Source organism: Paralichthys olivaceus, chromosome 4 (assembly GCF_024713975.1).
Source record: "Paralichthys olivaceus isolate ysfri-2021 chromosome 4, ASM2471397v2, whole genome shotgun sequence".
NCBI lineage: Eukaryota > Metazoa > Chordata > Actinopteri > Pleuronectiformes > Paralichthyidae > Paralichthys > Paralichthys olivaceus.
The window spans coordinates 18881019-18938065 of NC_091096.1; the positions used below are offsets into that span (position 1 = coordinate 18881019).

The window sequence follows — 57047 nt, forward strand, 5'->3', positions numbered from 1 at the left end:
AAGCCAGATTTTCTACAAGATCAACGAGTTTTAAAAAGGATTCCTGTGTGGTTTGTTCAACACAAACCGTTTGAGGGAAGTGAAAGCGAACGCTGGGATGTGGTGCCTGTTCGGCAGGTCAGCTCAGTTTAACCTCAGCCTAACTCAAAACACAGACTCCTGCTTCACGCATTCAATAGAAAAGGGAAGTAGACTCCTACTTAAAGGTCTTGAATATGGAAATCTAGATGGCTGTAGTGTCTGAATTATATAATATCTAAATTGTTGCATGATGTAAAACAACTAGACAGTTCATGTTTAGAAAAACTGGTTTGACCGTGCCGCTGCTAGCAACAACCTGTTGTGTTTTTTATGTAACAGCTACAAACAGGGTGTGTGCTGCTTTACATTTTGTTTTGCCTTTATCTGAACACATATTTGAGTAAAAAGTTAGATTCACGCGCCCTTTTAAAAGGCAATGAGCTCAACTTATCTCATTACTTGGAAGTTTTATCCCTGTTTATTTAGTCAAGTCCTCAAACATGATATTATCATAACTGAAGCATAACAACCTGAGCCACATAAAACTGATGAGTGTTCAGAGTTGTGTAAACAAAACCATTTCCATATCCAAGTCCCTTCAGTCCTACCCTCTGAGTCACTCACATTACATTTTTATGACCTGGGATTACTGGCACACTGCTTTATAACAGATGACTCGCTATGTGAATGACTTGACTGAGGTGGAACTGTTCCATTGTTCCAGTTCTGACCCACCATACCTTGAGGCAGTTAGGGTGGACGATCTCGTTGCAGATAGAGCACTCCATCAACATAAAGTTGAACTTGTCCTCCTCTTCCTCCAGTGTGTCCTCCTTCCCTGCCTCTTTACACACCACACACACCGCTGTGTGAGGCAGGACAGGCTGCATGAATTAGGAACAGACAAAAACAGTAGAAATAAATACATTTAACATCAAGGAACCATGTTATAATGCCTTTATTTCCTTTTTCAGAAGAGATGCAATGACAGCCAACACATGTTGGTAATTCCTGAAACTGTACTCAGAGTTATTTATTGAAAAATTAGGTGAATACTGACACACTATAAATATCTCTATTAATATCTAGAATTCTCCTACTACTGACTTACCGCAATGCATTGTCTCATAATGCAGGACTGCTTCATGCGCCCCGGCCCTCCGAACTTCTTCATGTCTTTGCAGAAGTGACACTCTCCACACTCTGTCCGCAGACATGCTTCGCACTTTCGGCAGCGCGTCCTCCTGCGTCTGGCGCCGGATGAGCTGCGGTTGGACGGCAGCTTAACAGCTGATGTCGTCCCCATCTTGGGCTTTGGCCGGTTGGCTGCCCGCTGCTGGAAGACAGATGGAGAGACTCAGTGGAGGGACACACATTTGTGGTCTTATCCATTGCGACTTGGACATTTAAGCAAGATAATGCAACATGCTGACTAATATGTAATGAGCTACTGATATTGGCTGATAATGTTGCGTCAACGTGATAATGATTTTCTTTTGGTCATATAGTCCAACAGAGATTTAGGTGGAAATATCTGTCAGGCTCCAACAATCATTTTGATTATTAATTAATCATATTACATTGTCAATTAACACATTAATTGTTTGGACTGATAGCCAGTCACAATTTCCAGGAGCTAAAAGAGATAAATTCTCAATTTAGAAAAATATAAATCAGCAAATAACAGCAGATTTTTACATTTAAGAAGCTAAAACAAACAAGTTTTAATTAATCATCAAAATGAAATAAATACAATCATCAAATCATTCCTTATTGATCACGTAATCAATCAAGTCATTATTTTATCTGTAAAAATTAGCATCTAAAACAGCAAAGAATGAAATTATGGAGTTTAACACACACACACACACACACACACACACACACACACACACACACACACACACACACACACACACACACACACACACACACACACACACACACACACACACACACACACACACACACACACACACACAGCTTTTTGAATCGATGACCCCAAATTCCTGATTTTCTCACATTTATTTTTAGTCTCTTTCCTGTTGCCATGGTAGGATTGTACAGCACATTGAAAATAAGACAAATCATAGACCATTACAGGGGTTCTTGATCTAGCAGGAGAGGTTACCTTGGCAACACATTTGCCTTGCTGGTTGCAACTGTTTGACTACATGAGTGTAGTATCGACACACGGCCCACACACTACTCATTGAGTAGCTGTATGAGCAATTATAACGTTTCACATTTATGATCCATGAGTATTAAAAATAGTTTTCAAGAGCATGTTGATTTCATTTGTGCATAACAATGGTAGAGCGTTACGGACAGGTTGAACAGGTATAACAATATGAAGTGAGAACAAGACATTCCATCAAGCCTAATGATGATATTACCTGCAAAGAGATGAGAACATGCTCTTAAATGTTATGTGGAAAAAAACAGCCTTCTCAGTAGGTCATTAATGTTTTCCTGATTTAGTCAGAACATGTTCCTTCATGTTTACAACACAAACTGTTCTTCTTCTCACCTCATGAGGATTTTGGAAAGAGAGGTTTTAGGAAATCTTTCATTTTAGATTCTGGAGTTTCTTTAAAATATAATTTTTTTCTCAAAACAATATGCTGGTCCTCGCCTGCTGATTTAGCATTTAATCAAATCTGACTAAGATGGAAATATGGAGGGGACAAGGGAGACATCACAGAAAGGACTGCTGCTGCTGCTGAGACTGTCAACATCAGAAAGTATTTTTTTAAGTTCAGCTTCCTCATTATTTTTCTGTTCCTGTCTGACAACTGTTTTCCTGAGAGAGCCTCTGAACACAGTGTCTGATGAAATAAGTGCATGTTCCTTCCACTCCCTGAACAATCTCTGGACCCTACCTGGCTACTTTGCAAGTAGCTGATAGTAAGTAAGTCTACAAACAAATGGAACCAGCCCAGCCCACTGTGCAGAGCATGATCCCCAAAGCAACTATCACCTGACCCGTCTTTACTGTAACTCTCTGCTGTACTATGTCAGGAATTTGGGATTGGTTTCTGAGGCCTGAGAACAAAAACATGGCCTATATTCTGAGGAACAGTCTTCTGACTCAGGCTTCAGCGTGGATTTCAGTGGGGGGGGAGTCACAAGGCTCACATCATCTGCTGCTCATGTACAGTGGGGTACTTGACACAAAGTTAAAAAAAAAAGTGTCTCTCCAACAATGTGTCACAACAGAGGTCAAAACAACTCTCTCTGTGATGAGGAACCGTTAATGGGTGGTGTGGGTATAAACATTGTGTAAGAATTAGGAGCTGGCTCTCATGTCAACACTTCTCATGTTTCTCCTGAACAGTACAGGCCAAGTGACTAATGGAGGCTTTTGCAATATCCCATAAAAGGCTGTTTGGAAACTACTCATGCTGTGGACCCAGATACAGATGAATCTAATATTATGTAAGTTAGTCCTGCAGGACTGTGACCTCTGGACAGAATCAACAGCAGCATGTGGACACAAAACTTGGAAAACATGTGGATAAGAAACAATCATGATTTTTTTGCCGGGGTCACTGGGACCCAATTTGGGAACCCAACAAAAAGTAGAGCCACTTCATTGTTCCAGCTCCCCATCCCCCTCCTCGGCCCCTGCTCCCACAACATTTCGCCTAAAGCCTTCTTAAAGACACAGAGTGGAGGGGCAACTTTAACAAGTGTGAGGACATGCATCGCAACAAACGCGTTTCCCAGGAGGAGATGTGGAAGGAGCAAATCACAGCTTTAGCTAACATGGGGTGTGTTAGCCGTGCAGCTAGCAGGAGGTCAGTGAGGCTCTGGGCACAGACAGGAGTCAGTAAAGTTCAGTGTAAGGAGGTGCTCGGTGTGTTCAGAGGTGGTCACAACAAAAATGGGTCAGTTGCGGTGAAACATGACAGATGGTGTCCGGGGAGGAGGAGAGGACGCGGCGTGTTCGAGCTGCGATGACCAGCTCCATTTAACCCCGTGTTATTTAAGTCAAATGTCCGGTTAGCGGCTCCTCTCTGGGACCTGGCTAACGATTAAACACCAGCCTTCTCCTCCTTCCCTTCACCCGACCACAACACAGGAGGAGAGGAGCGGGTGAAACCCGCACGATAACCTGAAGCGAGTGAAGGAGAAAAAACGCCATTCAGCTCCCACACGGAGCTTCAGTCACACAGCACACCATGAAAATACCAACAGGACGGGCAGCGCGGCGAGGAGGCGATATGAAATGTGGGAGCTCTGACCTGCTCGGACTCTGAATCATATTCCTCATCGTCTCCGCTCAATGACAAGGCCATGGCTCCTCTGTCTCATCGTTTGTGGACGGCACAGAAAACTAACATGGCTGAACGAGGCTCCTGCAGCTCCGCCCTCCCTGCTCCTCACAGGCAGCTGCTAGCTCATGGTGCTAGCTGTGTGCACCGCGCTGCGTTCACTGACGGCGGGAAACACTAGCCTCACGCTCGCCTTATCCACTCCCATCATCCACGCTACCTTTCGTTCTTGGACACAAAAAACAACAGTTACGCACACTTTCTGTATTTTAAAGCGTACTTGAAACAATAACGTAAAATAAAAGGTTGATGCAGATGCAATTGTGGCGCATCACAGCGTTGTAACACACTAAAATACGTATTTACGTGCGTTATAAATGCAGCATGGATGCAACCGGAAATGAAGATGAGCAGGTAAAACAAGATGATTCACCGTACACACGTGTGTGTTTGCTTCTGCTTGGTGTTGTAAGACCGTACAGGTTCATTCTTCAAAGGTTGATTTGATTTATTCTGCATCTTAATCCCCACATGTTCATGTTAGTCGCCCGCTCATCTGACAAGCCTTTGGATGGGTTTACCTGACATTAAGTGTGGCCTTATTAGCTTTGCAAGGATTATTCGTGGTGTTTACATGTTAGAGCCCATTGGTCAAAACTATTGTGACTGATAAAAGTCAGTCAGATGAAGATGAAGATGGCTGCCGTACATTTAACATCAGTAATTGACAGGTCTTCCGGTGTCACATAAAAGCTTTGCCCCCATTTGTTAAACACGATAACATTGAATACATTTCATTCCTCTGATATTAAAACCCACCCACACTAATGGTGTCATATTGATAAACACCCTCAAGACAAACGTGAGTCAGCTCTTTGTCCATGTCTAGTTTCACATCTTATCAACGTAACAACAGATGTGTCATTGACTTACTCATGAGTGAACTGTGTGACGTCACGTTTGTGATTTCATACTGAATCATGTCGGCCACTCTGTGTGGGGTGAAGATGACGTGATTTGGCGGCATCTGGTGGTCGCTTCAAGAACGTCTCGTGCAGTGAAACAGTTATATGACAACCATGTCGAGGGAAATGTCAGTGTTCCTTCTGCTAACATGAAAAGGGATTTTGTCTCAAGATGAACTGGTTATTTTTTTAGTGATTTTATTTAATACAGGGTCAATCACACCCAACTGTAAAAAAAATTGTTTTCTGATTTTTTTTTTCTTTCTTTTTTTTGTTGCTGTTTTGATGACTGTATTTCTATTTTGGATTTTATTGATTGTGATATATGTTGGGACCCCTTAATAGGTGCATTTGAAATAAATGTTTATATATGTATCCACATTCTCTTATTGCTACACTGTGCTTGTTGCTTTTTTTTTTCTTATACGACCATATTCATTTTATTTTTGAAACATGAGTAAATGTAGGCCCTGACACAGTGGATGCTTTGTCAAGAAGAAGAACTGTATCACAGGATAGGAGGGAGTGGCGATCAATCTGCAAAGATGTGTTTGACAGTGAAATAAGATTTCACTGTGCTCAAAACTAATTCAATGAGAGACATCAGTTATGGTTAATCTGTGCAGTGCAGTTTACTGCGGGTAATGGGAAACACACACATATGCATATATGTTTGCATGTAAAGAAAGGCACACATTACGTTTATATGCTATAATATAATGTATTTTCTAAACATACAAAAATCCATTTCCCATGCATGTCTGATTCTATAGCATATGTTGTGATTGTGAGCCCTCAGGTGGTGAACGACTGCAATGACGTTCCTCGCCATATTGCTCCCTGTTCACTCGCTCCTCAGTGACACATTGAGCTTCTTTCCAGAAAGTGTCCAAAAGAGCTAATAATAGAGAGATGCTTATTGACATTAAAGTGTGCATGTGTCTTAGATAGTTGTTACTTTGCTCTTAGTGTTGCACTGTCTGTCTGTGGGTGTGTATATGCTTGAGATTACTCCAGTTACTGTCAAATTAATCTATGGATGTATTGTGGTGAGGAGACAGTTGATATAAATGAGTTTTCAAGTAATATTCAATTGATGTAACAAACAAAAAGGAAATAATAAATAGCTGATGGTGATACTTATTTAGTTATTCTTTTGGACCACAATGTCACAGTCTCTGATTTGGTCACATAAAAAACACATAGAAGAAAAATGTTGTTTGTCTCAGATGCTAATTAAGGGAGATATGGGCTAATGAAGATTCAAGATGTTTATTATCATGTACACAGCAGATAAACACAGTTTACAGCATTTAATGAAACTCTTACTTTGTTTTCAATCCTCAAGCATACAAATATTATAAAATAAAATAGTATTAAAAGAAATAGAAGAAATATATAGAAATAGAAAATAGTGCAAATGAATGGACAACCTCAACATTCAAACATAGTTTACAGTATTGAATTAACATTTAGCTAAATAAATTATGACTCAAATCATGTATTTATTTGAGCACGCTCTCCAGTGGCATAGGAGCCATCACCAATGTAGTTTATTTTGAATTTGCCTGTTGTTAACAACACAGAGAAACATACACGCCGGAACACGATGAACATTCCCATTAATATCTGTAAGGGTGCAAAACTAAAGTGTGATGATTTGACACAGAATGACACAATGGCAGCTAAGAAAATGTAGAGACTGATTCAAATAAAAGTCACCACCAGACTTCAGGTAGATTTGGTGTGTTTTTGCCCAGTCGCTCTGACTTTTGGTCTAAAATCAACGACACCACATATACAGTATCATTTAAAGAGGAACGACGCCGCTATTCAACCACGTATAATGAAGCGTGTGAGCATCAGTGTTAAGCCACTTCCTGTTGAAATAAAACTAGATTGCACAGTCGGGCTCAATGTTGGGGAAGGGCTGGACAACATGGTCAAAAATGATCAGTCGAAATCGATAATTATCAAGATATCATATCACATTATACTTTATTTTAAAGAGATACTGCACACTGACAAAGTTAATATCACATTTATTACATATTTGATTAAAACAATCTATTTATAGACTGAACAAATCATAAAGACTTCATTGTATGACACAGCTGCAATATACAGTTGTTGTTTTGCTAATGATAAAGATTATACAGCTTTAATATTGACTTTATTTGATCAGCCTGCTCTACGTTGGAGACATATTCTCTAATGAAGATACGTCTCTGGGGCAGGGGGGGGGGGACCTCCGGCTGGGAGGAGGAGCGGTGGATTGTGGGTATGTTGTGTTTCCTGACAGCTGCTGCAGGAAAGTCTCCACATAGTTTGACACTTTGTCCACCTGCTTTTCTCCCACGTTCTCTGAGGGGAAGCTCATTATTATCGGATCCGCGTATCGAGCTTCGGTCGATTTGAGCCAAAAACAAAGCGGCGACTTTCAGAGCAACTCCGTCGGAATGAGTTTGAACGAGCACTCGTTACAGGCTCTGTCCTGGAGGAAACTCTACCTGAGCCGAGCCAAGCTGAAGGCCACCAGCCGGACTTCAGCGCTGCTCTCCGGCTTCGCTATGGTGAGTTCACCGCCTCTTGTTCCCGTGAACACAACAACACAACAGGGAAGTACGACACACAAACACTAACACAAACACAAACACACACACACACACACACACACACACACACACACACACACACACACACAGCAGACATGACGCAGATGATTGGTTTGAACTGCTCAGGCCCAGCCTCTGTGATGCCATGTTATTATTATACACGAACACCTTCATTACGACAGTGAACTGAGTTGGAGAAAAGTTTATACAAGTGTGAAACACACCGCATCGTGTGTTCAGATCGGTGCAAAGCAGCGGAACAATCCGAAGATCTGGGGAAATAAGTTGGTGCAAACTTCAGAGAGTTTGCCAACTCACCCGCAACTATTACAAAAAGTGCTAGCTAAAGAACTAAGTAGCAAATAATGTGCAACAGAGTGTAATAACATATGATAATAATCATGATGCAGTCTGGGTTAATAGTATCTGTGCAGTTGGTTGTTTATATTCAGTCATAAGGCGAAGCAGTCCAGTTTTCACCATTGATGATAATGGCAACAGCCTACATCAATTTATATTCCCAAACTATCTTAAGTTTGAAATGGACTGAATGAAAGTTTGAAAATAACCCCAATAATAATAACTGTATCTAACTGCAGATACCTGATTTCCCTAGAGTTACTATCAGAGCTGATACCATTCCAGTGGAGTTAGATAGTCGTACCACTGCGTTTATTTAGGAAAACCTACTGTTTATAAAATGTTGTAAATGCCTCCCTGTTTGTTTTTTGCCAGGTTGCTATGGTGGAGGTCCAGTTGGAACCAGATCATACGTATCCTCCCGGGCTGCTCATAGCCTTCAGTGCCTGCACCACGGTTCTGGTTGCGGTTCACCTCTTTGCCCTCATGATCAGCACCTGCATCCTCCCTAACCTTGAGGCTGTCAGCAATGTTCACAACCTCAACTCAGTCCATGAGTCTCCCCACGAGCGGATGCACCACCACATTGAACTGGCCTGGGCTTTCTCCACAGTCATCGGTACCCTCCTCTTCCTGACGGAGGTGGTGCTCTTGTGCTGGGTGAAGTTCTTACCCCTCAAAAGCGAAACAGAAAAAAGAAACAACACCATAAGTTCGGGCGAGGCCGCAGCCATCGCCTCCACTTGCATCATGGTGCCGTTTGGAATAGTCTTTATTGTGTTTGCCGTCCACTTTTACCGCACGCTTGTTAGTCACAAGACGGACAGACAGATCCGAGAACTGGAGCAGGTCATTCGGCTCCAGAACCAGCTCGACCACCGGGCTGACAATGAAGACATGAAGGCAGTTGTTAATTTCCCTTGATCACAGCCAGTCAGCATACAGAATTATTCAGCAGTACTTTTTTAATAAATCTCCTCTTATAGCTTTTGATGAATGGTGCTTTTTACTTCTTTGTCAGGCTTGACTTTTTTTTTCAGCGCTCATGTAAATGATCTCCCCTGAAGAGGCTTGACCAGGGTCTTTCTGTGGGGAGTTTGCATGGTCTCCTGTTCCTGCGTGACTTTTCTCTGGGTACTCTGGTTATCTTCCACAGTCCAAAGACATGCTGGTTACATTATTGGGTGAGTCCCAATTGCCAGTAGACGTGAATGTGTGTGTGAATGGTTCTCTTAATGATCTGTGCTGTCCAGGATGTACCCCGCTCTCACCCAGTGATTCTTAAACGATAAGCAGTCTAGCTAATAAAGGGATATTCAGTTAAATTAGAATCACTGTGATTGTATTCATTGAATGGAATGGTTTTTCTAGTCTGTTGAAGATCTGTATACATAGGAAAATTAGGGTTTGAATAAAGACATGGTTTATGTCTTTGACAAAAAAAAGTAATTGTGCAATTTAAGGCAACAGGAACATTGCTTAAAAACAATGCTGGTCAGGGATATTCTTTGCAAGGTGTGTTATTGCAGTGAGCATATTTTTAAAGCAACAGTTAAAGTATGGAATCAGTAAATATTAAAGGCTTTGCTTTTTGCAATTCTATCATGCTCTTATCCAAAAAATAGTTATTGGTATTAAAAAGCTTTTGTTACAAGTGTAAACAAAGAATATGCATGTTGGAAATGTTGGTTACAAATAGGTATGTTTTGTACTTTTCATAGTTTACAGGCTTGAGAATGTTCACACATTGCTAAGGTTATAAGTGTGGAATCTACAGTTTGTTCTTTTTGTCCTGTGGCACATTGTTGAATTGTTTGAAGGCAAATTAAAGAATGTGCACTTTTTTTTGTTATGCTTTTATCCTGTATGTCATTTCCCTAAATATTACCAATTAGTAAAATCTCTCTCTACAACATGAGTTGTAAATACTTAAGAATGGCAAAGAATCTTTATTGTGGCTTTTTTGTCAAGAAACAGCACAATTTTGTAATGTTGGACTCTCAACCAGATTCTGTATTTATACCAAGGCAATGATGTGGTTGTTTTTGCAATATCGGTTTTTCACAGTCATGGTGATGGTAAAGCTGCTGAAAATGAAAGAAGCTCCCAGAATGACAACACAATAGTACTGTGTTTTCATGTAAGGAGTCATAAAGGGGTAGTAACTTACTAGGTAGTTAGTAAAACTAAAGTTTAAAGTATCACACTGTGCCAAATCATTGTTGATGGTGTTTCTTTAAGACTTTTCTTTTGTTACAAAGAATTAAAGAAAGTGCTGCAGTCACTCTGGAGCACTTCTGATAAGAATATTCAACATGTGGCTTCTTTACAAATAGATCAATGCAAACAAAAGCATGTTTCTCTGTTTGTGGCTTATTTATTTAATCCAGTGTTTGTTACTGTATATAAAAAGTTTGATACTTCTCTGAATGCACGGCTTTAAGTGAATTATCTGCATATACTGTATTTTTAAGTTTTAGCAGCTGAAGAAGCTTCAGCGTTTTGACCTGGCTCGATTTTCCATGATTTTTGTTTTCAGTTTGAATAAAACACAAAATTTGAAATGATTTGTGTATGTCATATTTATGTTTAGAAATACCTCGAAAAATAGACAAACCTATTCTCAAACCAAAATATATTTTGAACAATGAAGCAAGAAGGGAAACCACACAGGAAATGTATCCGAAAGGGCCGTTTTGCGGCCTACACTCGTCAGCCAGTCAGAAGCGTGACTGTGCATTACAACAACTCAAGAAAGCTACTGCACCAACACTTTCTCTGACAGCCTTGTGGCCTTAAGTGTTTCCTATGCTGCTTATCTTGCTAAGTTGTCGACAGTTTCCCTTAATTTAGAAGAACACACATGCCTGAATAAACCAAATAGTCATGCTCAAAGGAGATTGTTTGTCTGGATACTGAAACAATTCTGACCCCATGAGAGTTTTTACTCACTGTTTTTCTTTTGGCTGGTTTGTATTAAGCATTGCAGCTCAGGGTACCACAAAAGTATATCTACCATACATATATTGTGGGATTTTTGGGAAGTACTCACTGCAAAATGTTTTTTATGCATAAGTTGAGATGGGATATTACCTCTGTCACATTTAAAAACTTATAATAAAGTAATTGGTGGAAGTGAATTTACAAATCCTCATGTTTTAAATCAGTGCCTCATTATAAATCAAATTGAACAAAAAAAAGTCAGTTAAAATAATCCTATAGAATGTTGCATCCTTCTCTGTGATTTTACATCAAGATCTGATTTGTGTCCTGTTATTTGTAAGTATAAGTATATAGTATAAGTCATGAATGATACCATTCGGTGTATTTTTACTACAGTCTACTCTAAGTAACGATGTGAATATTTTTTCATCTGACTGATTTTCTACTTGATATGTTTCACTTGTATTAGTCAGATTATTATTGTGTAATTATAAACTTGTCACTCTTCAGTGACGCGTCACACCAGCCACCTGTTGACTCACCTGTTGTGCTCCTCCGCCTCGCCCGAGGACCTATATTCGGTCCCTGCCTGCCGGCGGATGGATCTATCCTCCACCCTGGTCGATGACACGGAAAACCTGAGCAGCTGCTCCAACATGTCGCTCCATCACGGGATCAAACTTCGGTACAGGTGAGCGACACAACGCTGACGTGGCACATGTGATGTAGTCACTCTGAACTGCGGATGTGTTTGGTTCCACCGTGTTGTTTGGTCTCAGAGAGGAGAGCAGCTTCTCAGGTGATGCTCTCCATCACCTGTCGGGGCGTGTTCACCTCGCAGCAGTGTCAGCCTCAGCTAGCTAACATGATGGTGTCTTCACCTGCAGGCTGTGACTAATGTAATGGAAAGCGACAGACAGAGAACAGAGAGAGAGACCCCGCCTCAGCCCTGGAGAAGCTACAAGTTGATCATTGACCCCGCTTTGACTAAAGGACTCTACAAAGTCTTCCGTTATGATGGACTGTTCTTCAACATCCCCGTGAGCTGCTCCTCCTCCTCATCACCTGTCTCAGACAATGGCGACTGACTGGTGCCTCCACCATGCGTCGCGTTGTCCGGCAGGATTATTGGTTCTAACCATGCTTCTGTTTTCAACAGGTGGAGGACTTAGGTCTGTTTCCTGTGGAGACGCTCAGAGATCCACGCATCAGCCGCTTGTGGAGCAAATCCAACAAGACCGAGCTGTCAGTGCCTAAGTTTAAGGTCAGTTTATCATCATCATCAATAATGACAAAAACTAATTAGATATAGATAAGATTTAAAAAAATGGGAAATCTGGCTTTAAGATGAGATAGGATCAAACAAAATTGTAAGGACTCAATAATAAATACATGCATGAATACATGAATTGCCTATTTTATCACCAAAATGTGTTTATTTTTTGTTTTTTACTTTAGAAATTATTTTGGAATTTAGTCATTTATTTATATATTGTTCTTCATTTATTTTTTTAGACATGTCAGTTTTAGGCCTCCAAGATAATATACGATTATCAGGGACTCAGTAATATGTAACTGCACAGATAAATAATTAAATAGCCTATTTCATTACCAAACTGTATTTTTGATAATTTCTTGATTGTAATTTAATTAATAGTTCACTTAGATATGGCAGTTTTGGTCCTATATATGAGATGAGCTATCCCTGTGAACTGTTTGTTGCAGCAGTAAAGAGGATATTGAGAATAGAAACATCAGTAAAAGTAATAATAATAACTACATTAACAATATCAACCATTATAATAATACTTCTGGTTGTCGTCTGCTTGTGATGTTTCAGGTTGATGAGTGGTACGTCGGCCCCGTTCCTCCCAAAGAAGTGACATTTTCCAGGTTGAATGACAACGTAAAGGAGGCCTTCCTGACTAACATGTGTGAAAAATTTGGGAGTATTGAAGAAGTGGAAATATTTTACAATCCCAAGAACAAGAAGCATTTAGGGATCGCAAAGGTCATTTTTGACACAGTGCAGGCCGCAAGAGACGCTACTCAGCACCTCCATCAGACGTCAGTGATGGGAAATATCATCCATGTGGAAGTTGATCCTAAAGGTAAAGCTCATTTTAGCAATATTTCACATTCATATAGCGAAAAGTGTCATTGTTCATCTGTTGATTGAATTTAATATGCAAACTTTTCTCAGGGGAAAACCGGACACGATATCTCCAGCTCCTCTTACGTGGCCTTTATAATCCCTGGACGTTGCCAGTGGGCAGCAATGAGCAAGCTCTGCAAAACTTGATTGACAGTTTGCTGGTAAACACAGATAATGATTTGAACATTTAACTAATATTTAAAGTATTTATAAGTCTGCTGTTAAAGAAATGTGTCTTTTATTGATAATATTTCTCAGTTCTTTGGATTTATCTGTATAATGTATGTTTTACAGAGCAGCGCAGCCACACAGCAGCAAGGGAGTGTTTCCAGCCCCACCAGCATTGCTACACCCCTCTCTATGGACACAGCTTACTCAAGTCTTTGGCAGGATACACCTTGCAGCTTTGGCCTCACGCCACGTTCTCAGGGAACCCCCCTCACCCCTTGCCTGTCTGTGACTCCTCTCTCCCAGGACTCTTGCTACTCTAGTCTTCAGGCAACTCCGGTCCTCCAGGGGGAGCCCTCCTCCAGCTATAGTGTTCACAAACCTTTAAGGCGAGAGCTCTGCCGTCTGAAACCTGCGAGGTATCGCCGCAGATACAGCAACGTCTCTGACGTCAACTTCGTTTTGAAGCATTGTCAACCACAGCCACCACACGCCCTTTCTTTTCAAATACAATCAGGAAGCCAGCAGTTTGAACTACGGGGTCACAATGCTCAATCCTCCACCCACATTAATACACAACCTTCATTTGACCTCACCTCCCCCTGTAAAGAGCCCAGAGATGTGATCACGGCTACCTCAAAGACTTTACCCCCGACCTGTCACTCTTTTAGCATCCTGAGCATTAATTTCCCAGCTGATGAACAGACAGCAGCATCCTCCCTACCTGAGGACCATGCATTCATAACAGAATTATCTCCATCTGCTGGAAACTGCTCCTCCAGCAGTCCCCGACCAGAGGTGGAGAGTTTGGACTCCCGCATTGAAAATTTGCTGATCAACCGCCAGAGCACTGACCCCTCACACTTTGACAGACAGACTTTGGTGGCTGAAGAGCACTCTCGGGAAAGCCCCGCCTCGCCTTGCTCCGCTCATAACTCCTCTTTCTCAGATGACTCCAGGGATCGGCTGCATGACAGTCAAGCGTCTCTCAGTGAAAATGAAGACGATGAAACTACTGAAGCTGTATCGTTTCTCACAAGAAACGCCCAGTCCCCCACTGCATCAGATTTCCCAGATTTTGAGAGGAGGGCACACATGAACAATGATAAAGATGCTAAAACTATCCAGTCATTATCACATCCAAAGGTAAGTCTTTAAGATCTCTATATACATCACAATGAAAATAAAAGTAATAGTTGTAAATGTAATGGCTGGTAGTGTTTACCCTGTGAGTCTGTGTGTGTGTGTGTGTGTGTGTGTGTGTGTGTGTGTGTGTATGTGTGTATGTGTGTGTGTTTGTGTGTGTCATCCTCGCAAAACATGGTCCTGTAAGCTCATACCATAGCTGGACCTATTACAGAAGTGGTTTTGAGAACTTTGGCAAGTGCTGCCAAAATATGTCTGTCTGTAGGTGTGTCGTTGAGATTAGAACGAATGCCGAATTTGAACATGCCGCAGGTGGTGTGATCCCATCAGATCATTGTCTGAACTATAATTCATCTTTTTTTCTCCTCATACTCAGGAGCATCATGCAGTGAATGAGGAACACTCAGCCAACAGACCGTCTGGAGCTCTGACACCAACAGAAGACGGCCCCTCACTCCCTCAGCCTCCCACTGCAATAACAGCGGGATGCCCTCATCCACCAGCCACATCTTTCCCTTTCCCTGTTCCTCCCTTTCCCCCACCTCGCCTGCCAGATGGCACCATCCCCATCCCACCTCCAGGCTGGATTCCCCCTCCTGGCCATCATATTGGTATCCCCATCCCTCCTCCTCCTATACCACCTCCTACTTCTATTCCTCCCCTAACCACTTTTTTGGGACCCCCTCCACCTTTAATGGTGCCACCTTCTGTTCCCCCTCCTGTGCAGACATACCATTTATCCATGCAGCCTACAAGCCGTTTGGCTGAGAGGAGTCCTCCGAGGCATGGCTTCCTTCAACCGCCCTGGCCTGCTCCTCGTTTCCCTAGGTTTAACCCATTTGTACCACCACCAGACTACCTGCTGGTGCGGGAAGACCCTCATAAGGTCACAGTAGATAAAGTTTTAGAAGTCCTCATGGATGAACTAAAGTCAATCATTAAGAAGGACATTACACGTAAAATGATTGAAGGGGTTTCTTTCAAGGCATTTGAGGACTGGTGGGACTGTCAAGAGAAGAAATCAAAGGTGAGTTCTTCACAGTGGCCGATGACATCACCAGAATAAAGATGTTAATTTGTTGTTTCATTCATAAGATACAAGTTTCTCCTTTGAAAAATGGACCGGAAAGTGTGGATGAGACAAACAATCAAATAAATCCCCTCAGTCATATGAGTGGCAAGGGCAAAAAACCTCCACTACCGTCCTTCAAGGTAAAATAATCTGCTCACTATACTTTGAACCACTCTAGCATTTATCCTCTGAGTGATATAGAACTCAATTTTATGTAAAATAACATTGTTATGCAGGTTAAAAGGAAAAGAGCAGATGATCTTGCCACACCAAAAGAGACAGACGCTGTGTTGTCCTCTGCGCATGAAATTTCTGGTCAGTGTTTTTAGTTCATCTAATGCTCATTTACCATATGCTAACTTCTTCATCTGTCTATTGTAGACTGTTGCTTCATCAGCTGTGTTGCTCTCTTTCCACTTTAGATCTAAAACAGGTGGATGACACAATGAAACCTGCATCGGAGAGGCCTAAACGCAGACATGCAAGGCCGCACGAGCTAGACAGTGAGGATGATGATGTTGAAGGGAAAGAAACAGAAGAAATGATGCCAGACAAGATGAAGGCTATTGTGCCTGAAGACAGCGCCTCTCAGAACCTGGTAAATAGGCATTTTTCATGAAAAGTAACCAAACCAAAAGGTAGTTCAGCGGCATAAATTATGAAATTCTAAAGGCTCCATAATGTAAATATTGTTGTGTTTAGTGTGACAGAGGAAATGACAATGATGATGAGAGTAATCACACCGAGGAAGAATTCAAAGTGGCACAAAAACCCTTAGAGGATGAATTAGCCGTCACTTCCCACATCAGTGATGGATTACAGTGCTTGGATGGCGGTATGTTACAAGGTCATATAGCCACAACACTGAAAACTTAAGAAGAGTCACAAGCCTATAATTATGTTTTTGTTTCTGTTTTACAGAGATTTTTTCAGACAGCTGCTCCTCAGGGGAAAGTGAGTATGAGTCGTCAGACTTTGACTCCGCTGACTCCTTCTCCTCAGGCAGCTTTGAGGACTCGTCCTCCTCTAACCTCAGTCCTGAAGATGATGAAGCCATGGAGGAGGAGGAAGAGCACAACAGGAGTTATGGGTGTATAGTTATATCGTCAGATGAAGAGTCAATGGAGCTGGAGCCTTCCCTTGACTCAGCGGCCCCGCTAACCCCCGGTGCTCAGCTTGATCTTTGCCTGCAGGACTGGTCAGATCCACTCCACACGGAGGATAGAGAGAACCAGTGCACAGACTGTCAACAAGACTCACAAGACTTTGATGCTCTGATGGAGCTCCAAACCAGTGCACCCCAGGACCTACAGCCCCCATCTCCTCTTGGACTTCCAGGTTATACGTCTGTTTGATGGAGACTGAATCAGTTTACTCAGTGCTGGGTGAAAAGGCCAAAAATGATGTCATAACACATATTTTCTCATCAGTCAATATCAGGAATTATACTGATAAATGTCAAACTTTAATTTATTTTATTTTAAAGACTGATTTTTGCTCCTGAGTGAAGGTTGTGAACTCTTCTTTATGAGCAGAGAATGGCAAACATCTGAGGTAGATCAATTATGTGTTGTATTTGTATATATTAGCAGATATATTGGTATTGATTAAAATGATATTTCTATAAGTATTGATCTAATTTTATCGCCCAGCCCTAAGTAAACGGTTTCATGTCAGTCAAAGATGATCAAATTGATGTTATTGTATTTTTGATTCCCCCAAATTTTCTGGCAACTAATTGAGATAAAAATCTGTCAAACTATTTCCAGATTCTGTTTAATGTGCATTTAACAGGATTTCAATAATCTCAGATGACCTGTTAAAAAGGCTGTATATTCTGTTAATTAAGTCATCCTTGTTATTTATCTGTGTAGCAGCTGAGCCGTACCTCGACTCGGATATGGAGAGCCCTGAATGGTCGCTGGAGTCTCTAGAAACCATGGAAAACCTGAGGCCTCTCACCCCCACTGGCTGCTTGGTGGACAGTGACCCTGACATCCTGATTAAAAGCAAACCAACATCTCCGGCTGTGGAGGAGGTGGAACGACCACAAACACCAGGCAAGAGGACTGTGGCTGAGCTAGAAAGTGAGGACTCAAATGAAGCCAGTGAATTCTTGTTCCGTTCCCCAGTGAGGAGCGAGCTCATTCTAGCTCCCTCTGACCTCCCAGCGTCCTCATATCATTTGTACCAGGAGGTACCGAAAACTCCAGGTAGAGAGGAGAGAAGTGGATGGACACAGTACAGCTCTGTGAGAACTCCAGCAACACCTGGCAGAGAGACAACAATATCAGAAGGTAGTGCTGTGATGTGCTCACCTCTTAAAAGCCCTCCACTAATTCCAGCTCTGTCCAACAATCCGTATATAATAGCTCCAAAGACTCCTGGAAGAGACATTGTCCTACCCCGAAGAGCAGTCGTCCACAGGAAGAAAACACAAATGGTGGCCACGTCACAGCCCGAGTGGTGTGACTACTCTCTTGGAGATTGTCCCATCACATTGTCCTCTCCATGCAGTCTCTCTGAATCTTCATCTGACGTGGCTGGCGGGAGGGGTGCGTGGACCAGTTCACGTGTGAGAGCAAAGCCTTTGCAGGGACTGGAGAATATGCCCGGCCATTTGGGTGAGGATAAATCCATATTTAGGCGAAAACAATTTAGGCGACTAAAGAGGAGATGGAGAGCCCGTCATCGGCAGCGATCACTTAAAAGACCCGCTGGTCCACACTCCTACCACAGTCGTCCTCACAGGGGGCGCTCATTGCGTGAGGAGAGGAGAATCGTTCATAGTGTTTGGAAGGAGGGTCTGGATCAAGAAGATGCGAGGCTGCTGCAGTCGACATATGAGAGGCTGCAAGAGCAACATAATGGTCTTGGGTGGCTCAGTGACACACTCTGGATACCTCACCCTCATATCCTTTTTATTTAGTGTTCAATTTCGTAGGTCAACGTTCAATGTTTCAAGTAATTGATAATGTATGCACAGGGGGTGGGATTATCTTATAAGTTGTGCTGGACCATGCACAAATAACTGATAGATTCTTTAAAGTTATATATTTATGAATATATGATTTACAAATAAACTACAAATAAAATACTAACCTCAGTAAAGCACATACCTCTGTCAGGGCCCAACAGTCCGCTTAAATTCAATCAAGCTGCATCAAATTGCACACACATTAATGAACATCAATCTTCTGAATGTGAGTGATGCATTGGTTCTGTTTATCTTATTAAATGTTTGATATTCTTGACTGCTGCTCACTGACTAAAGCCCTCACAGATCAGAGTGAGGAACAAAATTCGTGGCCAAACCACAGGACCGGCTCTGCTCGCAGTGAAGGTTTCTACAAAATCAGCAGGAAGGACAAATTGAAATATCTCAAAAACACAAAGCTGGACGCTGAGCTTCCATCCACGAGTACTCAGGTAGGAAAGAGGGGGATCTGTGGAGATCTCAGAGCCCAGGTTAATCCTTTTAGTGATAAATGTCATCATACACTGTGTATGTCTGCAGGGAACTTCTATTCCAGCCCAGCAACCCTCCTCACTGCTGCGTGCTGGATCTGACTTCAGGTCTGAACAGCGCCGCCTGCTGTCCTCTTTCAGCTGCGACAGTGACCTGGTCAAGTTCAACCAGCTGAAGGTAAAAAATGACACTGATACGATCAGAGTCCAACAGATATTTTTGGTCGCTATCGACCTATCACAGATATATCTGTGTTGCCCTGAGTAATGTCTGACATGTGTTGGTATGACTTAATGTCATAATTTGAAGAGTAAACATTTAAAGAAATAGCACAGAGAGACGATTTGTACTAAATGTAGCTACTACTAATGTCCATTTGTGATTTTAACCCTAAGCAGGTGAATAGAGACAATAAAACACAGCAAAATATACCTTCTCCTCATATAAAGAACCAACAATGCAATATTGGCTAATATATCAATAATAACAATAAGCATTGATAAATAACAGCCAATTAAAAAAATCTGCTTTCCATTTCAAAAGAAGCTTACTTAAACCTTTTAAGTCCAAAGCATTCAATATGAATGATTTGCCACTTGTTGCTTCCCTGAACCACATACTGTCCTTTTCTGAATTGTGTAAAAAGCAAAGCAGCGATACAGATTTACTGTATACAGATCAGTCTTCAAGTCCCATGTTAAATATGAAATAGATTAGACCTCATCAGATACTGAGCCAGTTTGTTTGTATGTAGATCTGGTGATATTGGTATCTTGCTGTATTGACAGATGTATAGTAAACACTGATACTTAGATTTCTGTTGCCACACAAACAGAGTTGGGTTCTTTCTGTTTCGCTGGAATCTCTGTCCATATGTACCCTAAAATTGACACAGTGATTTGATTGATGATTTGAGTTACCTCTCATGTTTGTATTTGCAGCTGTTGTTAACAAATGGTATTTGTCTCATATTGACATGATTTCTTTTGTATTTTCTTGTATCAGTTTCGAAAGAAGAGGATTCGTTTCAGTCGGAGTCACATTCATGAGTGGGGCCTGTTTGCCATGGAGCCTATAGCAGCAGAAGAGATGGTGATTGAGTATGTGGGACAAATCATCAGACAGGTGAGGCAAATGGAAACTAATGACAAGGCTCAGAAACAAATTCACCAGGCAAGCTTTTTAACAAACCCCTATCCTCCTGACTGTTTTCTGTGAATGGACCCACGGCTCCACTGGGACCCCCTGGTTGTTCTGGGTAGTTTCCAGGAGTGTGAGTCAAGCGATGAACAGCGCTGTTAAGAATAGATCTGTTTTTCATTGCCTCAGGTCATTGCTGACATGAGGGAGCAGAGATATGAAGAGGAGGGCATCGGTAGCAGCTATTTGTTCCGGGTTGATCAGGACACCATCATTGATGCCACTAAATATGGGAACTTAGCCAGATTCATCAACCACAGCTGCAATGTGAGTGAGAGTTGCTGAGACTGTGTCTGGGGAATGTTTTGTTTAATGTTAAATGTTCTTAATGCAAAGTAACTTCACATTCTTCAGAGGCAGATGTAGGATTTTTCTAAATCAGGGGCTATAAAGGGGCCATAATTTACACAGAGGGGCCAATTATATGACCAACACATGCACAACTCTAACTATGCACATTTAAATTATCCCTTGTTCACCGTTCACAGCTAGCAAGATAACTTTGAGCAAAACCACATATCATTTAACATTCAAAATTGTTTCCTGTACGGCACCATGTTTAGAAAATAAACATTCTTAACAAACTCATATTTATGGTTAGCTATTGTTTTTATAAAGACAACTGACAGGGAGGGGCACTCCAGGGGCCAATCAGATTTCAGCCGGGGCCAGTGCCCCCCTGACTCCACCCCTGGATCCGCTCCTGACATTCTCATCAAAACGTTTGCACTCATTATTATTATTTCTTTTGTCCTGCAGCCTAACTGCTACGCTAAGATTATCACTGTGGAGTCTCAGAAGAAGATCGTGATATATTCCCGGCAGCCGATAAGCATCAACGAGGAGATAACATACGACTACAAATTTCCCATCGAGGAGACAAAGATTCCTTGCTTGTGTGGAGCAGAAAGCTGCTGCGGCTCCTTGAACTGAGCTCCAATGAAGTGTCCTTATTATGTCAAGAGCCAAAGTTGCCTGAGGTACTGCACAATATAAACACAGACACCAGATAAGTGTCAAAAAAAATTTCATTTTTATTACTATTCAGACAGTAAAGTCGATAATTTATTAAAAGCACTGCATCATGATCGACGGGATGATATGGCGATGCTGCGTGGTGAATATTGATTTTACATTTTTTCGTTATAAAATATTTATTAAGTTCATGAATACCTTGCAGTTGTGTGTTACATCACACTAAAGGCCTCTGTTACAATGAAATGTCTGTTGACCTCGTTGTCCTGTTGATAACATGAATGTATCGTTAAATGTTTTCGTTCATGAGAGCTTCAACTGTGTTTTGCTTGAGTCAAGCTTGTATCAAAAATGTTGGTGTTAATATTTTATGATAAGAAAGCATTTCTTTAGGAATGTTTAGTCGTGATGTTCTCTTCTTACTAATGAGGTAACATAAAATAAAGATTTGAATAATAAAACAAGCAAGTCACAAAAATATCTGGTAAACACGACCCTCAACAGACCGTGTCTTTATATATTGAATACATAGTTATTGAGACTAACACAGGGTTCACATGTTCTTTGTAACTCCATTCGGTGTCAGGATCGTCAGGTTTCCTCTGGCGTGCTGCTCGGCTTCAATAGCTTCGAAAAGAGATTTGAAGTTTCCTGCCCCGAAGCCCTGTGAGCAAATGCAAACATATATATATAAGTTAATAATATTATTATACACTGAGAACAGTACACTGAACACAGAACAGGTGTTTCCTAATCAAGACATGAAAAATGTATCTCCCTGTGTTCATCTTCCCAGCGGCGCCCTCACCTGATGATTGTGTCTCTGGATGACTTCCAAGAACACAGTGGGGCGATCCTGAACTGGCTTGGTGAAGATTTGAAGTAAATAACCGTTGTCGTCATAGTCCACCAAGATCTTCAGTTCCTGTAAAAAGCATTAAGTCAAGACTTGATATTTACAGGCTGTTACGGGGATGAAGTGTTGACGCAGTCGTACACCAACGACAGTGATCTGTGCACATTTTGTCCTAAAATTCACTGTGAGGGTGACACTTAAATTAACTTATGTTACATAAGTTAAGTTAAGTTTACAGCTAATGTCTGACAAAGCATAAAAACATCCGTCCTCCATGTTTGTTAAAAAAAATATGGCTGAAATTCGGACCTGCAGGACGTCCAGGTCCTCTGTGATTTTGAGCTTGGAGTGTTTCAGATTCTCCCTCAGCTGCTCGTAGTAGGTCTCCGGCACTGACATAAACTCCATCCCACGTTCCTTTAGGTTACGAATCTGCACAGAAGGAATTCACAAAGTTAGTGTTTTTGCTGCAGGGATGCATCCACATGCAAAAGCCACACAGTATTTCATAGACTTACTGCAGTGATTATATCTGATGTGTTCATGGCTATATGCTGCACTCCTGGACCTCCATAGTACTCCACATACTCCTAAGTGAGAAAATATGGAAAGGACACCTGCTGTTATTAAAGAAGTAAATGGTGTCTAGTCCACATGTTTGTTCAGGTGTAAACTAACATGCCTGGATCTGAGATTTTCTCTTCCCGATAGCTGGCTCGTTGATGGGCATCTTCACGGTCTCCTCATAGTTTGCCACTACGATGGATCGCAGGGCACTGAACTCTGTCTGAAGCTGTTTATCATCCACCGACCAGAAGCGGTGAAAGAGAAGGTTCCTCTGATACCTGTAAGATCAGGAACCAGCTCAACAAAGATCAGTAAACACTTGAAGAATTAACACACATGCACCTTATGTCAAATCATTTTTAAATTCAGTGTTTCTGATTTTTTAAAGGTTTGGAGAACTGCAGCCTGCTCAATTTAAATGAGTGATATTTTCAGACATGAGCCAAATAGTTTCTTCACATCTAAAACCCTTGGGTATGTGTTACACCCCTTGTCTGAAGGATCAACCAATGATCTTGCTCATTTGGAGAACTGCCTTTCACCAGATATTCATTCCACATAGAAACAAGATCCAGATGTGGAAAACCACTGGGGACCTACTTTAAAAAACTCATGAGTCATGCTGATGCTGGACTCAGAGTTACGTAAGAATCATACGGCCATTGACTCTGCTTTCTATCAACTTCACCTGCTTATTTGCATGTTGCATATTTCTACTCTCCCTTTAAGTCCATTACCATTCCACCACTGGAACCATCTCGTCGTCCGGCTGGTTTCCCACAACGTGATCGATGAAGTTCAGTTTTCCACTGGGACTGCATGTACAGACAAAAGCAAAACCACACAAACATACAACATCCATAAGTTCTGATTCACACAGAAACACGTTATAAACTTGTTCAGAAACACATGAACTCACAGTTTGGCTAACGAAGGGTCCTTGAACAGAGGGGGGAGGAATCCTGGCAGAAACAGCCCAGTGTATCCTGTCCTCTCCACAAACGTGTGTGTGGTGTCACCATACTGCAGCAAACACAAGCAAGTCTATAACCCTGCCGGTTCTTAAATGTATCATCAACTAACTTCAGAAGGTGTCCTGCTGAAATATGACGATGGATGTAAATTCATAGGATTCATTCTCAGTGACTTCTCTCACCGTCTGAAGCACAGCCAGTCGGACTTTTCCATATTTGTCCTCCAAGGTGTGAGGCTCCTTTATAATAACTGCACCTCGCTCACAGGCTTTCTGAGAGCAGAGAGAAAGTTAATGGATTGAGAGCAAAAATAACAGCAATTGAATGTAGAATCAAAAGTGAAGCATTACCTGCACAAGGAGGTCACAGTCCTCCACTGTAAATGCGATATCCTTCACTCCATCCCCATGTTTGACCAAATGGTCTCCCATCTCTGAGAAAAACATTTTCCTGATGTCATTTGAAAGTTCAGTGCAAACTATTGTAAATTTGAACAGTGCAGAGCCCCTGAAGTCCCAACATGTGACCCATTATATGTGTGTGCACAAGGTAATAACTTTTGCACACACAATAAATGTAAAATAAAATAATTACTTTGTCAGTATAAGTAAATATCTGCATAATAAAGGCATGGTTTGCTTATGCTTTGAGAACCTGGGGGGTGCTCTTTTTGGTTGCTCTAAAAGCTTTTTAAGAGCAGCAAAAATTTCATATGATATTCCAAGGTAAGGTCATTTTTTGTGCGTATAAATACACATTTGTAATATATTTTCATTGAGTTTAATTGAAGGAGTTTTCCGGGTGCAGGCAATGCAAGGTATCATAAAATGTATGAGACCTTAAAGTGACTGGTTTAAATATAATCCTGTTGACCCAAACTATTAAAATATAAGTGAACACTTTTGTACATTTGTACATTAACGGAAAGTTTTAACATTTATTGTGAGGGATACGTTGTTCAGATTCTGAAAATGCTGTATGTGCATATACATCTCCTCTTTATATAACTTCAACTGTTGCATTTTTTAGTCATTTAAATTATGACATCTGATAAGTGTTTTTCTTTATCATTACTAAATACATTTCTAAGTAACTGCATATGGAAATTATTAATTATAAAAGCCATATACTTTTATATAAAATACAAGTAAATGTTAAGATATTATGACTGATTCTGATAATTTAGTATTAGTTAAAAAAAAATATTGGCTTAAAACTGTTTTGTGACATATTTGGAAAAATATGAATAAATATTTCAGCTTTGAGCCCATAGTGAACCCACTTCAGCATCAGTGAGGTCGTACCTTTGTTATCAGGATTCAGGGCAGATGAGAACACATAAATGATCTGTGATCAGACACAAAGTGAAAACATTAACACAATAAAAGCAAAAGTAGCTGCATGGTTATTTTTAATTTACAAACTCCAATTTATAACTCCAATTCTGCTCCCAGAGAGCAGGGATTCTTGTTTTTGTTATTTCACAGCAGGGAATCTTCTCCTGCTCCTGCTGCAAACTCTGTCTGGTGTTTTTTTACCTTGCCTTGTTTGACTGCATGGGACACCACCTCACGGCTGCCTGTCTCCAAACCCTGGTAAGCCAAAGGCTCAAATCCCAGCTTGTTACAGTAAAACGATGCAGCCTGTTGAAGACAATCATTTTTACGCAACAGAAAAAAATGAATTGAGATGTTTTATTTCCATGTTGACCTAAAATTAAGCATGATTGCAAATGGTTGGCTTTAAACTGTCTGATAGCGTCTGAGCCTTGACTTGGTGTAATAAGTTAGAAGCGGTTAGGGTCAATATTTTAGCTGCTGTGTCCCCTCCACCCCACTGGAGAACCAATAGCATTGCTGAATGTATAGTGTTAACCTTCATCTGCAGGAGAAGTAGGTCAGGAAAAATATTACTTAACTTACCTGTTTTGCATTTCCAACCCAGAACGTTAAGTGATCGAAGCAGATTAACCTGCCCTTCTCATGCTGGAGACAAGAAATAATGGTTACATAGATCAGTTACTGATGGAAAATTTCTTTTTCAGCTTTTCTTGCTATAATTAACTCTTATACAGAAGAAAAAATTATAGCAACATTCAACTAACAAATGCTGAGTTAGAAGCATTCAAATCTTACTTTTAGTGCTGCAATTTTCCACTTAATGTCCATATACTCGCTAACCTCTGTGAATTCTAGTTAAACAATGATTATATTACTTACCTTTTCTCCTTTGTCTGTGTATGTTGTCTATAACAAGAAAGCACACCATAGTTATTAGAGTATAAGGAAAAGAAGTATAAAGACAAACATTCTCATTTCTTTGAACAAAGTCCAACAGGTGAATAAGGGTAATAATGAGGATAATAACAAGAAACAAGTCAAACTAAAGATTCTGGTAGCTCACCATGTTGCTCCTGGTGACCTGACCTGATTGACAGAATGAAATCCACAATGACTTTCAAAGCTGAGAGGGAAGTTTTTAAAACGACGAGCGCCGGTGAGGAGGAAGGATCAGAGGAGGACGATGAAGAGAAGGGAGGAGGGGTTCTGAGGCTTATTGCACTTTTGCTGTTACACAATTATTGCTTGTGATGACTAGTAAACATGATGATATACAACAGGTCTCAGCATCACTTATTCAGTTTGATGTTGAGGAATAAGATGCTTGATAAATGTCCCATTAGGGATAGATCTGTCTTGAGATGTGTGGTAGCTTTTATTTTGAAAATAAAAAAACACTGGAATGGATGTTATTTTTCATGGCTTCTGTTTAGTGCATTATAAAAAATCTTATTTATTTAGGAATGAATGTAAATGTTTTCTTCAAAACAACACGGAACCCTGTCAAAAGAGGTGTAGAATTACAGATGCATTTTTCAGGAGGAAGAAAAAGAAGAATGGCCATGTGTTAGCGTTTAGTGGTGAGAGGAGGCTCACTCATGCTGCGCTCTCATTGGCTTAGTGCTGTTGAGGCAAGTGAACCCTTGTGTGCTTAAAAATGCCCCCATCCCATCAATCCTCCCCATATTGTTTGTTTAGTATTCCTAAATGTGACTTCTTCAGCTGAGCTTAAAACGATATCCTGAAAAAGAATAAAAAGCCATCCTGTAGAATATTGTTGTGAAAACATGCTTCAATCATGCAAACAGGAAAATTATCAGAAACCAAACAGATCAATAAGAGAGATGATAGCTAGGAATAAAAGAGGTCAGCTGGTGCCAAGGTGCAGCCAGCTGGGTTGGATTCAGTCACTTGAAAAACATGTTTTTATGTTAACAGAACAGGAGAAAACCTCATATCTTTCTCCTGTGTCTCAAAACAGCTGAGAGCCACATACAGTATAGTAACAACTCATCTCCCTGTATTTACAATCACAGTTTCAACATTTACTTACATTAAACTACTCATAAACCACAATGCAGGCAGGAAAACACGTTTTTGCCTTAGTCTCAACACCAGACAATAAAACACTCTGAACATGAAGGGGATTTTTTTAATCTTGTGCACACAAGTAAAGAAATTTCACCTTTTGGGACGTAAATTTGTAACCGCAAAACTCAAAAACCACCAGATAAGAGATAAGAGAGGATTTCTACACACCTTATCTCTGCGCTAAACCTTAACTTTATGGTGCCAGACAACCAGAATGACCTTAGAGCTACGTGAGACGAGGCTACACCAAATTTGTGTGTGTGTGTGTGTGTGTGTGGACCACAAACCACAGATCCCCACTGTGACCTCCTGCAGTAACTGTCCCCTGTTTAACAGACACAGAACCAGGGACCAAACCCCTGATGACAACATCATCATTATTTTCTATCTGATCACTATTTTGTGTGATCACTCTAAATATTCCATCGTAATAATTAGATCTTGATTAACATTTCTAGTGTTTCCTTTCCTTATTTATGTGTTGATTTATTTGAAAGGTTCATTAATCAAAAGAGCCGGAGTTAGCAGGTTAGCAGTTCAAGCTTTTTCATCTATTGTCCGTGGTCAGTTTTTACAAGGCAACCTAAAATAAATAGGACAAACAACTCGTCATTTAAAGACTGCAGATTTCTTGGTCTTGTGTTTCACCAACAGCTCACTAACCACTAATGAGACTTTGGAGCCCACCCCTCAGCGTCCCACTGCGACCGTCCCTGAAGATCTTTGTTTTTCATGTTTGTTACCAGACTCTCTGTTGTCACGGGCTGCAGCGACACACCTGCAGACAGATGAACATTACATTGTGGATTACATTTTTACAGATGATTGCATAACAAAGGCCATCGGATAATTCAATTGTTTGATATGGAAGAAGTCGTTTGCTGTAATTTAAGTGCCCCTGGACAGAGTTCACTGTTCTTTTTCCAAAGCTGAGGCCCTTATTCCAGGATTTTATTGGTCTCATAGCTTCCAGTGCTGCTGCACAACATTGTCTTTAAACATTACCTTATGCATCGCACTGTTTTACCTTAGACTGCAAACATAAATCCCCTGAGGCTCAGTCTCTCTAAGGACAGTCACCTCAGTCAATTAGGACCTTCCTCACGTCAGCACTCCTCACACTGTTGTAGTGGCTCAGCTCAAGGTACAGCTGTGAAGACGAGAAACAACAATGAGTAAATCATCCTCCGACATGAAGCCTCAGATACTGGTGAATGGTGAACAGCAGGAGCAATGTCAGCAGGAGCAACAGCAGGACCAACAGCAGGGCACAGACGATGCTGCTGCAGAGGAGCACATTTCTTCAGGTGGTCCGAATAACGGAGGTTCAGAGAACAACCCTGCTCCAGAGAAGGAGATGCAGGTTAAGATGCAGTCTGTTCTCCAACAGGTACGTGAGCAGATTAGATCACAAGGGGGTACGAGGGCTCCAAAGAGCAGCATCCTGGAGCTGGTGCAAAGAGTCAAAGACAGAGAAGTGGAGGGAGCACAGGTTGGCAGGGAACCTGAAGGCAAGGATGTCAGCAGTGAAGAGAATAGACATGCAGAGATGGATCTTAAGGAGCAGGAGCTTTGTGCAATGTTTGAGCAGAAGCTTGAGGCCAGTAAAAAAGCCTTGAGGGATGAGTTTGAGCAGCAGATTTCTCAGGTGTGTAGAGAAATGCAGGCTTACACTGATAAGGCTCTGAAAGATTTAGAGTGCAAGCTGCAGAGCTGGCAGCCCCACACTCTACAGCAGACACATCCCAGAGATCAGCACGAGAGCAAAGGTGCAGACAGGACGCAGAAGCCTCCAGCTGCAGCTCCTTCGCTGGCCGCCAGGAGAGGGAGGGTCCTGACTCGGACCATGACCACCATCATCCCCAAAACGTGCGCTCCTGTCATCATGGGCCCACGTGCCAAATCAGAAACGCTGATCTACTCGAAGGGCGTGAGGTCTCGACTTCTACCCAGAGATCCGGCCTTCTCCTCACCAGGAAATAAGCCTCACCAGAGCGGCAAGCCGCTCCCCCCGACTTACCCCCAACCACTTCACCAATGCAAAAAACCTGTCTGGGGCGAAAACAGGAAACTAAAACAAGGAAATCTTACTCATTCATGGAAGTGACCTGATGAACCACGACCGTCACATTAAAAATGTTGATATATAAAGAGAAGCTTTGTTAACACTTATTCCCTGTGACCATTACTGTACCTGCTACACCACTGAGTAAGTTTGGAAAATGTATTTACATGTATATTTTAAAAACAATAAAAGATCTTGTGGGTTCCACTTCAACACAGTTCTGTGGCCTTATTATTGAATGAAGACCAATAGACTGTACTTATTTAGTTGTTTTCTAGTCTTATAAACCACTTGAAGCACACTCATCCAATCATGCAGCGCTTGCTATCACACACCATTCATACACTTCCGGGCAATTTGCGGTTGTTTCCCTGCACTTACACTCACGTCCCTTTGTGGAGGGATTTCTTTGACACCAGGAACAATTACAGTGACAGATAAACCTTCTGATGTACAGGTATATTTAAATGAAGGTTGTTGAATGTGAACTTATTTTTTAATCAGCTCAAATTAAAACTTTTACTCTTCACACTAACCAGTAATGGTAATTGTACAACCTTGCCAACAGGTGGCAGCATTTCCTTGGCCACATCCAGGTGAACAACGCCACTATTCCATCTTCTTTAAAAGAGCAATGAAGCGGTTTTATAACTTGTAGTAGTGTAAAACATTATTTTTTGGAGCTTTTAATAAAATATTGATCAAGGAAATGCAAAGAAGAATACACACACACACATACACTCACCCTAACCTATGACATAATGCATTCCCTAGCCCGTACCCTAACCTAAACCTAATTCTAACCCTAACCCTAGAACCAAGTCTTAACCCTCAAACAGTCCATTGAATTTGTGAGGACCAGCCAAAATGTCCTCACAATGATGGTACTGAACCAAACTTGGCCCTCATAGCATGGACATGCGTGCGCACACACACACAATAGAGTGCATTGCCCACAGTGTCATGACCACAGTCTATGGTCATGACCATGAATATTGAGTTTGGTAATTGTACCACTTGACCAACAGATGGCAGCAGTTGGTTTATATGGGCTCATGTTGCAACTTCATGTTCATACATTACACAGCTGACCCTGTAGAGACTGGAATGGTACACGCCATAGAGAAACGGTATATATTTGTGATGAGACCGTGTAGACAACCTGACCCATGAGGTCAACAACTTACACCAAGTTAGAAGCCAGAGGCAAAGTTAATGTGTAAAATCCACACACTGCTGCTCCCAGTGGCTGAGTAGTGAACAGCTCCCAGGAAAGCGAATGTGTAACAAGTGAATGTAAACAAGGAAGCAAAAAAAAGAGCTATTTCAATCTGCACAAACACATTCTACACAATTTACACATCCACATCGCCTCCTCATGACCGATTCAAGATCGAAATTATTTTGATGAACTAAGAGATTATTGTTTTATTGATGTTGTAGTTGTTTATATAATTAACATAGAGTGCTACTACACATTTCTTTTATTGCTTTGTTTTTCCATCACCTCTTGCATTAACTTGATTAATGTGCATTACATGTATTTTCATCTGTGAAGCACTAAGTCAACCTGTTTATGAAAAGTGCTATATAAACAAAGTTTATAATACATATATGACAACCACAAAACTCACCATGCACTGATGTGGACAGACGTTACATTACAGATGTTTTGATTTCTGATGTTTTCTCATGTCGTTTTCTACGAACACACACCCGCTACATTTCAGAATTGACATCCTCCAACATATATCCTCAAATATCAAAAGGGATCGCACCCCGATGGCAAAGGTAACTTTCATGTGAGGAAGGTGAACTGAAGCCAGTCGTTTCCCCCTGATGCAGCAGCTGAACTGGCACCGGGACCAGCCAGTCACAGGAGATGCATTTAGTCGTGAAGCAGGCATGGGAGCAGCGTGCCTCGAGGCCTGACCTTCACAATGGAAGGGATAGAGAAGGATGTGAAGAGGATCTTTGTGTCTAAAGGACGATGAGCCCTGAGCAACCATATCCGGAGGGGACAAGAGCCCAGCACATTCAGGTCTGGCCAAGACACGCTGCCCTCGGAAGCAGCATCTCTTGCCTAATGATATCCACCAGCGGCAGCAGCAGGGCTCATTACCATGCACTGTGCAGCAGCACGGCCCTGGTCGTATGCCTTCAAATATTCATGATAGACAGACAGAAACACACACACAGACATATATAAGCCATTTTCAGACATGACCTGCGGATAAAGTCTGGGTCCGGACTTTGCTTTTCACTCATGCACAACACAGTGGGAGGTTCTCTGCACAGATGCGTTCACAACAGCGACAAATCCTCCACATTATTCAGCAGACAGAGGCCGGAGGTAATATATTAATTCCACTGCGGAGATCACTTGATTTTCTTGACAACACCCAAACACTGACCACACATCTTCTACATGACACCGCTTTTGTTTTGACATTAGCTTTCACTCATTCACCTCCTCCCGGAGAAAGGGTGCAGAATTCAGAGCATGTCTGAAAGCAGCTCTACATACATAGACTGTAAACATTATCAGGTTGGTTCAACATAAACACTTAAATTCAAGTGCTGCCTAAAAACATGAATAAACTCCACTTCAAGATGAGCATTGTTTAACAAGCAAAGTTAAGTTATACAATATATAAATATAAATATATACAATAGTTTAAATATAAATTACTAACTACATCCACTTACCTTACAGTGTGTAGAATTTTGTGATGTCTCGTGTTGAAATTGCATGTTGCAGGTGAACACCCCTCACCTCATCCTCTCCTTTCAAACATGAAAAAGAAACAGTGGCAGCCTTTACTTGTCATAAAACTCAGAAGGTGTTTAGTTTGTCCAGTCTGGACTAATGTGAAAAACATGGGGTCCCCTCGATGTAAATATAAAGTATTTAAATATAAAGGACCTTTTCTGGAGTAAAGAAAACTACAATTCATACAATTTAGATGAAACAAACTAGTGAAAACATCATGAGGATTACTCTACATTACATTTCTACCTTTCACCTAAATCTTACACACTGGACCTTTAACTCAAGCAACTCAGCAATTGAACCTACATTTTCATATTAAGCAGACTGATGTTTTTAATTTGTTTCCCTTATTTTAATAATAATGCATGTTAACCAGTTTCTATCAACATCACACTGAATAAACTTACAACTCATCTGTTCAAAACAATGCATACCATAACCCCAACTCTAACCCATACATAGATTATATTTATATTTCCACATATGTGCCACATATGTAGGAGGTTAGGCCTGTACAGTTCAAGTTATATCCTCTTACTTATTTTCTCAGCTGACTGAAATCCTCCCATACACCCAATCAGATCCAGTCAGTGGTGTAATGGGTGGAGTGGACATGACCCTGAACAGCAGTGAATAACAATGACAGGCAGGGGGTGGGTGGGGGGTGGGGTCATTTTGAAAGCAATGATTTCCTAATCACCTCTTGGAATGTGCCAAAAGATAACGACATTAGCCCAAAAACACTGATCTCATACAAATTATGTACTTTTCTGGTTTTGTTCTCGTTTGTTCTCAAGGTCCGAACAATTGCAGTGAGAGGCCACTTCCAGGTTACACCAGAGATCACCGAGACAAGCTGATTTCCACGCAGACTCCTGGGCAGACGTGGTAACAATTTACCATTGATGTATGGGGAAGAAGTCGAGGAGGGAGACTGCGCCGTTGGTGTGTATTGGACACTCAAGTGGCCACTTTTGGGAGGCATGATTAGACATGTAACGCTCCATTATTTGTGAGACCCTTTTTGATAAGATGTGTGACGATTTGGCTCCGTTTCCAACGTCTGTGGTGTTTCATTCGTCACTGTCAGCACAGATCCAAGCAGAGGAGAAAGAATATGAAGATAAATGAGGCTGTGAATGTGATGGGGTTTTAGCTTGTTTTCTTTACATCCAGAAGCACAAACTGCAAAAAAACCCTCACAGGGAGCAAACTGTGAGGGACGTGCTCATACTTACTTTAAATCACAGCTTTAACTAAAAGTTGTTTTCATTTTTGAATGATGAGACATTTAATGTCTTGGTCTCTATGTGATGTTGGAAAATGTCCGTCATTGTTTTGCAGAGAGTGAGATGACGTCTGCACACTGACTTGTTTTGTTTGACCAACAGCTCAAAACCCAAAGGTATTCTTATTTTACTATCATTGTCGATTAAGAAAACTAAGAAATGTGAACATTTGAGATGCAGCCACCAGAGAATATTAGGCACAGTGACGGTTTAAAGAGTTTCTCGTGAAGTCTCTGTTGATCAGCTAGTTGATCATTTGTCTGGTGTTTTGACAACTGACGGCTTTGTAACATGTTAGTTTGTTTTGAAGATAACAGTTAGATTTAGGAGCAGAGGGGACGGGGTCACATAAATGAGACAGAAACGATAATCTCCTTTTTTAAGATGTTTCCACTGTAAACAAGTATTGAAACATGGTTTTGGAGGGAGAATGTTTCCGTTTTGACCCAGAGAAACTACTTTCCAGGTTTCTGCGTCAGGTTGGACCGACTGGTTTTGGGGGATCAGCGGCTCTGCTGTCTAGACTGGTCCTGCGTTCATACTCAGACTTAGACACTTTATGTTATTAACTGTACAGTGTAAGCCTTAATCCTGTGGACAGTTTCTCATCACAAAGCTGTCAATCCCTCAGTGAACATGAACCGGGGCTAAAAAACAAGGCTCCTCGCACAGTTTACCACCTGGTTTCATGTTTGTTGTTTTTCTTCCTCACCCTTTTCTGTGGGTTTGTTCAGGAAGCTGCTGTGAAAGTCAGTGATGTGGTAATCCATAAGCTGTGTGTAAAATAAAACAGCCAATTAAACAGCATCAGACTGGTGCTTCCTATTAAATACTTCAAAAAGCTAATTTTACTGGAGCCACGTATTGAAGTTAACAGACTGGAGAACAAAGTTGTAGTATTGATCTTCATGTCTAACTGTTGGTAAGATAGTGAAGGGACACATTTCCCAACAATTATAAACTATTTATTCTTTATTTGAACTTTAACAAAAAGTTCGAATAAAGAATATTATTGAAAACATAGTCACCTCTATCCAGGACTCCTGTTTCATTATGTGAAAAACTGTGTTTAAAACAGTGATGTATTCATCTTTTTCTTGTACAAACATGAGCTATTGCAAATCATTATTCTGTTAAACACACACAAACACACACACACACACACACACACACACACACACACACACACACACACACACACACACACACACACACCAAATGCAAGCCGCATGTAAACACTCACTACACCCAATCCTCATTTTGGGGGGCTCTGGTCGACACTTAGTGCTCAATGTCCACAGGTAAGACATAGAGACAGGCAGGGAGAGGGACACCCAAAGATACTTTTGATCTTTCAGAGGAAGGTTTGGGAAGATAATGAATAAAGCTCTCACCCTGCACCCCCCCTCATTCACTGTGTTAAATCAACTCATGGAATCGTATGGACACTGCCACTAACTATCTATTTTTAAAAAAATGATTGTTGGTGAGGTTGCGTGTGTGTATTTGTGTGTGTGTGTGTGTGTGTGTGTGTGTGTGTGTGTGTGTGTGTGTGTGTGTGTGTTATAGCCGGGCAACAGGTGGACAAACCCCGTAGAGAAAGTAGGGTTAGCGTTGACAGGCCGTGGAATGTGTCAGAAGTCTGTTTACATGTGCATATGAACACACACACACACACACACACACACACGAACACACACACACACACATTGCAGACTGCATTTGTTGCTGCTTGGGTGGGATGGAACAGCAGGGAGATCTGAGGAGCAGCGAGCAGTTGCGTTTTGGTTCAGATGTCCCATTTGGGTGTGGCAGTTCACACTGACGACGACAACACACAGGACGGGCACCTGTGTGGGCTGTTTTACTGTTTTGAGTTCAGGGGTGCAGGTTGATGATGTTCCCATTGAACATTGATTAGAGAGTCTGGTGACAGTCTATGCATGTCCAGCAATAAGACCAAAGCTATATGGACCGATCCTAACAGAGTCCTGCTGCTGTAAATGCTCACTAATGGACTTTATTAGTGTTAGTTCACTGCTCAAAGATGTATCTCGCCAGTCCGAACAACTGAGTTTTGGATTGAGGTTGGTTTGAGGTTTAGGTATTGGTGTTTTTGCTGGATTTGTTAACAATAACAAATATGTGGCATTTCTCCAGCCTCTGTTGCTCACATTTTACTTAAGGTTTTTAGTACATAAGAAAAGTGCAGGAAAGTAAATCAAATCTAAAATTCCCTCAGTTCATAATAACTTCAAGCTCATTCATTTTCATGATTAAGGTTATCAAACCATAAAGACGAGCATGTAGCATTTAGAACCGGAGCATGCAAAAGGCTGTGGGGTGTGGAACAGCTGTTGGTAAGAAAAATCTAAAACCACTTCATTCATGAAAAATGCTGCTCTCCTGATAAGGTAAAGGGAAATCATTTTAAGAGGTCAGTGGATTAACATGGATGACCTCCCTTTAAGAATACTGTGGGAGCAGTGTAAAGCCCACACCCAAACACGCATACACATACAAACAGGTCACACAGGCCAAACACAGGCAACATTTTCATGCATTTTGAGGCCAACACAACTGTTGTTGATGTGTTAGCCGAGGCCCCCGTGGAGCCCCGATGCTTCGCTCAGCTGGTATTCTGGATGAGTTCTCCCCAAAGTGGACTCACTGGCTAACAGCATGAGACAAGCTGTCAGCCCGGCTCATCTCAGTAACAACAACAAGTCCAGCCAGTCCAGCATGCACGATTGACTCCTCCCTACTCCCACTGTCGTACTGTCAAACGTACAGTCACTGTTGTAAAGATGAACCAGAGAAATGTTGAATTCCTCTGTTATAATCCTTTGTTGTTACGTTTTGAAGTAAAACTAAGTTTGATTCCTTTTGTATTTAACATAATAAACTCAACTGCACCTATAAATCTGTCCAAATGGCATCTAACTGACGTAAATGAAGAATAACTGTGTGTTTAAGCAATCCTCTCGCTCTTTGTGTGCTTCGAGGCCTATACACATTCATCATAATGACCATCCGGTGATACACTTCGCTGCGCTGCTGTCAAATCTTCTCCGTTTTTTGCCAGGACGGACAATAAGTAACACATGATCTCTCATGCACAAAGGCAAGATGAATCACGAGGCCTCACACTCTGGTCGTTTCACACATGTGGTTACTTTAAGATCTGAGGCAACACACACTCCTATAGCTGCGAGTTTAAGCCAGGTTGCTTGTCCCTCTGATGGAAGGGTGGCAGGGCGTACTGGACCAATGTTGTCATGGTAACAACAGTAAACATGTGGTTAAGATTGTGGAATGGTCATGGATAAAAACGTTCACTCTTTACTTTTATGACTTTGCTGCAACCGTAGTTTCCATGGTAGAGGTCGGTGAACAATAAAAGGTAACTCAGGGTCGTAATAAGCTGCTATAGCACAGATGAACTTTGGGATCTTTTTTTTTTTTTACAGGACGGTTTGAGTTTTCTTCACATCTTTCCCAAATTCTCCTTTTCACCATTTGCCTTTGCTATGTCCCATCACCACCCCCAACCCGAAACCCCGCCCTGCACCCCAGCAACCGCTCCAACTGCAATCTCTTTTCAGCGGAGACAAATATTGACTTGTTTGGCGGCCCAACCTCTGCCAGGATTAGAGACCCACTTCCCAACAACGCTGCTCCCCCCCCCACTCTTGCTGCCGCCATCTCTAAACGGTGATTATGTCCAACAGAGCTCATTACTGTCGACTCAAAGGATCCCTCAGAAGAGTCACTCATTGGTAATGACCCCGTTATTCAGTGACCATGTTCAGGTTTGTTTTGGCTTTACCTCCTGTGGATGGATGGTCCTTATCTTCTTGTGACAGTAAATAACATTGTTGTATATGAACTGTAGTGGACTTCAATTTACCTGTTACCCACGATACTTGGAAGGTGTCACAGTGTTTCAAATTCAAAAAAGCTTTGATCGTAACTCACGGGACTGTGTCATCAAACAGTTAAAGCACAGCGGCTGCTAGAAATCACAACTGAGCATCGAATACACAACCCTCAGGACGGCCTGCACTTTGCATAATCCGGTTACAGTCTGGATACTGGCTGTGAATCAATAGAGATTAGGGATCTATTAGTCTGAAGGTGTAACACAAATACAAGGTATTCATAACAAAGCCTTAAGCCGGTCGGAGATACTTAACACTGAAATAACAGGACGGTGTAATGAAACTGCACTTCCAATGAAAGACCCTTTATATGTGCAAATACTTAGCATTTGGTTGGAAAATCTACTTTCTCCACCTTTACATTCACATTTGCAAAGTTTTTCATACACTCAATGAATTTAAGAGATCTGGTTCATAGAAGCACGTCTTTAATACAGTAGTTAGTTACAGTGATGTCGAAAAATAAAACATATACATCAAATTGGAACATTTATAAAGTTCCTCTGTCACATCTTTAGTGCCATGACCACACTGCGAAACCCCCCCATCCCTCCAACCCCACCCCGTTCCTGTTCCCCAACATTTGTCAACTGCCATCTGCTTGTCTGCCCCCGTCTCCTCTCCACAAACTATATAATTAAGCCGCAACACCTTTTCTCCCCTTACGCCTCCCCCACCCCCGCAGACTCCCACCATCACAAACAACATGCTCTCAGGATGATACTGCTCTGTTCCATTTCCCTGCTCACACATTTTTTTTAAAACAAGTGCTTCTAAAACAAAACAGCATTTAAACAAAATGTCATGGTATGAAAATACTGTACAGCTTTATGTTTCATCCAGTGTAAAAAGATTTCCATGCAAATCCATTCACAATTCTTAAAGTCAGCGTGTGTTTTTAAAATCGGACATCTCTGCACCTTCCATGATACAGTTTAGAACTTTTGCAGAGCAGGACAAAACAAAAAAATTGATATTTTTTCTCTGAGAATTTGGTCAACAGAGCAGCGAAGGAGTTCAGCCAGCTGCCTCCAGCTGCCTGATGACACCTCTCACTGCAGAACAGGAGGCACAGGTAAAGGATTTCATAACTGTGAGCAGTGGCAATTCAAAGTTCATCATCTCATCTTACCAGCTTCAGATAATGGACACGTAAAGTTTGTATTTTCAAGTGTTCCGTTGGTGGGAGCTGGGACTGTCCCGCAGCACCGCTCCATCTTCCCCTTTACTCTCTACACCTTTGTGGCCAGAGAATGAATCTCTGACTTCTGAGTCTGGGCGCTCAGCGTGGACGACATGGAGCTCATCTGGCCATGCATGGCCTTCTTCAGGTTGAGCAGGCACAGGCACTGGGAACGAAAGCGCAGGTCAAAGAAGGCATACAGGAACGGGTTGAGGCAGCTGTTGACGTAGGCCAAGCAGGTAGCATAGGGGTGAGCGAGGAGCAGGAAACGCAGGAAGCCGCAGGAGCTGGGAGCCAGGTTCAGGTAGGACAGAGCATCCATGCTCTTCAGCACATGGAAGGGAGTCCAGCAGATGGCAAAAACTACCACCAGCGTGGTGATGATCTTCAGTAGCCTCTTCTTCTTCTGGTCCTCCTTGCGCAGGTTGTTGAAGTGACGTGTGACTGTGCAGCCGATGAAGCAGTAGAAGATGGTCATGGCCAGGAAAGGTAGAAGAAAACCCAAGGCGGAGGAGGACAAGCTGAGTCCTATGATCCAGAGGTAGTCGTGCCTCTGGTTCATAGTCACTAAGCTGAAGTCCATGGCGCATGTGGTCCGGTTGCTGTTCTGGTCGTTCACAGTGGTGCGGAAGAGCAGCGTGGGCACAGCCAGCAGGCTGGACAGCAGCCAGATAGCCCCCAAGGACGCCAGCATGGTTCCACGCGAGCGCAGTCTGCTGCTGGACAGAGAGTGCACGATGGCCAGGTAGCGGTCAAAGCTCAGGCAGGTGAGGCAGAAAACGCTGGCATACATGTTGACCAGCACAACATAGCTGCTGATCTTACAGAGAGCCACGCCGAAGGGCCAGTGGTAGCCCAGAGCTGTGTACACAGCCCAGAGAGGTAGGGTCACAACAAAGGTCAGGTCAGCGAAGGCCAGGTTCCCTATGTAGACATCTGCAGCTCGGCGTTTGGATTTGGACCTCCAGACGGTGAAGATGACCACGCCATTACCTGACAGGCCCAGGATGAAGATCAGCATGTAGAGCACCGGGATGAGGGAGTAAGAGGGCTCCCACTCGGAGAAGTCACAGGCAGTCTCATTGTCATCATAATACTCGTAGTTATCACCATATTCCCCAGTGGTGGTCTCCATGCTGCAGTGGAACAAAAAAAGAAGAATAGAAGAGTCCTGTACAGTTCCAAGGCTGCTGCGGTGAATCAAAGTGTAAATCAGAGAGTCACAGGAGCCGGTGGGTTCTGCTGCTGCTGCTGGAGAAGACAGATCGTGTGCGAGAGTGAGTGACTGACTGTTGGTGCTGTCTGCCTTTTTAAACTCGGCCCTGCACACACACCCCCATCCCTCCCAGGACGACCCCTCCACCCTGCCCCCCTCTCCCTCCCTCAAGTCATCCCTCGGCCCTCCCCCCTCCTCCCTCCCTCTCTCTCTCTCTCTCACCTCTTCCTGGAGGACGAGGACATGTTCCCCCTTGTAGACAGGTCAGACCCTCATTACACATTAGGAGCAGGTTTGTGAAATCAAACAACAAAGTTTGACCATGGCAGACATCATGTCTCTTATTTACCTGCCATTCTAAAAAATAGTTATTTTTGTTTATGAACCGAAAAAGCAGAGAAAAGATTTAAGAGAATTAGAGACTGTGAGCAAATACTACTTCTACTACTACTAACAATATGATAATAATAATATGATTGAAGATGATGTCCTCAAACTGATAATTTAATCAATCAGTGGTGTAAAAAAAATGAAATGTAATCATTCATCCTGTAAACTGATGTCACACCCTGCATCACTCTCTTTGTTCATTTAACATCTTTATCCTTTAATCTGTGGCTACTTTTCACAGTTGTTTCACTTCCCCAGTGTTTCTTGTCATCTAAAGGAGTGGGTTCTGGTCTGGTGGTCATGTGCCAAACAGGTCAGGACATATCAACTCTGGTTTTTACATCACAATCACTGCATGTTGAAAAGTTGTTAACAGCCTGATGAGTCACATTTAGTCATTTCTGGTCAAAATGCTGGAAATTCAGTGGGTTGCTTAAATTTTAAAAAGTTGAATGAGTTGCTTGGAAATAGGGAAGTAATTAGATTGACAGCGAAATGCAAAGCGTTTGAAGATTAAATCAAATGTCAGCAGGCTGCTCAGCTCGGGGGATGTGTGAATTCAATTCTCAAGTCTCAAGGATTAATTTCCATGAGAAAGGGACGAGCAAACACACCAGGCTGAAACAAAAACAAAAGGAAACTTCAAATTGACACCATCAAACTAAAAAAAACTTTTCTCCTACATCCTGCGTTCATTTCACTTCACTGCGGATTGTATCATATCAGAAGTTGATGCAGTGCAACTTTTAAGAGAATAAATAGATAAATAATTAATTTACCTGAATAATCCTTCATAGTAAGAATGATACTAAATTTATTCCTCACTTAAAAAAAAAGAAACTGAAATCATTTTGTGAAGGTTTCACATAAATCATAGAGAAATAGATCGGGTTGGCCCAATAATATAACTAGAATGGCACTCAGTGGAATTCATAGATCCACCCAGGCCCCTTGTAAAACCACATTCATATTCACTTTTTGGATCTGCACCAAGTTTAGAGCACTCACAAATATCAGTCCCCTAAACATGCCAGGTTTTCCCCATCACGATCCATGAATTATTCTTTGAGAAATCAATAAAAAAAATCAGGCATCAGCCGCACCAAGATCAATGGAAATCAGTTTTTGTGTAATCCTGGTAACTAACAAACAAATGCAGATGTTAACCTAACCTCCTTGACAAAGTGAAAATACAATTTTCATAGGAAAAGTTCTGAAACACAGAGAGTACATGTTTGCAGGAAGCTAAAAATAATTCCTTATTTATCAATCAGCGTTATGATTCCAAGCCAGTTCAAACCAGCGACGTGTCTGAGCGTGTTCGACATATTTACAGCAGGTTTAGTTTGGATATTGTGTCCAAAACAGGCCTCCTAGTGGTGATAGCAGGGCCCTGACCTATTATTATTATACTGTAAATGCACCGGCTCTGTAGTGAGTGAATGGAGATTGTACTTGTGAAACACGGCAGAGGCTTAATCCTCCTTTCAACAATGACAACATGTTGTCCAAGTTTTCGGTCTCTATGGAAACACAACTGCTGCACTGCAGATCAGATTGCACCTCTACGTATATACAGTATGTGATTTTATTCCTCATGAAACAAATTTCAATATTTTCATCATTCTTTGACTGGTAATAGTAAAATAACTGCACAATACTTATTCTGCTTCTTCTTTAGTGCCCAGCCCTAAACCTGATCCTGAGCCTAAACTAAATCTAATTCTAACTCTAACCCTGAACGTAAGTTTTAACCCTCAAACAGCCTCTTTGAAAAAAGTGAAGGCTGACCAAAATGTCCTTACTTTCCCCAAATGTCCTCACTCAGTAAGGTTCAAAATGGCCTTCAAAAAGATTAAAGTAAAAGTACACCCCCCTCCACACACACACACGCACACACCAGGTGGGTCCCACCTCTGCTTCATTCCCCAGGGAGAGGATTGGGCTCCTGCTGCTTTGCAGGCCCGATATCCGTTAGACAAATAAATTTGCAAATTTAAAAAATAAAGGTGAGCAGATAAGAAACAGATGGTCAGATTAGACCATCATCTTGGATATCTTCAGAAGACCTCCTCACTTGTTAATCATAGTCTCTATAGGTGCCAAGATAAAGTCCCCTCCGCTGATCCTGGGCTCAGGTTTACCAGGGGGGTGGATGGGTGGGGGAGGATGATTATCAGCTGGGTGTGAGGATATATTTACATTTCTCTTCTAATTCAATAAGTAGCATCATTTGCTTTTATTCTGTATGTCATATTTTCTTACCATGCTGCAGTCACGTATATTATCCACTGTCAGCTGCTGTGCTCACAGGGTCTCTCTCTCTCCTCAGGCCTGGACCACACATGCGTCCGTGCCGCAGCTGTGACTGCTTTTGATCTGCGGCTGTAATGACCCTGCTGCTGTGATATGACTGCTTCTGTCTCACTTACTGTGTTTGTGTGTGGACAAAATGTAGCCAGAGTCCATGTTATCAAATGCTTTGAAGAGAGAGAGGGTGGTGTGTGATATCCATCTTTACTGAACTTCACTGATGTCCCTGACAGGGGGACATGGGGGGACATTCACTGTGTGTCAGCTCCAGTCTTGTCAGGGAAGGAGATAAGTGATCGAGGGTGTAATCTGTGACTCGTTTGTTTGAAGTGTAAAAATTATTGGCAGCACGCAGAACCCCCCCACTTCATTGATTTGTGGCTGGTGCAGCAGACCCCTGGTCTCACAAATCATGTGGTGAGACCTGGGGGTCCTGGGATCACAGTGCGATGTCACTTGAATTACACTGGAGATGAGATGGGTCTTTTAGTGCACACTGTCCCTGCTGGAAGCTTTTTTATGTGGAATAAAGACAATAACTCACAGTGAACCTTGCTTGGCGTGTTCATGGACACGCTCCTCTGATGAGCGTCAGCCGTAGACCTTTCACGTGGGCTTGCTAAGTGCCGACTCTGCTGTGTCAGACGATGTCGCACTCCTGTGCCATGGAGCCATCGCCACACCCTCAGATGCGCGAGGGCACTGCTCCTGCTGAGGGGTTTGCTAATTGCCGGATCATGTTGACGAACTGCAGGTTATCTGAGGATCTCTGGCTGTTGTGTCTCTGCTGCTCCAGTGTGAAATCTGCCTCTGCACGCCTGAAATAAAAATTAAAAAAAACATCCTCATAGTGTGAAATGGAAATAACCGTAAACATCTTGCAAAGGCCATTGTACTGTGACTTCATGGCTAATGAAACCCTTATGGTCGAGGTCACTAGCAGCTATCTTTCCTCCACATCTGCCTACTCTCGACCCGAGCATTAAACCAAATACAGAGCTCCACCCAATCATAAGAAGTGTTTGTGCTGATAAGGCTGCTCTATTGTTCCTTTTCTGTTGCTCTAAGCACTTTTCTCTTAATGAGCAACGCACCTGTTGATAGAGCGCTGCTTATAGTTTCATCTCGTCTCCTCGATTTGATTGAACCAAGAGATGGCAGCAAGAGATGTTGGTGACTTTTTGTGTGCCTCGATTGTTGACCGTACTTAATTGAAGATGTTGACTGAATGAACATCATGTTTCCCTATCCGCATAGATAAAACCTTCTGTGGATCCTCCCTTTGAATAAGAGAAAAACTACAACATCAGGATTGTGTAACCAAATTTAATTTGATGGAACAACAATTTTCATTAAATCAGTTACTACTGAAATCATGCAAGTATCATTGTCCTTTGCAAAACACAACTTTATGACCTGTGGTCTTACACAAAGCAGAGCTGGTTGACATGACTAAAAATAATATAATAATATAAAGTTACAAAGCTTTCATATCAGTGGATATCGACGATCATCACGATGCATTTCAAAGTAGAGGGGTAATTAATTGTGTAGCCAGCAGTAACCACATACGGTTGAATTACATAATTACAATTAATATATATTAACAATACGAATACATCCCAGTGAGATGTTTAAAAGGCTGATGGCAGGAGGGATAAATCATTTTTTTAAATCTGATTTTTCTGAAATTGAATCTACAGCCAGACAGAAGCAACGAAACTCACTAAACAGTGGGTGGCTAGAATCTTCTAGGATCATTCGGGCCTTGAGTGGTCATTTAGGGTCGTGCCAGCAATTTAGCTGCACAAATAACTTGCAGTTGATTTGTATTTTTAAGTTTTGTAAGTGACCTGTACCAGCAGGAATTGAAAATAGATTAGATAAAATAAGAAAAAAACATTTTCATAAAGTACAATTGAGACTCAAACTTTAAGGCTTATGATAAATGTAGATGCGCTGATGAGCTTTTTAAAACAAATGTCATTAAATTTCACATTATTTTATATTTCAAGTTTATAGACTAAAGATATTTTGTGGTTTTAAACTCTCTTTATGAGCAGAGAAGGACAAACATTTGACAAAGAGAAAACACTTTACAAATCTGAGCATCACTCATGCTTAGTACCTCCTCACTGTGTTTAAATAACACATCAACATATATTCAACTTTTGTTATATTGCTTTTGAAAATTACATTGCGGTAATTATTGGTGTTTTATCGCCAAACGCCGAACACAAACCTCACTTTTTATGTGATATATCAAGATTTTTACAAGGAAGACTAATGCATATACACAAAAACTATGTCTGGTTCTGTTGTTGAAAGTATTTGTTAATTCCACTTTATGCTCTATTTGATTTTGCAGCATGAAGAGAAAAAATCTTCCAGGCTCACTTTGTTTCAACTTCCCCTCCCTGTCGGTGAAGTGAGCGTGTGTGTGCATCAAAGCATAGTTTTCCTTGGATGGCTCAAGTGGAACGAAGGGTTTATCTCAGCAGAAGTCATGCTGTCTGTGCCTGGGAGACAGTCGAGCTTGACATCTGTATCAAAACCCAAACATATAGCAGCCTCACCGCCAAACTGCAGCACTGTCTGCCACCCTGCGCTGTTGTTGCCATGAGAAACAAAATCCTGACTGTTTATTTATCACTTATCTGTCTTCCTTATTGTACATCTGCCAAGTACACACACACACACACACACACACACACACACACACACACACACACACACACACACACACATACACAGACGCGCGCACACACACACACACACACACACACACACACCATTATTATTTGTAATTACAACATTTAACAGACATACAAAACATCTGAGCAGTAATTTATGATTTTAAATGTGAGCCAACAGCTGTCCAGTGGTGCTCTGTGCTCCTCCAGTAGTTTGTTCAGGAACAAGGGGGTCACAAGGTGTTTCCCTTCTCCCTTTTTCGAGACCCTGGACCTCCCCCGCACTCATTCTCTATCTGCTGCCAACGCTGTGTGTGTCAATGGACAAAACAGCAAGCACTGCAGGATGTGCTATAATAGGACAGTTTATTCTATCCAACTGAGATGCTTCTGTCACACTTTTGTTTTATAGCTGCTGAAGGTAAGCTATTTACTCAGTCGATGTCGTGATTGAATGACTACATCCCCAAACAGTTTTGTGTTTGTGCAGCAGAACGATAACATAGGTCAGTGACACGAACATTTCTCATAACTTGTAATTCTTCCCTTGAATTAAACGTTCCTATAAGACAAGTTGTTTTTTTCAAAGAGGTTTGCAGGTGAACACTTAAGATTTATTCATGCACCCACAAGCGAGATCTGGAAAGAAACCTTGTGGAAAAGATAGGCAACAATAACACGGGAGAAAATAAATTAGCGGGAGATGAGCCTAATGAGAGAGAGGATGTAAGGAAAGAAATAAAGGGACAAAGGACGGGTGATGAGAGGGTAGTGACTGGCAAGCCGGTCAGTTTTAGCTAATGACAGGGATTAAGGAGCTGGAGGACTGCTGGGATCTCCAGGCTCCGCCAGACTCCAGGCCGGCCCTCCCATCATCCCAGGAGACCTGCGGGAATCTGACTCCATTTGGCCTAAAATCTCCTGACAAAACAAAAGCCTACTGCTCAATTAGTCCCTTTCTACACATTCACAGTTTACACTCTGCTTCATTTATCAGTGTGAATGCCAATTCAGCATTCATTAGTGTGAATTCGGATTTAGCATTCACACTCTTGTTTTTGTGTTCATTGTTAAAGCTTTTTCTTCTGTATGCTTTTAACTACTCCCATATACTTTTCAATTTTAGCAATTCAAATGTAAAAGCATTAATCTCATTCAGGGAACTGAAGGTTTACATCAAACCTTTTTCAAATATTTGTAGTTTCTGGAATCTTCAAGTTTTTCTGCAATTTGTACACTCTCAAATGAATGGGGAAACTGTTTAATTCTTCCAAAACCTCAGCTCCTTGAAATGTATCTTCTCCTTTATACAGTGTGGGAGACACTTAATTCAAACTTTGAACAGGTCTCAAGATTGCATTCTTTGAATAATAATAACAATAAAGTTACATTTTTATGCCTTATTTTATTTTTGAATTTTATAAGGGGTTTGTATTGAAGTCATGAACTTTTTTTTTCTTCAGTGAATTCATTTTAGTCTTCATCTGTTTTACAAACAGGCTCCAACTTTCTACACTGAAGATGGTAGGTTTTTCAGTCAAGCGAAACGTTTTAGCCTATTCAACACATAATCATCTGTCCTAAGCCTTTTTTCCTACAAATCCAACAAAGCCTTCATACATTTCTCGGCTTGCTTCAACAAAGCATGTCAGCAGCTCAGCATTCACGTTGTATTTTCAGCAGGAATTGCAGTTTCTAGTTTGCACTTCTGTTTGTGTCGTGCTACTTCCTCTAACCTATTCTTAAAATGTGTGGATAAAATAATGAAAAAAACTGTGCCAGTATGGTTCCCTTTAAACTAAGAGCCACTCGATACCCAAAACCTCCCTCCGTTATGAAAAGTCAAAGTGAAAAGCCGCAGTGAGAAAACCAGGTGCTTTGTGGTCTTTTCACACAAAGTCTCATGATGTCCGAGCAGAACTTTAAAATGTAATATTGCACGAGTTGGAGCAGGAGACCCTGAAAAAATACTCAGTGAGCAAAAAACATGTACCCCTAACGTGCTCTTTATGATTTGATACACAGGCCTGTGCTCTTTGCAGCAGGGCACTAAACACACAAAGGTTTTGGCAAGTGCTGAAAGTCCAACCCATAAGTGGAGCCATGCCAGGGAAATATCTTAAAGACCCTTTTATTACCACTAAAATAAGTAGTAAGTTGTCTCACACACTATTAACATGCCTGGAATATTCTGGACTATTTATATCTTAAAAGATTTTCAGCCAAAACAATGTCTGCTACTGTGATTTCATCCCAGACAAGACCTGTGTTGCACTCTGTTCTTTTTTCAGTGCCAGGCATCACAGTGTTTGTGTAAAAGTTTTAAAAGTAGCTTCATCACCAGCTGCTTCTAAATGCAGTTTCAGCCCCGCACTCCCCCGACTAGATTATTTCTTTAAGCAGGTTCATGCAAGCACAAAATAATTAAGCGTAGGCTCCACTGCTGCACTTTTATGGTTGCTGTAAACCTTCCAATCAAACTTAAGGAGCAGGGCTCAGGAGTTCTTGCCACTGGTGACACTGCCAAGCATCAAACAGTGGCGACAGTGTGGCGGCGGGCGCGCTGTTTTCCCCATCTGTCAGCTGTTTGACAGACAGCAACAAACTGTAAATCAGTCACCTCTAAGACGAGGCCGGCCCTCCGCCTGCTCACAGCAAACAAACCACAGGGAGTGTGTGTGTGTATTCAACCTGTGAATTCTTCCTCTGATGAATTCACGTGAATTCATTAGAAATGAAAAGCACCATTGTTGAATTTAATACACTCAGGGATTTTGCTGTCTTTTTAGTCAGCTGTGATTAATAGATTTCGGCGGCTGCTCTCTTTGTTAGCTTTTACCACAAACATCTACCTCAGGATCAAACTGAAGCTGTGTCAGAGGCTAAAACTGAATCAAGATGACAAACCTAAATCACTTGTGCCTGAGTAGATTACACCGCTCGACATTGTATCTTTTCAGAGTCTGAGGCTGTCTGGGCTCTCAGCTTGTCTGCGCCACTCCTTTAAAAAAAAAAAAACCTGACAACTGCTTAGAGGAGTCAAACAATAAAATCAACTTTTACACTCTCTCGACAACTTTGATGTTCAATCACATGGCGAGGGGGGGGGGGGGGGCAGAGTGGGAGTAAAAACATCCTCTGACTTGCCCTAATTGTTTCAGCATCTGTTTTGCTGCTATCACCCGGACGGACTGAAAGAACGTCTGAAAACACACATTCAAAGTTTCCACTCAGTCCATTTCCTTTAATCAAGCTACCCTCACAGTGACTGATTGCCAGACCTGACCTTGTGCTGCCTGTCGCTCCATCCCTGCTTACTGTTCAGCTCATGTAAAACTCTTCCCCCTCACTCTTTACTGCTTGGCCGACAGCTAATAATCACATGAACTCATTTGAATTGATGATTATCATCATCAAATGTGAGTGGGAGAAAAAGGGGAGCGTGTGTATGTGGTGGGATTGGGCCAGCAGCAGGGATAGGCTGTGTTTGAATAAGAGTCTGCTAACGAAACAAGACCAACTGGTGGTGGAACGTGGCCTTCCCATTATACACGTACTTCAGGTTTCTAAAAGAGGAAGCGGGACACTGTTAAAACACAAAAGGCCCAGATGTGGGGCCCCCTCGAAACACATCTCAGTGTCTGCCTCGTGTTGAACGCTGACAAATTGGCCTTTAACGATCTTTAACAGGCCTAAAGTCAATGTCAAAGCCATGTGTCACGCTTCTGAGCCCTGTGTGGGAAGGCTAACTGCCTCCAAAAAGAAGCTGGGACTCCAAGAAAATATTTTGACAAAGCCCCCTTCACTATTTCAGCCCCCAAAATGGGTTGATCCACATACTCAGCATTCGACACATATTGTTGCACTTCATCTTGCTCGAGGATTGAGGACTTTGAAACACAACTGAGGCATTTGGAAGACTTCTATGATTAATGGGTATTATTATTAATGAGTAGACATTTATAACCTTGTAAGAACATATTTTTGGACTAGTTGAAAAAGCACGGCTGGCAGAGGAAGGAAAAGATGCAAAAAGGCTGATGACAGAGTTCATAATTTGGATCCACACCCATAGTAAAGCAAGTGGCCTAATCCATTGAGCTACCAGGATCTACTGTGAGAGAGTTTCTTACAAAGAGGGCCTCTGGGTGTCAGGCTGGCCATGATACCAGCATATGTGGCAGCACAATCCCTAATGAAGACAAACGTTTACATCCCACACTCATCTCAGCTGAAACAGACAGCTGCACACCACCATCCCTCCTTTAATCTACCGCTTATCACCACAAAAATCACTCTCAGCACTTAGTTTAACATCACTCAGAGGTGACAACCTGCCATGCATACAGTTTTCATCTATGTACAGTAAGAACATTATGATACTGTAGAGTAATATATAGAGTAGGCCAAGGGATAGGTGTGGTAGCTGTGACAAATGCTGGCCTGGATATAAAATATGATGACTCCTCAAACATCTTTGCAGCCCGACAGTATATGCTCCCATATGGTGAAAATATGGCCAAACAATCTGGAAGAATTGTCTGGAAATACGATTTCTTCTGTCCAACTGTGACGGCCAGGAAGATAAAGGAAACAGCTGAGCAACACCTAGAGTTTTATTTAGCTGCGTGTGCAACTGATCACATTTGATTATACTGTGTCATAATGTGCCGATGGACACTTAAAGGCTCATTCATGCTCAACGTAAAATACGTATAAAGAAATGGACAGAGCCATATTCTGTGTTTATTTTTTCTATACTTGTATTTGTATATGGACGGATACATTGGAGCAGTTCCACCAGAAATCATAGGGGGCAGTGTTGCCAATAGTTCAAGCAAGATGATCATAAGACATAAGACATAAGACACGACCATTAAATGGAATATCATATACCAATAGTTGTTTTGCCAAACAACAAGGCAGAAGATTTATAAAAATCTGTTTTAAGACCTTTAATAATGTGTATGAGAATAAAGAATTGGACAGCTCTAGATAGGGATGTTTCATGTTTTGTGCTAGGTGTGGCCATTCTGTCTCTGACACCGGGATAAGATGAGCCTATAGACGTCTCTATTCTTAGAAGACAATAACAATCCTGACATGGTTTCCAGTGACCCATACTGGTTATCTCTTCTGTCATATTCTATTGTACTTGAAATTTTTGAAGTTTGACGGACCAAGAATCTTAACACTGTCATGAATTCATATATTCAACAACTGAGGTTCATTGAGTTCTTCTATTCACCACTGTGATCACCACTTATAATTTCAGTCATCTTTTATCAATCATCTGTGCAGAAAATCTGTCTTCATTAGACCAACATAACCGTACTGAGACTAAAATTACATCCCTTCCTGTTGTCTTTGTTCATATGCTGTCAAGGACAACAAAGAGCATGACAACGGCCTCCTCCACCTCACACGCAGCCTCCCACAACATCAGATACCTTAATATCCACAACAGAGCCTTGATTTGAGAGTGTTTACACTGTGCTCCAGCCCTCAAGTGCTAGGGGGGAATCTTTTAAGAGGGAATAATAAAACAGGAAAAACAGTCCGTGCTACAGATCACACTCCACGCCACTCTGTGCATTACGATGGATGCAATGGTTTGGCCTCTGTGTATGGGTTCACTGGTTCAGCCCTTCCTGCCTTTGTTGGTCTTTGTTTAGGGTGGTACACCAGCATCAAGCAGGGGTGCCGTTGTTCATGACCCTTGCTCTACAGGTTCCTCCAGAAAGATCAGACTTTACATTAATGTCGGTTGAAGTTTGAGCTTTTTCATTTGTAAATTTAGCAGAACCACAGGGGACTTGTGTGTGTATTTTCAGAGTATCATGGAAACTGTGTTTTTGTTTTGACAGAAGGTTGAGGTGGGTGCAGCCCTGAGGGTCTTTAAGATTAGGACTGAAAGGACAAGCCTAAACCTGTGCTCTTACCTTTCTGTCATGAGCCTGTACAGACCACTAACCTGATGCAAAATAGTGTTGAGTGAAACACAGGGGATATCTGATCCAGCAAACAGCCTAATAATAATGATATGAATCTATGATAGTAAAAAAAAAAGGAAACCTTTTGATAATCTTTTTGGTCACATTAAAACCTCCATAATGAAAGGACAGGAGTTCCTCCCCCTCACAACCATACAAGTGTGACTGCACGGGTCCATGCAGAGGGCAGGCGGCTGCTTGACGGTAAGATCAAGGTCAGAGAGTTTGAGAGGAGGGAAGAGAAAGAAGGACACCCAGGATCTTTTCAGGGATAATCTCTGCTACCACAGTATGGAGTGACAAGCTTTCACGGGCCCAAAATGCAAACAGCTCTCAGCATTCCAACATGGCAGACACATCGGTCTATTCACCGAGAGAAAGAGGACTCATCGCCGTGTTCATCCTGACATCGGAGAGGGGACAGAGGGGGATTTCTGAGAGGATTTGTTTTGCAGGAGAGAAGTCTCACCTGTCAGAGGTAGAAAAGCCCTTTGGCCAGGAGTCAAAGCGAATAACAAAATGTGACAGGGCAGACACTTATGAAAGGAGCAGAGACGCTTAACAGGAAAAATACACTTAACCCTGAATACAACATGCATTTAATTCTTGCACAGGTATTAATTTTGAGGCACCAACGAGCAAACGTGGTTTGAACTGAGGCAGGAAACTTGCAGTAATTAAGGTTCCACTATCTCCTTGATGTATCTACTGGAGAAACTCTTCTAAACAGGCTGAATCGTCCAGCTGATCCTTATCTTGGCTTTAACATCCTCGCTACATAATGCACATGAACCCGTTAGCCTGCTTAATTTAAAATGATGTCTATAATAGGCCTTTGTTTCATGCAATAATTCAATTATCCCTATCAGATTTGAATGAATAGGTCACTTATTATTCTCTGCTTGTTAAAAATCACATTTAGTGTGCGCCTAAAAAAGTTTTGTAGTTTTAAAAATAGTTTCTGCATGTGTGAATGTTTTATGCACAGATATAATTTGCATAAACTTTGTCACATGTAACTTTAGTGTAAAATTTTAGTGTCTTGCACAAATACACAAACTATTTCTACAGCTACAAATCTTTTTTATATGCATACAAACAGCAATGCACAAGTATTATTTCACAAGCACAAAATCCAGTATCAGAGACCCTGATGTGACTGTGTTCCTTTAGATCTGCCCATTTGCTTTCTTGCTGAAAATTAGATGGGAACGTTGACACCACTGTGTTGTCTCCATGCACGTGTTTTTGCAGCTAGTGGTTAGCTTGGCTTATTAGACTGGAAACAGTCCAGTGCTGGTTTACACAATCTGTTTTATGCTGCTACACTAGCACCTCTGCGCCATGAGACTGATATCAGTCTCTTTATCTAACTCTCAGTGAGAAAGAGATTTAGTACACAGTATGACCCAGTGTAGAGGGAGCTGTGCTTCAGGAGTAATTTGATTCAGAATGCAGGGGGAAAATCAATAAATCACATATTCTCAAAATAGTATTTTTTGGCAATAGTTTCAAAAGGCAATCACACTGGACTATGTACAATCTAAAGCACTGTATTGTTCAAAGCAGGCCTGTAAATCAACTTCTGGTCAGTGAAAAGTGGACAGTCTGCTGATTATCTTCGCAGAAAATGGGGGACAATCCAATTGTTTTTCAACCCCCCCACCCTCTCCCTCTGTGACTATCAGCAGGTCTCTGGAGAAGTGCTGGTTTCCGTAAACGTGGTGGGGAGATGTTTCCTGTGGCAGGTCTGTCTGCTGCTGATTAGAGCCCATCCATCAGCCGGACCTCCTCCGAGCAGAGAGGAGGGCACCGGTCAAATCTGTCTCCCAGTTCAGATCAGCCTCTCGTATTGAAACAGCCAACGACAGGTCCATGCCATGCCTCTCAACCTAGGACAACTCACGCTGATGCTGATACTGATACTGACACTTCATTGGTGCTTATTCAGGGCGAGATTAGTGTAAATGCAGACAATGAAAAATGACTCAGCCAAGATTTAATTTGACAGATCTCTCAATTTCTTTGGTTTAGATCTGCATTTTTAATGCTCTAATTTTGCAGCTTGATATGAATGATACTGCATTAAGACTGAGGCTACATCCACTTTAAATACAGCCTTTTCAAATTAAATGATCTCTGTCAGCATGGCCATTTTGGCTACATATCAATTTCAATCCCTGTCCAGAGTAACACGCCTGAAAACACATATCACATGACCATTCAGTTACACTGAGCATGTGCGTGCCAGTTTAAACACGAATTGCTCAAAGAATAGATTGCCTCCTATATCTAAACAAGTTTATTATTGTAAAAAGCAGAATTTAACTGCACAACAGCTGTTAGCAAAGGCAACAGGGTCAGCTATGCCTTTAATTTGTTATCACTGCGTTCTACACTGGTAGCTGAGGCTAATGCCAGTTGTTTTCTTCCAGAACCATGCCACTGTGAGTGTCTACATCAGCATTTCCATTTCTGCCCATCCAGACTAAAACGCAGCCCCACAGTTTTCAAGCTAAAAGGAGGCCAGCTGCGTTTCCAATCATTTTAGCTGCTCTGAAACTGTGCTGATTGCCCTGTGCGACAGTGCAGTGAGCTTCGCCCCCTGTGGACCTCTGTGTCACACTTGGGTAAAGCACCCACAATAGCAGGATGACTCCAATCTAAAAACAGACTGCTCTCCGTGCCCCCTCGCTGTGTTGAGGCCTTTTTCTTCCCAGTCCCCATCACTTTCTTTGGCCTCAAGTGAAAAGTGTAAACAGGAGGTTGGGAAGTGTCCTCTCTGGCCCAGCAGAGGAAACCGCTCAGGGTCTGGAGACTGAACTCTCCTGTGGTCAGCTTGTCAACTGGGAGGCAAGTCTGAGAACTATGGAGTCTGAGAAATTGTTTTACAGCAACAATCTATTGTGATGGACAGTGTTTGTGGATAGATCTGAAAAATATGTGACCTTGCACGGGATGAACTTGCACTGGCACTCTAGGTAAACAGGAAAGATTAAGTTTACTAAGTGAGCACAAAAGAGCGACTTACATCTCAGATGGTCCGGCTATCACCTTTGCTGCAGGAGGTATCTCCTTCCCAGATATAAACCCAAGAGGTGATAAATTGTGCTTGCATGAAAAAAAAAAAAAACCCAACACTTTCCTTCTAAGCTTATTCTTTCAACACTGCCGCCAATAAATCAGCAGATATTACTGTTTCTGCAGACATACTGCAGGTTACTCTAACACACTGTTGTAACACAAATCCCTCTGTAGTACAACAGCAACATATTTTGAACACATCAGAAGAAGGAATTTGCTAAAATTTATGCCACCCTCTGACTTTAGACTCTTTTTGCTTTTAAGGGCCCCTTCCAGGCATGCATGTGTGCGGATGTAGCATTCCTCAGAGAGCAGTAAGTGATAGAGCACCACTGACCGTGCTCACCTCAACCCATCAGACTATTGAACCTGAGGCTGACTGAGACAATGCCCTGGTCAACAGGTCTGCACTGCAATCACTACAGGGTACAGATTCCATTACTCAGCTTTGACCTCTGACCTGTGAGGGAGAGTCTAAATAAGATCAATAAAAGGTGGAAGCAGCATCAAAACATCCGTCATGAATGATGGAAGGTAAAAGACACACAGGAGGAGTTTTGAGCCGAGCGGGAGGATCTGTGAGGCTGATGGGAATGTCATTCATTTTAGGAGTATTTTGTCATAGACCAAAGGATAGACACCAAACCACAGCTTGAGCTGATATTGACACTGGACGAAGAGTCAGGGGAGCACCAAAGATTTAATTATTTATCCTTGTGGTGTTCACTAAAACCATCATACATCAACCTCATGGTGGCACTAGAGGAAATTGCTGAAGTCATGAAGAGTTGTCCTCTGGGGACCAAGAATATCTAACCCTCATTGCAATCCACCCGATAGTTGTTGAGATATTTTGCTTCTTAACCAAAGTGTTTGACTGACAGAGCCCAGCTGCTAGTACATTTTAAGATTCTGTGAAACAGTGGTAACCAAAACAGTGCCCATGAGCACCGGGTAGTCTGAAGGAAGCCAATGAGTTCGGGTTCGAAACATAACATGACCACCCCTGGGTTTAAAGTTTAGCTTGAAGTTATATTGCAGGTCCAGCGCTTTTCAACAGTGTCTCTGCCAAATAGCCGATTACTCATTAGAGGATGATCAGTTACTTTTTTAAGCCATTTTGTAATTACTTGTTTGCTTTGTATAATTGGTCATATTTAAAATATTCATTTCAATCTGCTCCCATTTGGCCTGATTATCTGAGCTGTCCTATCAGGGCGTAGCCTCATTTGCCCACACATACACACACATTCCTGAACAACCGGTGGGCGCACACAGTGCTACAGATGCTGCGGTGAACACAGTGAACCAGGTAATTTGATGTTAACTCAAGTTGACAACAACGCTCGTCAGTTTTTGTGCAGTAAACAGTAAAAGGTAAATTAAGAAAATTATAAAACCACCTGTTCAACAAACATGTAGGAAATAAAAAAAAGTAAATGAAAAATATAATGATAATAAGTGAGTGTTGAGCAGGATCATGGGAGGACTATGTGCATGCAATCACTGACCCAGCCTTTGCAGCTAATGAGTGAGAACCACCACAGAGAACAAGGGGGGAAATATTAGAGAGACGAGAAAGCACAAAACTGCAGTATGGAAGATATGCTGAGTAACACGCAATAATGGGGAATTAAATGCTTACAGATAAGGATAGACAAGCTTGTTGTATCATGAGAAGTCCCCTATGTCTCTGTTCAATTAGTGGAGCTGATGGTTACCGTTGCGCTGTACAAGTTTTAAGGGATAGTTCACCAAAAAATGAAAATTCACTCGCTACTTTGCCGATGGAGGGATGGGTGAAGTGAGTCTCAGGGGTAAACAGTGTTGCAGACAAAACCAATACAATGGAAGTAAATGGAACCACTTCTTCAGACCTAAAAAACAACAGAAAGTATTCTACTCAAAACAACGTAATTTACACCAAGTTTTTAGCCTAAATGACCTCTGATAGCCTCACGTTCGCACGGACACACGAGAAAACCTCCCACACCCAAGAGCACTAGCATCGCTACATCTGCTGGTGGACTTTTGAGCTTAAAACTAGGAGCAAATGATGCCATTTTGAGTCAAATTTGAATGTTGGGGCTTGTGTCTGAGTCCCAGACCCAAACTGGAAGATGCTAACACAGGAGAGCAGCCTGAGGGGTCTGCCTCACATTTTACTTTTGGAGACTAAATCACAAGAACGCCTGCAATCTGGGAGCACCATATTTTAGTGGGGTAACAAGGCACTATGAGCTCTTTAAGATATAATGGTGTCTGACCATGAATTGCTTTGTAGGTGAGGAGGACATTGTTAAATTCTATTCTGGATTTTACAGGGAGCAAGTGCAGAGAAGCTCACATGGGAGAAACATGATCTGTTTTCATAGTTCTGTCAGTGGCTGTGCAGCATCATTCTGGAGAGAGAAACCTTTTTTTCTGGTTTGGCAGAGGGAATGGGGGGAAGAGGAACAGGGGTCTTCCCAGCTGCAATTCTAAAGGGGGAAATGTGAGGCGGGCTTGGAGAGATTTATAGTCTTCATAATAAATTTCACAGGAAGGATTGTAAGTGTGGCTATAGTAGCAGAGGAGCAGGCAGCGCTTCATTCTGGCAGGACTGTTCTGATAATAGCTTGGCCACCGCCGCTGTTATTGTTCAGGAGACACTGCGCCAGGCAGACTGCTTAATAGATCAGATACAAGTCTCAAAAGACAGACGCTGAGATTTCCTTTCTGCCATCCAGCTGCCTTCTCTCATTACTGAGAGCCTGTGAAGTTACAGCCAGCTGCCCCAGCAGATCAACTCACTGCAGCTGGATACAAAGCATTAAATTACAAACAAATGCAATAAGTGCAACATTTATGAATGAAATTATAACGCTCCAGAGGCTGTTTGCATTGAAAACTGATCACAAATCTGACATTAGC

At 41.8% G+C, this 57047-nt stretch overlaps 5 protein-coding genes across 8 annotated transcripts in view; 2 read left to right on the top strand and 3 right to left on the bottom strand.

Moving 5' to 3' along the window:
- Positions 1–4434, bottom strand: part of kdm2ba (lysine (K)-specific demethylase 2Ba) — a 9614-nt gene extending 5180 nt beyond the window's left edge. The window contains exons 1-3 of one of the 4 annotated variants that reach the window (XM_069524078.1): positions 4269–4434; positions 1133–1354; positions 762–905 (exon numbers count right to left, since the gene is read on the bottom strand). In XM_069524078.1, coding sequence (XP_069380179.1) covers positions 762–905; positions 1133–1354; positions 4269–4322 — 420 coding nt within the window. In that variant the 5' untranslated portion in view covers positions 4323–4434. Of the gene's footprint in view, positions 1–761; positions 906–1132; positions 1358–4268 lie in introns of all 4 variants that reach the window. The other 3 variants (XM_069524077.1, XM_020105438.2, XM_069524076.1) reach the window with 3 other exon arrangements.
- Positions 4435–7502: 3068 nt separating this feature from the next.
- On the top strand, positions 7503–10802 carry LOC109641090 (calcium release-activated calcium channel protein 1-like). The gene is made up of 2 exons (XM_020105413.2): positions 7503–7836; positions 8614–10802. The coding sequence occupies exons 1-2, from the start codon at positions 7723–7725 to the stop codon at positions 9160–9162; spliced, it is 663 nt and encodes a 220-aa protein (XP_019960972.1). The 5' UTR covers positions 7503–7722; the 3' UTR covers positions 9163–10802.
- Positions 10803–11585: 783 nt separating this feature from the next.
- LOC109641093 (histone-lysine N-methyltransferase SETD1B-A-like) lies at positions 11586–21846 on the top strand. Its single transcript, XM_069524081.1, has 18 exons — positions 11586–11872; positions 12069–12221; positions 12341–12445; positions 13022–13292; positions 13385–13497; positions 13631–14650; positions 15027–15677; positions 15746–15862; positions 15959–16037; positions 16145–16320; positions 16425–16557; positions 16644–17060; positions 17597–18634; positions 18988–19151; positions 19240–19368; positions 20197–20316; positions 20521–20658; positions 21151–21846. The coding sequence occupies exons 2-18, from the start codon at positions 12084–12086 to the stop codon at positions 21322–21324; spliced, it is 4983 nt and encodes a 1660-aa protein (XP_069380182.1). The 5' UTR covers positions 11586–11872; positions 12069–12083; the 3' UTR covers positions 21325–21846.
- hpdb (4-hydroxyphenylpyruvate dioxygenase b) lies at positions 21847–26289 on the bottom strand. The gene is made up of 14 exons (XM_020105417.2): positions 26167–26289; positions 25983–26009; positions 25686–25748; positions 25302–25406; positions 25068–25110; positions 24114–24196; positions 23946–24035; positions 23709–23812; positions 23527–23604; positions 22905–23067; positions 22741–22812; positions 22532–22654; positions 22175–22291; positions 21847–22030 (listed from the first exon to the last, which is right to left on the bottom strand). Exons 1-14 carry the CDS (start codon positions 26167–26169, stop codon positions 21920–21922), a joined length of 1182 nt encoding a protein of 393 aa, XP_019960976.1. The 5' UTR covers positions 26170–26289; the 3' UTR covers positions 21847–21919.
- Positions 26290–37673: 11384 nt separating this feature from the next.
- On the bottom strand, positions 37674–39744 carry aplnra (apelin receptor a). The gene has a single exon (XM_020105409.2). The coding sequence runs from the start codon at positions 39578–39580 to the stop codon at positions 38495–38497; it is 1086 nt and encodes a 361-aa protein (XP_019960968.1). The 5' UTR covers positions 39581–39744; the 3' UTR covers positions 37674–38494.
- Between the last annotated feature and the right edge of the window lie 17303 nt (positions 39745–57047).

Bases quoted from the DNA above. Each gene is read 5' to 3' on its own strand.
- LOC109641093 (XM_069524081.1), top strand. From the start codon at position 12,084: ATGGAAAGCGACAGACAGAGAACAGAGAGAGAGACCCCGCCTCAGCCC. The intron at 15,678-15,745 runs GTGAGTTCTTCA...TTCATTCATAAG, and splicing joins GTCAAGAGAAGAAATCAAAG to ATACAAGTTTCTCCTTTGAA. The intron at 16,038-16,144 runs GTCAGTGTTTTT...TTTCCACTTTAG, and splicing joins CTCTGCGCATGAAATTTCTG to ATCTAAAACAGGTGGATGAC.
- aplnra (XM_020105409.2), bottom strand. From the start codon at position 39,580: ATGGAGACCACCACTGGGGAATATGGTGATAACTACGAGTATTATGAT.
- LOC109641090 (XM_020105413.2), top strand. From the start codon at position 7,723: ATGAGTTTGAACGAGCACTCGTTACAGGCTCTGTCCTGGAGGAAACTC. The intron at 7,837-8,613 runs GTGAGTTCACCG...GTTTTTTGCCAG, and splicing joins TGCTCTCCGGCTTCGCTATG to GTTGCTATGGTGGAGGTCCA.
- hpdb (XM_020105417.2), bottom strand. The intron at 23,605-23,708 runs GTGAGTTCATGT...CTGTACATGCAG, and splicing joins GACCCTTCGTTAGCCAAACT to TCCCAGTGGAAAACTGAACT. The intron at 22,031-22,174 runs GTGAGGGCGCCG...ATTTGCTCACAG, and splicing joins TCCAGAGACACAATCATCAG to GGCTTCGGGGCAGGAAACTT.